A 72089-nucleotide genomic window follows, 5' to 3' on the forward strand; every position below is an offset into this window, starting at 1 on the left:
TGTTTGAATTTATTATCAATAAGAAACCTTGCTTTTAATTTACATCATTGTTGAATCTTTGATCGAAAGAAAGGATTTAACTTTTGCCCTAGGTTACTATATTGATTCAATTGCAATTTGCAGAGATGGAATTGTAATTGGGTTTTCATAATTATCGTTCTTAATTACTATTATCGTTATTGTGATTTGGAGAGATCGAATCTCATACCGGTAAAAGTTATCTAATTTGATTTGCAGACATGGAATCTTATTTGAGGATAAGTGAAGATAATGATTCAAAGGATTGTTCTATTGAGAATTAATTGATAATTGTATAGGATTAGGTTGATGAACCCTAAAGACTCAACATCTTTCTTTAATTGTTAACACAAAGTCCTTTACTTGCTTTTATTTTATTATTTGCTTTTGATATTATTATTAGTATAAAACAAACCAAACCAAATTTCTTAACTCAAAATAAACAACTATAGAAAGGCAGTGATATTAACCAATCCCTGTGGATACGATATATTACCGAAAATATTTACCCACAAATACTTTCAACAAACACCCCATACATAACTGACTAGTATATTATGCATGAAACGTTAAAAATTGATACTGAGTACATACAAAAGCTATAGATATAGAAAGATCCATATTGAGTACAACATGAAATTCTACTAGGAATAGAAAAACATGTGTCTTCAATGGATCTGCACAGCGGAAAATGAGATCTGACGAGGTCTCCGAGCCATCACCACTTCCAAGTCTTCAGTCCAAACCTGCTACTGACCAAACGCTACTAAATTGCACCTGAAAAAAATATAAGTTGATTGGGGGTGAGATTACTAAATCTCAGTGAGTCCTCCTATCCTATGGGTCCACTCGGATCTACAGGGTACATGCATCAAAACCGAATCCACCATTGATTCGGGGTTTATCCTCACATCCGGTACAAGTACGGAGAAAACAAGGAATCGTCCACCATAGGACTCATCATATCACAAGTATACAAACACGTATGCCAAAACCCATACCCGTGTACGGGGAATCCAGAAGCGTGTTAATGCCTCGACTAGGTTATAAAACACACCCTCGATGAATCACGCCCATGCCTATTGTCAAGAGACTTGTACAAGCACACCTCAAGATGATTAGACGGGTTCGCACAAGCCTAACTGGCCGCGAGATGACCTTAGCCTAATTGGCGTCATTGTCCCATTAACCATCCTCACGCACATGTGTTAATGCCGAGTACAATACGCCTTCTTGACACATGGGTCCATCGGGCGAAAGCCTAGTGATGCAGCCTACATGACACCACTAGAGATTGTTTACCTGTTATGCGTAGGCCTACTTAGCCGCATAACGCCACCATACCGAGCACGCAAGTGTGTTAACGCCAAGTGGGAAAATGCCTCAAGACCCTCACAAGCACACTGCAACGATAGCTCAGGTGTGAGCCCAAGATCACATGATCGGGGCTGTCCCATTGATCACAAAGCCCGGGACATAACGCAACCTAGCCCCCGGCCCGCTTCGATTCAAGCATACACACGCATCAATCGCCAATCACACAAGCACACAAATCCCAATTGTTTAACGGAAACAACGGGCATCAACAATATATTCATGTCTCATCACAATATGGCATTCACATTTAAACATAATGTAGCAATTAAGTGCAATGAGATTAATTCATTCTAATCATGCATAATTCACATATTAAAATTACCACATCCATGATCATATATGACATTAGCATTTTTAAATACCAATTAAACAAGTCTCACATGACTAAGGAGACATCCGGTTCCCTTTACGGAATGAAACTGTTCTCGGGGGAAAATAGCAACATTCAGTTTCCATCGACAAGACACACTAAATGGGGTTCAAATATAATTAAATCAAGCATTCTGGTTTGGGGACCAATTTTATTAGAAAGTACACGTCGCTAGCTTTCCAACGATATAAAGTTTGCGCGAAACGGACTTACGACGCAAAAGTTACGGATTTCTAAAGTTTGTTGATTTTTGCACTTTTGCCCAGGGTAACCGGTTACCCAGAGTCCAGTAACCGGTTACTGGCATGAAAAATGCCCAGTAACGCAATTTTCTACAGAGTAATCGGTTACCCAAATGCCAGTAACCGATTACCCTGAAGCAGAATCAATTTTCTGCATTTTAAGGGTTCTAAACTAGTCCCAAACCTAAACCAATCCCAATCCAATTACCTATAACATTCCAAATACGAGTCTCATCATATTTTAGCAATCTATAGCATGTAATTGATCAGAAGAACACATATTCGGTTATTATCACATAAACAAGTTTTAGTAATCACATATTATGTTTTTATCTCACAATCCCTAAATCCCCAATCACAAACCCTTACATGCAACACCCCCAAGTCACTATCTAAGGACTCACCTTGGATCAAATGGAGGTTGAGATGATGATCATGCAGCCATTAAGCTTCCTTCTTGATCAAAACTTCCTCTCTAACAAGAACAAACCCGTAATCCCTCTCTTCACACTTTCAGCATGACTGACACAACTTCAAGCTCGATTTTCTCCTTCAATACAACACCTATGAATGCGAATTAGTATACCAAATCGAAGAGAATTTCGTTAGCTTTCCAACAAGACCATAACCGTTACGATCAGTGTTACGAGCAGAGAGTTATACCTGATTTAGTGAGTGCTGCCCATGGTGTACGAAAATGGAGAAGATGATGATGAATAAAAGCTTCTCTTTCTTTCTTTCTCTCAAATCTACTCATAAAATGTGATTTGTAATACACTCCATCAAACATGGCCTTAGGTTCACATGCAATTGAAGACTAATGACCAAAATGCCCTTCAACTAAATGAGATTTACCACTATGCCATTTGGTTAGGTTATAACTAATCCACTCACTTCTCTTAACTCATAGTTTCTCCTTAGCACTTCACAATTTTATGTATAATCATGCTTAGACCAATATGGGGTATTACAGAATCATTCTTTTTCTGGTTGTTGCATGGTTAAGAGCTTTTGGAGCGAAATTGCTCTTTGGGTAGGTAAAGTGGATACTTTGGAAGATGAGTGTTTATCGAATTTTATGGATTGACATTTGTTCTTTCTTAAACAAAAGGTTAAAGAGAGTAAGGTATACGTTATTTGGCTCGCCACTGCTTGGACTTTATGGTTGTTAAGGAATGGGGTTTGTTTCCGGGAGGAGGGATGAAACGACAACAACACGGTGTGGAACATAAAGCTCTTGGTTTGGAAGTGATCTTTTTGCGGTAAAATTACGCATTTCAATTATACCTTTTACGAGTTTAGCAAGGATCCGTTGTTATTTCTCTCGTAATTTTAATTGGATTGTAATTTTTCTTTTTGTCGGGTATTCCCGTCTCTTCGTGTAATCAGGTTAGACAACCCTTAGTTCTCTCCCTTATATAATATCTTGCTTACACACAAAAAAAAACATTAAATAAATATTTCAAAATCTGAAATTAATACGAGTCATTAATGTAAATTCAACTACTATTATTAAATGTTCTCAATTTTCATTATAAGTAAAAATCTCATTTGATATATATATATATATATATATATATATATATATATATATATATATATATATATATATATCATGTTAACATGTGTCCTTAGGATTAAAGATACTATAATTAAAAAAAAATTAAATATAATTAAATGTAAAAAAGTAATGTTTAAAATTTTGACACATTAAATGCACGTGTTTCAAAAAAATATTTTTATAAATAATTTATCAACGTATGCCCTTAATGCACATGTTAACTTTTTCACATATATATATATATATATATATATATATATATATATATATATATATATATATCATATGAGAATGTCATATTTATATGAGAATCTGAGTATGAATCTTAACAATTGGATTTTAAAATAAATGGTGGAGATTATGCGTGAATCTTTTTTACTCTCTCCTACATCATTTATTTCAAAATGTAGGAGAGAGAAAAAAAAGATTCACCCATAATCTCCCCCATTTAGTTTAAAATCCCATGGTTTATATTCATTCTCACATTCTCATATGATACACCCTCATATATATATATATATATATATATATATATATATATATATATATATATATATATATATATATATATATATATATATATATATATATATATATATATATATATATATATATATATATATATATATATATATATATATATATATATATATATATATATATATATATATATATATATATATATATATATATATATATTATTCACACGTCATATAACTAAAAAGAATAAAAAATATTTAAAAAATATACGTTTGGTTGTATTGTGAAATATAATACAAACTAGAACAAATGAAATTTAGGAAAAGGATTTAAAAGTATTTTACAATCGCCATTAATTAATGACAATTATGTGTTTTTCAATTTCACTGTTTTCAAAACTAAAATTCAAAATTGGAAAAGAAAATATCTGAGTTGTTTTTCTTTTTATGTTTTAAAACTAATAAATAGGAAACAATTTTAGAAAAATACTTTTATAAAATTGTATTATCAAACCATTTATAATTAGGATTTTTAAAAATAAAAAAAAAACTTTTTAAAAACTAAAGCAACTAAGGGTTGAATGAATTTTAGTTTTTAGTTTTTGAAAAATATTTTTAAATCTATTTTAAAAAATAGTTTTGAAGAAAAAAATGATCAGTAACAATACTATTAATAACTCTTTTAAAGTTACACAATATTTCAAATTTTTTATTAATGAAAAGTGTACCGCTTTTTTTTTTTTTTTTTCTCATACCAATTTTCAAAATGAAAAACTAAAATATCTAAAATCTATTTTAGTTTTTTAATTTTTAAAATTTTAAATAGATAATAATTTTTAAAAATAATTTTGTAAAATTAAACTATCAAATAACTTTTATTAATTTTAAGTTTTAAAATTTAAAACAGATTTACAAATCAAACTTAGTGTCAAGATCAACTATTTCACTAGCCTCAAGCTGCAATAGAGATTCAAGATCAGCAACAAGGTTCTTGCTCACATCAAATGGGAGCCACCTGCGGGAGACAAGATCATGATTAATGTTGATGGGGTTTCAAAGAGCAATGGGTATGCTGGATGTGGGGGCCTTTGCCGTGACAGTTGAGGGAGTTCAATGAGAGGTTTTTCCAAAAACATTAGGCGGTGTAACAACCTCAATGCTGAGCTTTGGGGGGGGGGGGGGGTAGAAGGTCTGAAGTTTGCTCGGGATAAAGGTCACAGGAAGATTGAGCTCCAAATTGATAATAGGACGGCTGTGAAAACTGTTAATGCTGAAAAGTCCTGCTTTGGAGAAGGTAGCGGCATTATTCAACAAATGAGAGAATTGTTGAATAATGATTGGGATGTGAGAATCAAGCATATCCACATAGAGGCAAACTGCTGCAAGACACTTTGGCGAATCTTAGTCTTGGACATGGGCTAGGATTCAAAATTTACCATCAGTTCCCAATTGATCTAGATGGATTACTTGAGATAGATGTTATTGGGATTCTTGTTCCCCGGGTGATTTCCCTTTAACGTGTTTTCTGTTATGGGCTTCGGCCCTCCCCACTCCCCAAAACAAAAAACCAACTTAGTGTCTGATTTTACAAAACTCCTAATCCATTCACGCATACCAATAATTCCTTGAAATTATGCAAATGACAATTATAATTTGCTAGTAGACACTACAACTAAAACCAAAACCTTGTCCCTAATCGTAGCACAATCTATGTACAACTCATCTCTTGCAAGTAACGTATATGCTATTTATGAACTCAATGAGTTTTTATATTTTGGGATTTTGACTATAGCCAAAAACCTTGATAAACATTAAATGATGTTGAAAATCTAGATTTTTAGAGACTTATGTAAAGTGTGATAATAATCATGTGTTAATTGTAATAGAAAATGAAGAGAACGTGGATTTCACAATTTTTTTCCAAATTAACTTAAATTTCATAATGATTAACCACAATGAATTGACAAGAGACAACCACTGATTTAACTCCAAACTAAGTAAAAATTGAGGCCATTGAGTTTCCAACTTCCTACTATAGAGATTCCTAATAAGAACCAAACCCTTTCCTAATTTCAAGGACTATGTGTTTACTTTAACATGAACATGAACAAACTTTCTTCTAATCTACCCACTACTTACCATTCATTACAAAATGGTTATGATCATAATGGCTTACCTTCAAATTCTTCAACCAATCATCAATAGCCTTCAAAAACGAGTTCAATAGGCGCGATTCTGATACTACGGGAAAAGAAAAAGGTGACCATTTCACCTTATAAATTGTTAGGCCAAAAATTGGAAGAGGCATTTTCAACTTTTTGTCATGCATCCCCGGTTGAGTTTTTCCTACTACAAAGTAAGATATATAAAATAATGTAAGCAAAATGAGAATTTAAATTTATTTTGGCAATTAGAATGGAAATGAAAGAGATGAATATGTACTTTTAAATTCAGTTGACAAATTATGGTAGGTAAGAAATGAAAGCTTCTATGTTTTTTAGCGTCGTCCCATTAGGGATAGATAACTGCCAAGAAAAGACGAAGATCTTATAAAGAGCCTTACTATTTTAAATGAGGGGAAGAATTTGACTCTGAATCATAGTCGGGTGCGGGGCCATAGAAGAAGAAATTTTTTCCCTTTAAACTAGATAAGTAGAAGCCATTGAAAAAGAACCTTCATTATCATGCTTCCAAATTAATCTGTTAGAACAGATGCGAATACATATTAGAGTATAGAGAAGCACACAAAAGCTTCGTTCACGTAGTTCGGCCAAATTACCTACGTATGCGACTATAAAATAACTATAATTCCCTTTATTATGTCTTGTGAATTGTATATAGATTACAATGTTACAATCCATATATATATATATATATATATATATATATATATATATATATATATATAAATAATACGAGGTTTTAGTTTATCTTAAATTGTAATCCTTAGTTTCCCCTAACAAACAATTATCTCTACTCATAATTATCTCAACAATTTGAGCTATTATCTCAACAACCTATAGTTATCTCAACAACCCATAATTATCTTAAAAATATGAGTTATACTCTTAACAACCCATAATTATCTCAATAGTATGAGTTAATACTCTCAACAATCCATAGTTAACTCAACAACCCATGATTATCTCAATAATATGAGCCATATTCAAAAATTTCCACCTTGGCGAATATCAAACCCCTATGAAGACTTCCTACGTAAAGAATCGTCTTGGTAACTAGGGAGGTACACCTCATGCTTAACACTGAGAACTTGTCACTAGTGGATGGCTTGGTCAACATATCAGCTGCATTCTCGGAAGTGTAAACCTTCTGCAGTAATATCTTCCTGGATGTCAAAAATCCATGATCTTGTGGATCCCCGCATCAATATACTTGGTCCTAGCATGATACACCTGATTGTACGCCAAATAGATAGCACTATGATTATCTCAATGCAACTGAACCCCACCTTGCTCAACACCCAACTCTTTCACTAACCTTGTAAGCCACAATGCTTCCTTGGCAGCTTCAGCTACTTCAATGTATTCTGCTTCAGTTGTAGACATAGCTACTATGGATTGAACTGATGATTTCTAGCATATAGGCCCCCCCACAAGAGTAAAGACATACCTTGTTGTAGACCTCATATCATCCATATCACCTGCATAGTCAGAGTACGCATATCCCACAACTGATGGAATACCCTGCTCCATGTTGAATATGATACCGCGATATGTTGTACCCTTGAAGTACCTTAGGATCCACTTCTCTGCTTCCACATGTTTCTTCCCTGACTTGGACATTGACTTGCACACTTGACTAATTTCTTGTGTCAAATCTGATATAGTGCAAACTATAACTTACATCAAACAACCAATTACACTAGCATAGGGAATCTTAGATATATCTTTAATCTCTTAGTTTGTCTTCGAACATTGTTCCAAAGAGAGCTTAAGATGATTTTCCAATTATGTGATTTGATTTTCTCATGTGGAATTTGCTCAAAACGCCTTCATCATTGCTTTTCTGAGACAACCATAATTTATTAGCTCCTTTGTCCATGTGAATTTCCATCCCAAGAATATTCTTCGCAGCATCCAGATCCTTCATATCAAACTCCTTGCTCAACTTGGTCATCAACTCTTGTATATCATGCAATGGCAACAATCAACATATCATCAACATATATTAACAGAAAAATAAAAGAAAATCATCAAGGCTTCTCACATAAACACAAAAAATCAATGATACATAATATTCTTTCACAAAATATTATCAATGATTATATCCCATACTATAATCATATGCCAACAACATATTCATCTCATATATAATAAGTCATATGATCCAAACATTGGGCACTAAGGCCACTAAACATATCATCTCAGAATACAATACCAAAATAAGAGAGTATAACAATATCTCTCAACATAAACATGAGTTCAAAAATAAAACTCCGCGTTACATGACCAGAGCATGACTCACTACCTAATATAAGTAAATAACACAATCTAACTCCTCCGGCTAATCCTTGCGAGAAGCATCACTATCTTGAGTACCTGAGCGATGTCGTATAAAACATCATTCCAACAGAAGGGTGAGAATTCATATCATAATAGGAATATATAATAATAAGCAATATATAACATACACACATTAAAACCATTCATCACACTTCATATAATCATGTAATTAACATATCTCAATCCAATTCACATGTTTACATATACCACATTACTCAATAAGTCAAGGTACAAAGATAATTCAATCACAAAATCCCACAATGTAACAAATTACATTATTTAGCACATATTGCACATCAATACAAAAAATCACATACTCATGTATTCCACCTTTCCCAATACATGTCATATGTTCACATATACAACATTACTCTAATTCCAGATACCAAAGATATTCCATCATAGTTACCACATATATAACAATTAAATCAATTATCATACATTGCACACCAAATCAAAACATCACGATTATCACAATCCACTCAATTTCGCATATAGCACAATCAAAACAATCATCATACAATCGTCACATGAGACACCAATGCAACTCAATTACTACTCATGCATGTGGTACCAATGTGAACATCTAGCTCACCTCTCCCTCGATTCAATTTTTAGAATCAGAGCCACGCTTCCGATCTAGACAAGACCAAAGCTCAAATATGAACGTATAGTCCACCGCTTCCGTTTCCACACTAAGATCAAAGCCACAATATGAACACATAGTCCAGTGCTTTCGTTTCCACACTAGGGTCAAAGCCACAAATTGGAGTACAATCTCCCCATGAATGCATGTGCAACAAGACTCACAATATATGCAATTTATATTATCTCATAACCTAAATCATCCAAGTATTTCACAATAATTCGCACACATCAAATTATCCACCATAATATTGCACAACACACATACATTACCAATAAAGCATTCACATAGCATTTATCAATCACAAATAACATAGAGCATACAAGCCAACCAATGTTATTCTCAACAATTAACACATAATCACATAATTATCATACCAAAAATTACTCCTAATAATTCAAATAACCCAATTAACACATAATCACATAATTATCATACCAAAAAATAATTAAATAATTAAATAAATAATAAAATAGCTAATAAATAAAAATGGGATTTTACATATCTCACTAGAGGTGTAATACGACGGGGCTCCCTATCATGCAAAAGTGTATAGTCTTGTACTCCACCGGAATCTTGCACTCCAGCTGAATGAGTCTGGTTCATCTTGCTGTTGGGCTATAATCTGCCTTAGACTATATGGTGGCTCCTTAATGTCCACCTAAATCTTGTCTTGAAAGGAATTTTCTACCTTAGTATCTGGCACAACTGTCACATCTGACTATTTCAACATTGACTGCTCATCAAATATAACATCTCTGATGACAACCACCTTCCTCTTAACCTGATCCCATAACTTGTACCCCTTCACGCCTTTCTTGTAGCCAATAAAGATGCACTGTTTTAACTTTGAGTCAAGTTTAGACTGATTCTCACTAGAAATATGCACATATGTTGGACATTAAACAATCATCAAATTACTCAGATCAATGGGGTTACCTATCCACACCTCCTTTGTAAATTTTCCATCCAATAAAGCACGTGGTCATCTGTTAACAAGATAGCATACCATATTGAGTGATGCTCCTCAGAAACATTTTGGATGACCAGCATTCAACCAAAGGCACCTTGCCTGCCCTGTCAGAGTCCTATTCATCCTCTTTGCAACACCATTTTGTTGTGGTCTTTTTCTCACAGAAAAGTGCCTCTAGATATCATTCTTCTCACAAAAATGCATGAACTTCCTGTGAGTGTATTCAGTTCCATTATCAAACCGCATATACTTTATCTTTCTCACTATCTGGTTCTCTACCTCTACCTTCCACGGTTTGAACTTGGAAAAGTCCTCAGATTTATATTTCATAAAATAAACCCAGACCCTACGAGAAAAATCATCAATGAATGTTATAAAGTACCCCGAACCTCCCACAAAAGTATCTTTTGTAGGCCCCTAGACATCAGAATGGACATAGTCTAAGATTACCTTGGTCTTGTGTTGCCCAGTCTTGAAATGAACTCTACATTGTTTCCCAAGAACACAATACTTGCATAATCCAAATGTGCAACTGTGAACACCCTTCAGCAAAATCCTTTTATGCAGTTCCATCATCTCACGTTCACTGAGATGACCCAAGCGCATGGACCACAGTTTGGTTGCATCATTATTAGTTTCAACAGACACCACATCACCCATAATTATGCCCCCAACAACTTATAAATGTTGCATGAAGTCCTCCTTGCTGTCATTGCTGTCATTGCACCCTTGCTAACCCTCATGATATCTATAACTCCATCTGACCGGAATGAAGAACCATTTGCTTGAAGAGTACCTAGAGAAATCAAGTTTTTCCTAAATTTTGGAATATAACGCACCTCACTCAACGTGCGGACGCCACCATCGTTCAAAGAAATTTTAATTTGCCCTTTTCTAGTGATGGTACAAGTTTTATCATCACCTAAATAGATAAAACCAAAATCACCTGATTTAAAATAGTTGAACCACTCCCGACGCGGCGTCATATGGTAGGAGCACCCAGAATCAAGAATCCATGCATCAGTGCATTTTACTGATGAAACATAAAGAAAATCATCTTCACTACATGACCCATCAGAATGAACTACATTTACTGAACTACTGTTGCCTGAACTATTTGGATAGTCCCTCTTCCAATGGCTAATTTACCTGCAACCACAACATTTTGTTGTTTTTCTATCCTTGGATTGAGCCTCTTTTTCTTTCCATAATCCACTGGCTTAACCTTGCCTCTGCCTCAGTTAAAACCTCCCTTCACAAACAAAATTTCACCTGAATTTCCTCCACATTCCTATACACTTAGGCGATGTTATGCGTGTTGCAAAAGAGTAGAAGAAATATAATCCAACGTGATTATTTCCTTCTCATATGTGAAAGTGGTCACCAAGTGATCATAAGAGCTTGGTAAAGAGAACATCAAAATAATGGCTTTATCCTCATCATCAACCTTCACACCAAGCCATATCAAATCAGTGAGGATGTTGTTGAAAGCGATGACATGAGCCTGCAAATCGCCTCCTTCCCGCATCTTCAAGCTGTAGAGACGTTGCTTCACGAGCAATTTTTTCATGAGCGTCTTGGATATGTACTTATTTTCCAATTTATTTCAGACATCATTCGGAGTTGTTAGGTCCAAGATATGATTCATCACATCATCAGAAACATAAAGTCTTATCAAACCTGCGGCCTTCTCCTTCATCTCATTCTAATCAACGGTTGCGATATCCGTCGATTTCTTATCACGAAGCGGCTTCTGTAAACCTTGTTGAGCCAACACATTTTAACTCTCATTTTCCATAAACTAAAATTTTCTGTTCCGTCAAACTCAATCACTTAAAATTTCGCGCCTCCCGGATTAATTGTCATCTGATACCAATTGTTAGAATAAAAATGCAAATAAAATCAGAGTATAGAGAAATACACAAAAGCTTTGTTCATGCAGTTCGGCCAAATTATCTACGTCTGTGACTATAGAGTAACTTCAGCCCCTTTTATCATGTCTTGTGAATTGTATATATATTACAATGTTATAAGCCATATATATAATACGAGGTTTTGGTTTTATAAAATCAAAACCCTAGTTTCCCTCAACAAACAATTATCTCTACCCATAATTATCTCAACAATGTGAGCTATTCTCTCAATAACCTATAATTATCTCAACAACCCATAATTAACTCAATAATATGACAAATATTCAACACAATCAGTGGCTGAAGATGGTAGCACTTCTTTTAGATAAACTCATAGGTTTCGTAAACCCAAATGGCAAGGTTTATGCTTTGGCATCACAAATATCACACCCCCTATTCCATGTTTGGCTGACTGGGCTGGGAGAATCTTGCTGACTGGGCGCCATAATCCATGTTTGGCTGACTGGGCGTATGACGTGGCTGCTGTCAAAATTGCAAATTAATAAGTTGCAAAAGCTGGGAGTTCCATATATTATAAGTTGCTAACATTTTGAAAAGTTAATTAAAATAAAAACGTTGAGTATAAAAACTAATTTTATTTAATAATTATATAAATGTAATATTTATAATTTATATAAACATTTTTTAATAATTTTCATAAACATTTTTATTCAGTTTTTTTAATTTATATAAACATTTTTTTAATAATTTTATTTAAATGTTTTTTTAATAATTTTTTTACTTAACGTTTTTTTTTATAATTATATAAATGTAATGATTATAATTTATATAAACATTTTTTTAATAATTTTCATAAACATTTTTATTCAGTTTTTTTAATTTATATAAAAGTTTTTTTAATAATTTTATTTAAATTTTTTTTTGATAATTTTTTTACTTAATGTTTTTTTTATAATTATATAAATGTATTATTTAATAATTTATATAAACATTTTTTTAATAATTTTCATAAACATTTTTATTCAGTTTTTTAAATTTATATAAACGTTTTTTTAATAATTTTATTTAAATGTTTTTTTAATAATTTTTTTAATTAACGTTTTTTTTATAATTATATAAATGTATTATTTAATAACTTATATAAACATTTTTTTAATAATTTTCATAAACATTTTTATTCAGTGTTTTTAATTTATATAAACGTTTTTTTAATAATTTTATTTAATATGTTTTTTTTAATAATTTTCTTAATTAATTTTTTTTTAATAATTTTATTTATTTTTTTAATTAACTTTTTAAATATTTGTTAGGAATTTGCTCAGTTTTTTTAATCATTGCATTATCTATATATAATTATTGCTCAATCTTTTAAATCATTGCATTATCTAAATAAAATTATTAATAAAAACGTTTATATAAATTAAAAAACTGTAATAATATAAAAAACGTTAAAATATTTAAAATACATTTATATAATTATACAATTATAAAATATTTAAAAATACATTTAAAATCCATTTATATAATTATAAAAAAAAACGTTAATTAAAATACATTTAAATATTTTCTAAAAAAACATTAATTAAAATACATTTAAATATTTTATAAAAAAATGTTAATTAAAATACATTTAAATATTTTATAAAAAAAACGTTAATTAAAATACATTTAAATATTTTATAAAAAAAACGTTAATTAAAATACATTTAAATAATTTATAATTATATAATTATTAAATAATACATTTATACAGCTATTAAAATATTATTACAGTTTTAATTTATATATTATTGAAAAAGAATTGAATATTAATATATAGAACTCCTATGCAATTATAAACAACTAAACATGCATGATTTGGTGGTAAGCTTGCAGCAATGGATCCTTAGTAACTTGGGTTCGAATCCTAGGTTTTGCAACTTATTAATATTTCAGAATATCAAGATGAGTGTCCTCTGTGAGCCGAAACTCAAAAGGAGGTTTAACGCCGTTGAAATAGCAAAATATTGAGACATTCTGAGATATTTGTTTTAATAATATATGGTGCGTATTTTTAAAAGTTTTGAATCACTATGGATCACAAAAAATTGTCAGCAATCACAACCTTACAAAAGTGTCGGCAAAATATCAAACGTTGAAAATTAACACTATTTGGTTTTTCAAGGTTATAGGAAAAATCTAGAAGTCACTAGAGTTTTTGAAAAAGACCGGTAAAATTTGCCACATACAAGTTTATTTGAAAAATCCAATAAAAATGCATATCGAATTTTTTTGATAGACTACCAAATCTTTCCTTCAGGAGAGATAATTTTTTATCACTTTGCTAATGAAAAAAATGAGAGGAGTATTTTTGGTATTAAAAAAAAATTAAGTTGGTGCCAAATAAAACTATATGGTTGGAAAAACAAATTCTCAAAGCATTTCATTAATCCATTAACAATCAACTAAAATTTATTTTAAAATATCCAATCAAATCAAATCTACTTATTGAGGATAAATTCTATTCAATCCATCCATTAAGATCTTTTAAATGAGTGAATATTAGTCCGTCCATAACATTAATCTTTCTCCAAAATATTTTTTGTGTGAGAGAGATATTTTAATTAATTTTATAAATTAAATAAAATCATATATTAAATTATTGACTTCAGTAACTGCATAAATAATTTTTTTTATTATAAACCAATATAATAGATTTAAAATACATATTAAAAGTTATATATTGAATCTTTATAATATGTTAGATGGATTAAATCCATCCATATATAAATGGGTGGATTGAGTCCAATCCTTTAACTAACTTTCTATATAATAGATGGATTTGATGAAAATTACATAAATTAAATGTATGTTTGTTTAATGAATCTAATTATCACCTCTAATTTTTCACATGCTTTTAAAGCACAAAATAGAAAAGAAAAACATCTAAAAGGTTTTTTCATTTTTAGCTTTTAAAAACAAACTGCTAAAACAACTTTTGAAAACCGTGGGACACAAATATCTTGTCAAACAAAGTTTTTTAGTTTTATAATTTTTAAAAACTAAAATACAATTTTATAAAACAAATCAAACATGTTAGTTTCTTACTTCACAAAACTCCTTTTTCATTCATGCACACCACTTTGAAACTTATGGTATTTGTTTCAAGTCTATAAATTATATTTTTGGAAATAGTTATTCCCATGTTTATTATATGTTTGGAAAAAAATTATTTCCAAAAATAAATGTTTTTTTAAATGAGAAGAAGGAGAAATATTCATTCTAATGAAATTTCACATAATTTATTTTAAAAAAGTACATAAGTACTCAATTTTCGGGGAACTTCAAATTATATGAGAAACACATTTTTAAAAATAATATGTGAGAATTAAATCTCCATATTTTTATTTCCAGATAATTTATTTCAAAAAATTATTTATGAATTTTTGAAACAAACACCCCCCCTTTAATAATACGACAAAAATATACTTCTCATCCACAATTGCAATCTTTATTTTGACACACACTAACCTACACATCACCAATTCCTTGAAATCATGCAAAACCAAGTAAATGATGATCTTAATTTGCAAGTAAGTAGACAATACAACTACAACCAAAAACCTTGTCCATAACCGTAACACACTCAATGTTCAACTCATCTCTTGCTAGTAACATATATGTTATTTATGAGCTCAATGAACTTTTGGGTTGGGATTTTGACTATAACCAAAAATCTTGATAAGCATTAAATGATGTGGAAAATCTACATTTTTAGAGTCTTATGTAGCAAAGAGCCAAAGAATCGAGTTTAACCGTTGAAATCAAAAGAGAACAACATTCAAGTGCCAACCAAAATAAAACCTTGTTTGAATTTGGTCAAAATATTTTCCTAAATTTTATCCTTAGTGATGGAAAATAAAAAAAATCAGATAGTGATAATCATGTGTTAATTTTAATAGAAAATGAAGAGAACATGCACTTCACAGATTTTTTCCAAATTAACTAAAATTTCATAATTATGAACCACAATAAATTGACTAGAGACCGTCATTGATTTAACTCCAAACAAAGTAAAAATTGAAGCCATTGAGTTTTCAACTTCCTATTATAGAGATTCCTAATAAGAACAAAGCCATTTCCTAATGTCTAGTTCTATGTGTCTACTTCAACATGAACAAGAATAAACTTTCATCTAAAAAAACATTCTTCTAATATACCCACTGCTTACCATTCCTAACAAAATGCATATGGTCACAATGGATCACTTCCAAATTCTTCAACCAATCATCAGCAGCCTTCAAAAGCGAGTTCAATAGACGCGATTCAGACGCTGAGGGAAAAGGCAAAATTGACCCTCTCACCTTATAAGTTGTTAGGCCAAAAATCGGAAGAGGCATTCTCAACTTTCTGTCATGCATCTCTGGTTCTGTAACAAAGGAAGAAACATATAAAATAAGGTAAGCAAAATGAGAGTTTATTTGGCCGTCAGAATGTAAATGAAAGAGATGAGTATATACTTTTAAATTTAGTAGACAGATTATGGTAGGTAAGAAATGAAGCTTCTATGTTTTTTATCGTTGGCCCATTAGGGATACGGTAAGTCGGATACCTGAACACAAGTTCTATATGTCAGATACAACAACAAAAATTTTATCTATTAAGTGAGGTCGGCTACATGGATCAACTTTTTTCATAATGTTAGACACTAAATAAGGAACAAGTAAAGAATAAAATGACAACGAAATATGTGGATTTAGACAATAGACACTACCAAGCAACGGAAAACCAACTGCAGGGTGATAGCTCATAGCTCCTCAAATTCTTTATACAAGGATTTTCTTTAGCAAGAGTCAAAACCTGAGAAGAAAATGAAATTACTAACGTTCAAACAAGAAAAGGTGAGTGATACAATGTTAAAAGATACATCAAAAAAAGAAAGGAACTTACCTTCTTAGTAAGAGGAAGACGTACATATGGCGAAGAATACTCAAAATATTCATACACAATCTTATTAGTTGTCTCCTTTGAAGACATAGAATCACCACTTTTTTCACTAGACTTCTTGCTAAAAAAATTCAACAAAAAAATAACATGTTTTTAAGCACTACAATGGTGGCAAAAAAGTGTCTTAAATTCATATAAATTTGAAACATGTTAGAATCAAAAGAATCTATATGTGTAAATGGAACAAGGGAAATTCAACTCACTTCAGTTCTCCATCTTCAACATAGAGTTGAATTGCAGAGAGATATGGAACGAAGTATTGTAAGACATGGTCATCTTCGTTTAGTCTAAGAGGAACCTCAACTCCATATGCACTCCATTCCTTGAAAGACTCCCACAGGTCTTCAAGAACGAAGTAGGGCTTCTCCCCAGACTCGTAAGTTTTGCTTCCTTTGCTCTCAACCTATTCAATCCAAAGAAGAAGAAAAAAGATCAGATCTAAAGAAGCATTTGTTACGTTCATGACTAAGGACCGTTTGTTACGTTTCTTTGTGAAAATTATCTTTTTGAAAAAAATGTCTAGAATTTTTTATCCATTTTTTAATAAAAAAATTAAATAGGAGTTTCACAAAATGAAAACTACGACTCATTTAAAATAAGACGTTGTTTTGTTCTCTTGAAAATGTTGATAACTTTTTTTTCCTTTTAAAAAGTTTTTTTTCATTAAAGTAAATAAATAAAAAACAATTTCAGCCTTATAAAAAGTTGACCTTTAAATTATTAAATAATATATTCCCTTTTTTAATACATAATAAATGTGTTTTAATATTGCCAGTGTAATAAAAAATCAACATTATATGATTTAAATTAAAATAAACACGAAAACTGAGACCAACAAGTCCGAATGAATTCGAATCAATCAATTATTTCAAAAGGTAAACAAGACGCAAAAATGACTAAAAAAAAATTAACACCTTCGATGAAAATTTAACATCGACGGAAGGGGTGAATGAGGATAAAAGATTATTTAGATTATTCACGCTATCAGGATTCCGCAAGATCCGCTCTAACAAGTTTAACATGATCGAAATAATAAATGAATTGTATAATCAGTAACAGTGTTTGAGAATGAAAGAGTGAAGAAATAAAGAAATGATGGAAGAAGGGAGACTAAATGTTGCAAATTTGAATTTTAAGGAAGAAGGGAGAGTGAATGTTGCAAATCTGGTTTTTAAGGAAGAAGAAGCATAAGCACAAATAAAGATTTATGTGGTGTTATGTAATGAGGAGTAAAGTGTGTGAATTTATAGAAGCAAAAATGAGGGATCTAAATATTTTTTTCATAAATTTAATGTTTTTATAGGTTTTTATTTTATTTCTTGGTTTATGTTTTTGAAAAATTTTAATACTTGTAACTTTCAAGAGGCTTTGTATTTTTATTAGTATATTTTAAAAAAGTCAAAGAAAATATTATTTACTAAAATATTGATATTTTGACATAGAAATTAAAGACTCTGTGGAAACGTGTAAGACTTGTTTGTTATGAGTTTTTAATAAGGTTTAAACAACTCTTGTGAGAAATAATGTAGAAGTGAACTAAGAGCGTCAATGGAACAATTCCCCTCCTCTGATTCAATTTCAATAGTTTTTTAAAATCACTAGGTTATATGTGGCACTAACTACAATCGAGGATAAATCTCTTGGACCACAACAGTTGGATATCAACTTCTTAGTCGATACAACCAAGAGGTAATTTTGGGATTCATCTAAAGACCATAGACATGCATATGTATAAGAAGACTTATCCTGAATGGAGTAGGCATATTGGTGCCTCTACCTAGAGGTTATAAGTCTTCTACACCTTTGCTATCGTTTTAAGGAAAGATGGCAAGTCAATTATGAAGCATATTGAGAAATTTATTACATAATGCGGTAAGAGCATAATGAATTCAATAAAATACAATTGTTTCCTTCATCCTTGACACTAAGAATGTTTTCATGGTATTCTTTCCTTTCACCAAACTCGATACAAACATCATTATACAAATATGACTCCAAGTTACAGGGGCCTTTCTACTAATTACCTCACCCCCCGTCCAGAGAAAGGTTCTACAAAGAGACAGAATATAAAAAATCACCTTTTTTGGAAGAGGAAACACTTGCATCCAATAATTAGCTACCAAGAACAGAATATTTCTAATCAATTGACATCTACCTGCATACAATAATAACTTGGTACTCCAGTGATGAATCCTTTGCATAACTTTATCAATTAAGGGGGAACACATGGCCACGGTCAACTTATTATGAATCAAATAATAACGGGGAGATTGGGTCCCCTTGCTTCAAGCCTCTTCTAGAAATTAACAGTTATGACGGGCTACCATTAATTGAGAACTTGTATGAAACAGTTTGAACATAAGCCAAAATCCATTGAACATACTGACAAGGAAAGCCTAATTTTTTCATAATAGGTTCCATTTTTGGCCATTAAACATAATCATAAGCTTTTTGCACATTCATTTGGATCATGCATCAAGCAAAGCACCCCCTTCGAGCATAGCCACAAATCAATTCTTGAGCCAGTATTATGTTATCGTGAATTACTCTACCAGGGATAAACACACATTGGCTATCGTCTACTACCAAGTGAATAAGTTTTCCTAACCTTAAGGTCAAGATCTTAGCTATGATCTTATACACTGTACTGCAGCAAAAAATAGGCCGCGCATCTTTGACAGTCGTCGCTGCATGTTCATGGGGTACCCTGAAGGAGTCAAATTTAATAGGTTGTCACTACTACGTAAAAGCCATATCACAATGGTTTGAAAAAGGTTACCAAAATGCCCGACTAACCGTTATGAGGTAAGGGGGTGGTTATATTTATGATGTTTTCCATCGCGGTCGAGCGATCATGATTATAAGTCAAGTAGTGCACTTCCTATCACAATGATTATCTAATACAATCGTTGTGATATATATTTAGGTCTTGGATTTGAAACCCAGCAACAACAATTTATCATGAAAATAATTAACGTTTCACCATAACTACAAAAGATAACCGTTGTGGTATGTATACCTGAGTTTATTATAAAATATGTAGATTATTTGTTTTCCATACACCTCGCTAAACAAATACAACCATTCAAATTGATGTAGAAGAAAATGATCTGGAAATTAAATTATTCTTGAAAAACAACTTAAACGAAATATTGTTTTTCGAATTGCATGCATCTCATAACTCATATCTCACTCTTTAACATATAGAATATGGTTCATTGGCCTAAGTCCTTTGTAGCATCGATTCTTTCTCTTCTAGTTTATGAGTCGGAATTAGTCAATAAATTGATGCAATTCAAAATAAACTAAAATAGAAGGAGTATATGCTATGAAGGACTTAGGTTATTGAGTCACATTCTATATGTTAAAGAACGAGAGATGAATTATGAGTTGCATGCAATTTGAAAAATATTGATTGATCTAAGATGGTTTTAAAATATAACTTAACTTTCATATTATAATTTTCTAAATTAATATAAATGAATGAATTTTTAGTGAAGGGTTAGTGAAACAAGCAATCTACATATGATTTAATAAACTCAACTAGATCTTCTATCAATATGCATAAGAAATTAATGATGCAAGATTCACAAAAACAAATTATTGCTAAGCCACAAGAAACTTTTTTTTTGGTGACATGACAATATTTTGTTCTTATTATGAGAAACATTTATCAGCAACAACAATATACAACAACATTAATCAATATTTATCAACAAAATAACAACAACAACAACAATAACAACCACACACCTTTTATCAACAAAACAACGACAACATACAACATAAAATGTTTTACGAACGTACCTTTTATTGAAAAGATTTATGGAATTAATGTTGAAGTTAATCTACTTAGTGTTACTATGAAGAAAAAATACAAGCGGATGAAGTTTACACAATAACTTCATATTTCTTGTATTGTTTCTCCATAGCAACACAAATCATATGTGAACCATACCCATAGTACGAGCTTTCTTAAGTTAATTTTCTTCATTCACTTTCCCTATAAGTCAAAAAATACCATGACAAATGTAAAGAGATTTCGTAACATAAACTGCAACCAGATTTGGAAACATAAACTCTTGAACCAGACTTTGAAACATAAACACCATGACATTAACAACGTCAACACACATGGAACATCAACCAAATGAAAAAAAAACAAGAATATCATGCCAAATGAATTTTTTTTAAGAAGAACTAGTGTCATACATGGAAATGATATGAAATATGGAAGAACGTGATTACCTTTTAGCTTGAAGAAGCTTTTGAGGACGAGTTTGCTGCATGTGAAAGATAGAGATATTAGGGTTTTGTTTTGAGAAAAATGGAAGAAGGCTTATGAAGAAGAAAAGATAAAGCGTATGGACTTGATTACCTTTAAGTTTGAAGAAGCTTATGAGGACGAGTTCGCTTCATGTGGAGAGAGAGAGAGAGAGAGAGAGAGAGAGAGAGAGAGAGAGAGAGAGAGAGAGAGAGAGAGAGAGAGAGAGAGGTGTTAGGGTTTTGTTTTGAGAGTGATAGTTATTTTGTGTTGAATCTTGATAATGTCACTTATGTGTATGTGTGTGTGTGTAAAAGTTATCACCATGACAACCAAAATTGTGATAATAAGTAAGAACTATTCACAATGGTTTCTATTATTAAACGTTATGATAATTATTTTTATTTTAATATATTTACAAGAGTATAATGACAACCCCTTTTTATAATGAAAAAAAGAAAAATTATTGGTGCTAGGAATCGAAGCAAATAAACTTTAATATACCACAACAGTTGTGTTATAGGACCGTGATTAAATTTATTTTAATAAAATATTAAAAAATTCAGGCGCGCGAAAATGAGTTACTAATATGATTATTTAAACGGTCATAGTAATATTGTGTTACCAAAGGTATATTTTGTAGTAGTGTGTGGTGCCTAGAGCCAGGTCACGGGAGGTGTATCACAAGTCGAGATGTAGTTTTCAATAAAGCGAGAATGACATTCAAGAAAATTTACGATGCTGGTTGAAACGAAGAAATCTCTGAAGAAGAACTAGAACATGAAGAGATTCCTGTTGAGGTGGAGCATAGTGATGTTGAATTACATAACCCAAATGAAGTCGAAGAAGAAGCCCAAATTGCTGATAAAGATGAAGAGACTGATAATGACAACCTGTTGGCTAGAGAAAGATCGATAAGAATCATTAAGCCACCTCAGAGACTTGGTTATGCAGATCTCATAGCTTTTCGTTAATCTCAACAAGTGAGGTCCTTGATGAAGAACCTAGAGACTACAAGGAAGCTGTGAGGAGTCAAAATAAGACTGAATGGCTGAAGGTCGTGAATGATGAGATGAAATCTCTCCATGATAATAACACTTGGGAGCTGATTGAGAAACCTACAGGGGCAAGTTAGTCGGTTATAAGCGAATTTTCAAGGTTAAGGAAGGAATTAAAGGAGTAATGTCAAAGAGATACAAGGCAAGATTGGTTGCTAGGGGATTCACTCAGAAAGAAGAAGTTGACTTTAATGATGTGTTCTCACTAGTTTTGAAGCACATATCTATTCAAATGTTGCTTGCCATGGTGGTAAAGTTCAACCTAGAGCTGGAGTAGATGAATGTGAAGACTGATTTCTTGTATGATGATATAGATGAAACAATCTCGATGATGTAATCTAAAGGGTATGCAGAAAAGGGAAAGGAAGATTATGTGTGAAATTTGAATAAATCTTTATATGGACTGAAACAATCTCCTTTATAGTGGAATAGGAGATTCAGTAAGTTGATGGAACACATAGGTTTCACTAGGAGTCAATTCGACTAATGTGTTTACTTTAGATTTTGACCTGGAAATTCACTTGTTATTTTGTTGCTTTATGTGGATGAAATCCTCATAGCAAGCTACTGTGTCGAGGATATAGTGAAGTTAAAGAATGAACTTGTTAAGGAGTTTGACATGAAGAATCTAGGAGCTACCTCCAGAATTCTTAGGATTGACATCTAGAGAGATAGAAAGCAGTCAAGATTATGCTTATCTCAAAAGACATACCTGAAGAACATTCTCGACAAATTCGGTATGTCGAACTCAAAGCCTGTTGTAACACCGACAAATCACCAATTCAAGACGAGTACGACTCAAAGTCCTAGTATTGAAGTTGAAAGAGCCTTTATGAATAGCTTTCCATATGCTAGTATAGTAGGTTCTTTGATGTATGCCATGGTCCGTACGATGCCAGACATAACATATACAATAAGCCTTTTAAGTAGGTATATGGCCAATCCTAGAAAGACGCACTTGCAAGCATTGAAGTGGATTCTAAGGTACATAAATGGATCTTTGAGTAGATTCCTAATTTATGGTGGAGCCCGTGGTGATGATAGCAAAGTAAAAATCGAAGGATTTTTAGACTCTGATTATGCAGGTTGTACGTATTCTAGAAAATATATTTCTAGATATATTTTCACTATATTTGGGATAACAATTAGTTGAAAATCAACACTTTAGAAGGTTGTTGCCTTATCAACCACTGAAGCGAAATATATTTCCCTCACTAAAGTTGTGAAAGAAGCATTATGACTTGAAGGTTTTACTATGGAGATTAAACTTCAAGGTCGAGCAATCACCGTTAAACGTGATAGCCAAAGTGCAATACACCTGTCAAAGAATTCAACTTATCATGAACAAACAAAGCACATCGATGTGAGGTTGCATTTTGTCATAGAAATAATCGAGTGGGAAGAAGTCCAAGTGCTGAAGGTTTTAACAGATTACAATACTGCTGATATGATCACCAAGACATTGACAAGATGCAAATTTTTCCACCGTATGCAGTTGATAAAGTTGCATGAAGAAAACTAGTTTGTTTCCTTGATGTTATAGAGTTTGTTCCAAGGTGGATATTTGTGAGATTTTGGGTCTAACTCTAGTCTCAACAAGGGTAGCTTATTGGTTCTACAGAGTTTAAGCATGTTGTCGAAGTCTGTTCACATGCTGATATCGAAGTCCTGCATGATGTAGTTGAAGTACACTCTAACATGTAGTAGTCGAAATGCTAGGATTGTTAGCATATTGAATTGGGCCAGTTTGTTTAGCCCAATTGTTGAATTTATCTTGTAGCTTAAGCTAGCTTAGTAGTCTATAAGTAGACTAGTTCTCTCAGGTTGTTGAGAATGGCTGGTAGTTGTTATTAACTTGTAAGCTTGGAAACCTTGTTGAGTAAGTGCATAGTAAAAACAGTTATAACCAATCCTAGTTTTCTTCTTCTTCTTCTTCTTCTCTCTTTCATAAAACCTAATAGGATTTCTTGTGTTTGTTTAAGAAACTCAATCTTTCTCATAATGTTGGTTTGTTCGTGAAGGCACTCTGTTAAAACAAGTCATGATGTTGCCTTCAAACTCTTAAATTATAAAAATAAATCTTTAACTTTTACTTTTAGAATCCAATGATTATGGTTACAGTCATTTCACTTAATTGAGTGAATGAGTAGAAATGATTGATCGCTCTTATGAATCTTCGTCGACGAAAGAAGAGATAATAGCCATTAATACTTTTATTAGAATTAATTAGAGGGAAAGGAATTATAATTATGTCTACATTGTTGGAAAACATAGAATTGGAAAACATAGAATTTTAAATATGTAAGGACATTTTCTTGCATGTGCGAGCATATGAGTTATATAAATTAAAATTTTAGTGTTTTTTACACATATGGAAATCTCGTGTGTCATCCCACAATTTAAACATTGGCGTTGCACGTGTGAGAATGACTATCTCTTGTGTGATTCCATATTGAACATTTTTGCATGTATGATGTGAGAAGCTCGCATATGTTGGTATTTATATATCCTTATACTCCGACTAGTTAATATTGCGTCACATATGCGAGTTTTTCACATTGTACATGTGACATGAATTTATTTTACCGTTTCACTTTTTTTTACCTTATTTGGGTTTTTTTCCCTCTAAACTCACACCTTCTCAAACAAGAATTCATTCTAATCAGTTTCTTTTACCCTTTGACCAATCATCGTGTCTTTAAGGCTAATTCCCATTTTAAAAAAAGGAAAACGAATGATCTTATCACATCCTACAACTTTTATTGTTTACTTTATGTCGTCCATGAAGAACATTATATTGTTGTTGTGGCAAAGAAGAATACTAACCTCGAGATGAATTTCCTCAATAAGTATCCAAAAATCCATAATTGAATAAGGAGGAGTAATACTCCTTTTAAATCCTACATGGAAAGTGATAACTTAAGAATTGTGTAAAAATTCTACATTAGTGCTTATGTGCTGGAGAGTTAAGCTCAAGTGTAGTAGTCATATGTGAAATGATAGACAATGTTGAACTTAAAACAGTTTGAAGACAATGCTCTTTGATTTTATTTTGATGATAATACAATGTAAGAAAATAATTTTATTGTCTAATGTTTGTTACATATGTAGAAATATTTTAAGAAGATTAATTGTAATTTGGAAAGAGTAATGAAGTTCTCCAAATGATCATTTGGTGTAATAGATGAATTTGGAAGATTTCATCTAAACAAAGTGATCATTAAGCATATTGGTACTTCATTTGTTAAAGCATCTTATTGGCACGTGTCTTGGTGACTCGCTCTGGTACATGCTAGTACATGTTGTCAACTTTGTTGTTTGGTCATGGTACTCAAGTCATCTGGTTCCTTTGGTCAACTGTAACCTTTAAGTCAACAGTTTTATCCTCTGATAGAATATGAAGTTGATATCTTTTAAGAGTTTATTCCTCTAGCAACCTTCAGTAAAGATTGTTCTTAGAAAGAATAACTTAGATCATTTCTCTATCATCTTTTAAATTTAAGACATCTAAGAACAGTGCACGAGGTACAATATTATATGTTTTACGTGACAAAATATACATGTTTGTTTGCGGCAAAACCTGCTATATGCTCTAAAGACACGGAATAGTCAGGTGCAATAGTAAAAAATCACAACAGCTCCTTTATTAAAAGATCAAGATCATCTAATGGTCATAAAAAGAAAATTATATAAAGACTCAACTTATCACTATTTTATTCACCAACTCAACGTACAACAATGTGTGTATTCAAATAAATATTTGAGAATAAACTTGAGTAGAAAAAGAACTTTAAAAAAAAGGAATATTTAGAAAAGAAACTGACATTATCGATCTCCGTAAGAAAAATTAGTAGTTTTGACATGACACTAAATGCTAAGATATAAGTGTTGGGTAATCATGTGGAGCATCCACATTGGGTCAAGAGAAACTCACAAATGAAAGAGACACCACATATTCACCTAAAACTTTAAAATGATAGGTGTATGAGTCCTCTCACTTATAAAGTGCCTAACCTCCATTTTTTTAAACAATGTGAGACTAATAACTGACACTTGTACTTGTAAACAACAATAAGATTACTTCTTTCATCATAATATGGAATCTTCTCCAACATTTAAGTTGTTATTTTCAAGCGGGTGTCATATGGGTAATATAGATTATATTGGAGAAGGATATAGACATGGACATGCTCATCTGAGATAGCATTGTCATATTTTGGCTTAGGATGATTAATTATTTATGGGCCAAACACGCGTCATTCATGTAGTGCAGTAAGTGGAAGTGGAAGTAAGATCTTCAATCAATTGTGCGTGTGTGGCTAGTGATAAAAGCTTGGGTTTTGAGGGTGTGTTCCCCTCAAGGTCTCAAGTTCAAATCCTGCTAGGTCTAAATTGCCTATTAAAAAAAAAACTTCAATCAAATGGTGAATTCAAAGAATATCATGAACACCACAACAATTGATCATCAGGCCTTTGAGAGATAAGCAACAGTTTGAATAGATAACTCATATTCTCCTTAACCACCATCAATGACTTTCCTCCCCCTAGAGGTTGTAGACAAGAGGATAATGCATCACCACAATGACCTTAGGGTTCTCATTATCAAGACATTTTTTTTATGTAATAAACAAGTCAATTATTATGATATTTAAGCCACGATGTAAATCTAAGTCATAAATCATAATATCATAAAAAACTTTTCCTCTTAAAAGATTCAAGGAAGGTTAACTAAAATAAATATCATAATAATGAACCACCATAAATTGACAAGATACCAAGATACAGTCATTAATTTAACTCCAAACAAAGTAAAAATTGAGACCATTGAGTTTTCAACTTCCTACTATAGAGATTCCTAATAAGAACAAGTCTTTTCTAACTTCAACATGAACTAACTTTCACTCATCTCAAGAAACCTTCTTCTAATCCACCCACTGCTTACCATTCTTAACAAAATGGTTATGATCATAATGGCTGACCTCCAAATTCTTCAACCAATCATCAGCAGCCTTCAAAAACGAGTTCAATAGGCGCGATTCAGACGCTGCAGGAAAAGGCAAAATCGACCCTTTCACCTTATAAGTAGTTAGGCCAAAGCTTGGAAGAGAGATTTTCAACCTTCCGTCACGCATCTCCGGATGAGTTTTGACTGTGACAAAGGAAGAGATATAAAATAATGTAAGCAAAATGAGAATTTAAGTTTTGTTTTGGCAATCAGAATGGAAATGAAAGAGATGAATATATACTTTTGAAATCAGTTGACAGCTTATGGTAAGTAAGAAAGGACGCATCGAGGCTTTTCATCGTTGGTCCTAGAGGGATACGGTAAATCGGATACCTGAACACAAGTTCTATTCGTTAGACATTACAATAACAATGCCTTATTATACTAAATAAGATCGGCTACAAGGATCGACTTCTGTCATAATGTTAAACAGTAAATAAATAAATAAAATTAAAGAATAAAATGACGGCGAAAGATATGGATTTAGATACTACCAAGCCACGGAAAACCAGCTACATGGTGATAATTCAGAGCTCTTCAAATTATTTATACAAGGATCGTCTTCAGCAAGAATTGAAACCTGAGAGGAAAATGAAACTGTTAGGGTTCAAACCGGAGAAAGAGATGTAATGTAAGAGATATATTTGAAAAAGAAAAGGACTTGCCTGATCACTAAGGGGAAGGCGTACATACGGCAAATCATGCTCAAAGTATTCATAGACAAGCTTATGAGGTGCCTTGTTTGGTGGCACAGAAGTACCACTTTCCTCACTGGCCTTCTTGCTACAGTTTCATAACAGCATAATGGTGTTCTAAGCTCAACCAAATAATTAAAGAGCTATGCTATCTTAACAATATTTTTCATAAACTGAAATATATATATATATATATATATATATATATATATATATATATATATATATATATATATATATATATATATATATATATATATATATATATATATATATATATATATATTAGCAATAAAAGATGGAGAAAAAAGAATCAAACTTACTCCAATTCTTGATCTTCAACATAGAGTTGAATTGCAGAGATATAAGGAGCAAAGTATTGTATGACATGTTCATGGTCGCTGAGTGTGAGAGGAACATTCACTCCATATGCACTCCATTCCTTGAAACACTCCCACAAGTCTTCAAGAACAAAGTAGGGTTTCTCCGCATTTTCAGGAGTTTTGCTTCCTTTGCCCACAGTCTGAAATTTAGAGTCAAAACAAATATCAATTTATTAATAAAAAATAAAATTATAAGGAAAAAAACATTCAGAAGTAATTAAAATAAATAATCAAACAAATGTTCATCATGAATAAGACCCTTTGTTAAGATTTATTTCTGAGTGAGAAAAAAACTTTTTTTTTTTTGAAATAGATAAGTTTTAAGAATTTTTTAGCCATTTATTATTACATTTTTAAGGTCATTAAAATGAATATTTGAAAAAAGTATTAAAAAATAATTTGTTTGTTTACTTGAAAATGATAATAATTTTTTTAATTGTAATTTTTTTTATTATGATAATAATATAAAATAATTTTAATTTTTTGATAAATTTGACCACTAAATTATAAAATAATATAATCACATTTTTTATGATACATAACAAATGTGGTTCTTAAATAGCTGATGCATTCAAAACTCAACATAACACTGAAAAATTGTGATGAACTCGAGTCAATTATTTTAAAAATGTCATCAAAAAGCATCACAAAGTTGAGAAAAAAATTTATGAAAAAACATAGGATTGAATTTTAACACCTTAGATAAAAAATTAATATCTACCAATGGAGTCAATGAGGATAAGAGATTATTCAAATTTTTCACGCTAGCAGGAATTGGCGAGATCGACTCATACGAATATGAGTCGACTTGCATTTTTTGAGTGAACGAGGATACGAGATTATTCGAATTTTTCACGCTAGCAGAAACTGGCGAAACGGACTCATATGATTCGACTTGTGAAACATCCTGATTAACTGGTTCTGGATTTTGTTGCTGCTTATTTTTGTTGTTCCGAGGAATAAAAAACTTGAACCGGTTGGAACTGGAACCACTCTTCATTGGCAAGGAACATTTACTAGTAGAATTTGACATATCCTACTAGCAAATAAAATTGAGATCAATAGTAGCTTTTGATATAATCAAACAAAAATGAAGAAAGAAAGAAAAAATGGAGATAAAATGTTTGGCAGTTTGGATCTTATAAACAAGAACCAAAACAACAAATAAAGACTTATGTGTTGTGTTTTGCACTGAATAGTGAGATGTATATATAGAAAAAAAAATGAGGGACCTATTTATTTTATAATATTTGTTGTTTTAAAAAAATTTCTTTTGGTATTGGTTTATTTAAAGAGTTTTAATGCTTATAACTCATATTTGGACTTATGTTTTTATAAAATACTATTTTAATAATGTTAAGTCAAAAAAAATAGTATTTGATAAAAATATTGATATTTTGATATAAAAATTATACATTGTATATAGACATTGTAGATCTGTGAACTATTTTTAAAAATTATTTTAAAAATATTTTATCATCTTGTTATAATTTATTTAAAGATAATTTTTTAAACTTAAAACCAATTAAAATAGAATTTTTATAAAAGAAAATAAAAATATATTAATAAAGTGACACTAATAATTATTGTACACCAAATAATTTTGAACTATGAATTTCAAAATCACAATGGCGAAGCTTTTACCAAATAGTTACCACTACAAGTGGTTTAAGTAAATTTTTATTAAAATTTATATTAAATATTTTATCTCTTTGGTGCCATTATTTTCGGAATGTTAAAAAGTAACTAGGATGAAACAATATTATTACTTCTAATAATAAATATTTTTAATAGATATATTTTTTAAAAAAATGTAATTTTTATCATGTTAAAATCTTAAAAATAAATATCAAAATTATTTTTTAATTTATAAAAAATAGATTTAAAATTTATAATAATTTAATCTTTAACAAATACACTTAGTATAAAATACATTCAATGTAAATATTGATTTGGTTGAAAAAGAAAAAAAAATTAATAAAAAATATTTTTATTTTATACAAAGTTGACTGAGTTTTCTGAAAAAAAAAAAATTTAAATAACCAGGTTTAATAAAAAAATTAAAAAAAACCATGTTTTCGGGGTATTTACCAAAATGTCTAGGTTTGGAACCCCAGATAGGTGGATGCGCCAACTGAAATAGCGCATAAGTGTTATTTAGAGGTGCATGCGCCAATTCAAATGGCTAACCCTAAATTTTCAATTGATTGCGCCAAATGGAATGGCGCATTAGGGTATTTTTTCCCTAATAGCCAAACCATTTGGCGCCTAAAGCCAATCCTTTTTTTTTTCTTTTTTTTAGTTTTTATAATTAAATTTATAAACACCTATTTTGACATCCGTTATTCGAAATCGAAACAACGGGGCTATATATAAAAACCGGAAATAAAAAATTTCATTAATTTTAGGGAAACGATACATCGACAACAATTGATTAAAGAAAACATTATAAAATACATAACAAAATGCCTAATGGCGTGCATCGCCAAGATAACCATCTGTTCCGCACAAAGGTCTTGTTATCGGACGTCTAGCGCGTTCGTTGACGCCGCCGCGAAGCCTAGCACCACCCCTACCCTTCGTGCTTCTTGTTGTGTCTGTGTAGCTGGGCCTGGAAGTGGGTTGTTCTGCTGGTCGCTGTCCATGAATTCGTCAACGCCACCATAATTTCTCGGAAACCGACTGTCGTAAAGTCGGTTACCCAAGCCCTCAAAATTGTTAAATGGTGGTGGGGGAGTAGGTTGGGACACGACTTCCGGTACGCAGCACCCAGCAGTACTAGAACTACCTTGATAAAATCCAAATTGGGTCGACGGTGTTGCATAGCCAAAAGGGGTGCCACGGTGAGATGATTCAGCATGTGGACCATCGTCGGGACTTAGATGGAGGCTTGACGAACCGATCTCAATGTTTTGTCCGAACAACCTTGTGGACCCTGTGTAACCTGCAAAGCCAAGTGGTTGTGAATGGGTCTGGTATTGGCTAGTAGAATGGTGTTGGTCTTCAGCTTCTTGGAAAGGTTGAGACTGTGATTGGAACAAATTTTGTTGCTGGTAGTTGCGGTTAGAACGGGACGGAGTATGGAACAGATTTTGTGGCTGGTGGGTGTACTGATTTTGTTCTTGTTCTCGTTGTTGTTGTTGTTGTTGCTGCTGTAATTGTTGTCGTTGTTGTCGTTGTTGTTGTAGTTGTTGTTGTTGTTGTTCCTCTTCAGGTTGTTGTTGTGGTAGGATGTAGTTGTGAGCACGGGGGTCTATTAGGTAGAACGGATCTGCAATAAATAAATTAGGGGTGGTAACCGTACGGTACCAACTCATGTATTGTGCGGACGGTTTCATCTCTCGATCACTCACGGGGAAGTCGAGGAAATATTGGCGACGGTCCTTCTACATCTGGCGCCATTCGGGTGCGTAATCCTTCCAGTTTTGATGATTCCACTGATGGTTGACTCGTCTGAGGTGCCACACTCCCAAGTCAACTGGAGGATCGGGTATACCTTGATGCATTCCGAACTGTAGTTTGACCCGGTCACTATGATGCATTTCGATGATGTTGTACCGGATCAGGCAAGTTCTTGCAGTCCAAATAGCTGCATCTGCACCTCTAGGCTCATGGTCGCAATCGAGATATGGTATCCAAATAAACTGCATGCATAAGAGTTATACATTATTTCGATCAAATATTTATAAAAAATACACTTATAAAAGAGCAAAAGATTAGAGATAATACATCCTCGGGTCGTAAGTGATCAATCAGCTGGCGGTACATTGTGATATTTGACCGCGGATTTTTCGTGAAGTCGATTTTTTCACGCAAAATCTAAAACGCAAATTAAATGTGTTAGTTAGAGTAAATCATAATCCACTTATTCTGCATGAAAAATATGAATTAAAAAGTTACCTCATTGCATACGGAAAGGTCCAGCTGGTTCTGTTAATCGGGGCCATTATAGACATCCTCCACCACCCCCACATTTGCACCAACAGAGCGCATCCATAGAATGTGCAAGAATCGTATTTTGCGTTCTTGCACATGGATTGGTACAACATAGCCAGGGCAGCAGACCCCCATCTATATAGACTCACTCTAGTAAAATCCATTAACAAACGTAAATACATAAAATTAACGGTGTTACCAGTACTATCTGGAAACAAAACGTTTCCAAACAGCAAGCTCAGGTAACACCTGGTTTTCTGAAGTATAGTTTCTTGGGAAGAATCATCATCCAACTGAAATGTTGAATAATAGTCCTTTAACCTCTTAAGGTTAACACCCTGTCCCCTAGCACTAGCTTGTCCCTCTATCAAGTCTATACCCAATGCCTGGTGGCAAAGGGAATTTGCTTGCATTACACAACCATTAATTGCCTTACCGTCAACTGGAAGGCCTAACAACATGTGAACATCCTCCAGGGTTATGGTGCACTCCCCTGTTGGAAGATGGAAAGTGTGGGTCTCTGGCCTCCAGCGTTCTAACAAGGCCAGAACAAATTTGTGATCTATGGAAGCCTCAGCGATGCTGCTAATGGGTCTGAAACCAACAACTTCTAAGTATGGTTTTATGTGTTCGTCCGGAGAGACGATCGAGTGACTACGAGTCCGGAATTGGGAAGCATCATGAAAAATAATTATGTACGCATTAGTGTGCAGTTATAACATAATAGATACATGCAGTTATTAACGTAATAGTAAAATACTTACATAGGATGCAATGTTTTCCACGATTCCTCGGTGCGTATCACCCATTGTTAAGAGAGACATGGTTGAACACTGGAAATCTGGAGTTTGAAAGCAAAATGATTTTTGTGAGTGTAAATGAGTGATGGTGATGAGAAATCTGCAGAGGCCAAGGTAGTATATATAGTGATAAGGCTGAAACGGTAACAAGCTGCATGTTGGACATGTCAACACATTCAATGTTGCTAGGTGTTGCTTGTGCAGAAGTGGTTGGCATGCATGCAACATAACATTTGGTGTCAGGACATTGTGACATGCATGCATAGCAGAAATAGGTGACAGATAGGGTTGCATGCATGCAATATTAGGACGAATCGTTTCAGGAATATTTTCAGGAATCATTTCAGGACTCGTTTCAGACGCATGCGAACTTGCAGGAATCGTTCCAGACGCATGCAACACATAGAAATTATTAAGTCGTTAACAGGTGGGAACCATGTGGGGACCGGGTGGGGACCACATGTATAACACATATGCGCCAAATGGAATGACACATTCATTCAAATGCAACACTAATGCGCCAAACCATTTGGCGCCTTCTAGGAAAGGGATATAACATATGCGCCATTCCATTTGGCGCGTTAGTGCAAACCCTAATTTTTTTTGAAAATTAGGGTTTCTGTTTTGTCATGTAGTGGAAACCCTAGTTGTGTTATAGACCGTAAGTCAGGTGTGCGTCCCTCTATAAATTAGGGTTTCTTGTGTGCATAAGACTACACACATGAATTAAATATGAGATCTCGCATAAGGCCAGATAGCACGCACCGGAGCTCAGAGCCTCCACCACCTGTGAGGCGGTTCGACTATCAACCGGAGTATCGTCGAAGGAACGAGCATGTCATTTTCTCTCCTGTCAAACCTCCCATGCCGGTTATGTTTTGGAATATCCATTCTATGGACCATCTTAAGAGGACCATCCCGAGGTTTTTGGATGGGGAGTACAATCCCGGCGAAGAAATCAGATCTATCAAGAGGCTTATTAGAACAAGGGGTGGTGTTTTTCTTGAAAGGAAGCGTTGGTGGGAGACTATGGAAGACGACATCCAATGCACTCGTATGATGGAGGACAGAGAAGACATTGTTTTGACCGTTGTAATATCCTAGATGCCGCAGTTTCTTTATCATTTCTGTAACTTCTGTACCGTTCAATCAAATGCTCAACGCATATTTTAATGAACTGATATTTTATCGTTACGACGTCGCCAATAAATATTTACTTTATAAATAATTAACAACAATATTTCCCGCCAAAAAATAAAATATTGCACCATATTTACCCGCTAAAAAATACTTGGTACAAGTGGTACGTTATTCTATAAATAGAGGTGTGTGTGTGGAGTTGAAGTATTAACTCTTTTTTTCTTCTTACTTCCGATAGTTATAAATGGATTCAGTTTGGGCTGTAGTCTTTTTTGAGGAAGGTAATCACATGCGGGTTTGTCTGAACCCGCATTGGGATTTCAAGAGAATTGTTAGAGCTATCAACACCGGGTTTCATCAACTGGATGGTCCAACCAGGAAAGTTAAACAAATAGATTATCGTTGTCCATACATTACGTTAACGGATAATAACCCAAAAGGCACCTACATGTATTATTGGGATCATGTGAAAGACGATGTGGATGTGGATATAATGTTTTGGACACACAGTGGAGAAGTTAATCGAGGCGTTGAAAATCCACTTGTTCTTGCAATGATACTTGAGTAGTTTAGATTGTGTATAGTGTATGGTGTGGTCAGACACATCATACTTTAAAATCCTCTTGTTTTGTGTTACTTTATTGTTGCAATGTAATTTCGTGTTCTACCAGTTGTTGTAGTGTTTTCCAAGTACATGTTGCAAACGCTATTATGGTGTAATCAGTCCCTGGATCATTTAATTAAAATTGATGTGGTTGTTGTGTTAGTTGTGGTTGGTGCAAACATTAAGTAAGCTAACAGACATTTACCATTGTGTGTTTGTCTTTTACATTCAATTTGGAATCTTGAGACAGACATAGATCAGCGTACGTCTGTCTAGTCTCGTCATGTTGGAATCTTGGGACAGACCTAGGTCAGCGTGCGTCTGTCTAGTCTCGTCATGTTGGAATCTTGGGACAGACCTAAATCAACGTGCGTCTGTTTAGTCTCGTCATGTTCGAATCTTGGGACAGACCTAGATCAGCGTGCGTCTGTCTAGTCTCGTCATGTTGGAATCTTGGGACAGACCTAGATCAGCGTGCGTCTGTCTAGTCTCATCATCCTGAGACAATGCAAAGCTGTAACCATGTTGGCAAACATTGCGCAATAGAGCATTATCCTATATAAGACAACCAATATTTCTAAACATTACAACACACACAAACAATATTGCCTATTATCACCTGGTATTACAACACCCAAACACTAACCCGAAACAATGGCTGCATCTCCCTAATACTTGGTAAATGCTCATCTAAATGGTGAGACTTACTCACATGAAACAGCCGGTTTTATGATGAGAGACACTCAGGTTGTGCCATTTTTGTTAAGCAAAAGAGCCACCTTTACATACCTCATTCAGCGACTTCAGGCTAAGATTGCAATGGGTCCTATTGCAAACATTTTCTACCAATGTCCTTCTTTCAATAACAACAACACCGTCAAGTTTTATGAGATGGAGATTGCAAATGACAAAGACCTCCAGGATATGTTTGCTAACCACGGATATTCTGGCTTGGATTCCATCGAGCTGTACGTTACTCTACAGGTTGAGACACAAGAACCTCATATTGTTCAGTCGCAAGTTATTGACCCACCAGTCAACGAGCAAGAAGAGGTTGATGTCATAGACGAGGAAGAAGAAGATCTGGAAACTGAATTTGACGACATGGTCAACAAGGAATCCGAAGACGAGCAACACATGTCGGTGCCTCCAGCTCATGTGTACGCACCTCCAGCACATATGAGTAACTTGAACCTGCAAGGTGACAAACCATCATCCGACATCTTCTTCACACCGTACATCCAAAATGACGATGAGTTAAAGGAAGGAGACAAGTTTCCTTCTAAGGAGAAATGTCTTAGAACAATAAAAAATGGCACATGGCGCACAACGTTGATTTTGAAGTAGATCGTTCAAACCTGGAACGGTATGTAATCACTTGTAAAAATCCAGAGTGTGGCTTCAGACTGTTGGCTTCTTATAGGAAGAGAAGTAATGCATGGGTCATAGGGTCGATTACGCAACAACACACATGTGTCAACCCTAACACTTCCCAGGATCATACGAAACTCAGTGGCGATCTTATCTGTCAGGAGATCTTGCCTCTCATAAGCTCTGATCCGTCTTTGAAGTTCAAAAATATTATCTCGCATATCGTTACAGCCTACAACTACTCTCCATCTTACAGAAATGCGTGGGTTGCAAAACCAAAGGCAATTGAAAAAGTCTACGGCAATTGGGAGGAGTCATACAAAAATCTTCCCCGCTACCTTACTGCGCTACAAACTTACGCACCTGGCACTGTTTCTATTCTAGAGACACTGCCCGCGCATGCCCCAGATGGAAACCCTGTCCAAGGAAACGGAATATTCCATCACCTTTTTTGGGTGTTCAAACCTTGCGTACGAGGGTTTGCATATTGTAAACCCATACTTTAAATTGATGGAACATGGTTATACGGAAAATACAAGGGAACCATGCTTATGGTGGTTGCACAGGACGGGAACAACAATATATTTCCGGTGGCGTTCGCAATTGTTGAAGGTGAAACTGTCGCGGCTTGGAGTTTCTTTCTAAGAAATCTCCGAGAACATGTTGCTCCTCAGCCTGACCTCTGTTTAATCTCTGATAGGCACGCTTCCATTGAGAGTGCTTATAACAATCCAGCAAACGGATGGAATGACCCACCATCAACTCACGTCTATTGTATTCGCCACATCGCCCAGAACTTCATGCGGGAGATCAAGGATAGGCAGCTCAGGAAGGCCCTGGTCAATGCTGGTTATGCATTAACCCAACCTACATTCCAGCAATATCGGAGTGAGATTGTACTGACAAATCCAGATGCGGGAACTTGGATAAATAACCTTTCCAGGGAGAAATGGACAAGGGCTTATGATTAAGGCGTGCGATGGGGCCACATGACGACAATTCTGGTAGAATCCATGAATGGAGTTTTCAAAGGCATTCGTAACCTTCCTATCACTGCACTAGTGGAGGCAACCTACTTTAGGATGGCTTCACTATTCTCAACGAGAGGCAAGAAGTGGGGTGATGTTAGACAATCGGGTCAATTGTTAAGTGATAGTTGCATGAAATTTATGCAAGAGCAATCGACAAAAGCAAACACTCATCAAGTAACTGCTTTCGACCGATTCAACCGGACCTTCAGTGTTCGCGAAACAATTGACCACAACGAGGGTTTGCCAAGACAACAATATAGGGTTCTGCTAGACGACCATTGGTGCGACTGTGGAAGGTTTCAAGCTTTCTGTATGCCTTGCTCACATGTCATAGCAGCATGTGCATTTGCGCACCGCGACGCAATATCACTACTGTCTCCAATTTACAAGGCTCAGACATTGCTCCGAGTTTACAGTGTTGCGTTTCCAGTGGTAGCCAAGGAGGATTACTAGCCTGAGTATGATGGGGAGGTAGTTTGGCATAATGATGCAATGCGGCGAAAGAAAAAGGGTCGCCCCAATAGTACGCAGATTAGAACCGAACTGGACGTCCATGACAAAATGGAAAGAAAATCCAGCATTTGTCATCAAGTGGGGCACAATAGAAAAAGATGTCTTAGTCGTGGCTCAACCTCGTCCCAAGTTTAATCTACTATGTAATTTTTTTCAACAATGTATCAATTTGTGCAAAGATACGCCAAATGATTTGGCGCATTCTCCTTTCTGGGATCTCAAACCTAGACATTTTGGTAAATACCCTGAAAACATGGTTTTTTTTGTAATTTTTTTATTAAACCTGGTTATTTAATTTTTTTTCAAGTTTTCCACTTAATTTAAAAAAAAAAAAAAGGATCCTTTCATAATTTTTTTACACGTGTCAAAAAAAAACTTCTATTTTACATGAAATCTATAAAATAATGCATTTCATTTAATTTTTTTATTTATTACAAAAACAATTACTTTATACTTTTTTTATACATTCAAGACAAATTGATAAAATAAATTATTTTAGATACCAATGTTTCTACTTTTTGCAATACTCTTAATTATTTATGATCTTATTTTATTTTATCATTATAAAATAAATAAGTAAATGTATTACTTACAAATTAATAATTAATATCAAAATTTAAAAATTTTATGATATTATATTTTGTTTTTCTTCTTAATTTTTTCCAAAAAAAATAATTTGTGGACAATTATTTTAGACATGAATCAAACTTTTTTTTATACAAATAACTTTGTATTTAAATAAAGGTACTAGGGGTAACCTAACCCGATTATAAAAAAAAATGATACAGCCAATCGGTCAAGTAATATTATTTAAGAAATTCCAGAGGATATTTGTATCAATTCATAGTAGTTACATTTCATTATTTCTTTAGAGTTTATTGTTAACCACCACCATGTAAACACCTTAATATTAATATTAGAGAATTTCTTTCTTCACCTCTCTATGGGGCTGACCCCAGCGAAAACCCCTAAATACCCCTACTTCGGAAATACATTTCCGAATTATTTTTTTTTCAAATTTTTTCAGAATTCGGAAATGCATTTCCGAAATTCCATTATTTGGGATTTAGAAAGTACACTTCAAAGATTTATACTATTTATTAGTTAATAAAGACAAATATATTGATTATAATTATAGAGAACAACCATTTCAAATTTTGGACCGATCAAATAAAACATCTTATAAATGGAATAAGTATATTCCTTTTAGAATAAAAAAAGATATGTTAATAATTTTGGAAATTTGTTATATTGAATTAATAATGATACACAAAATTATAATGAATTTATTATATTAGAATGACCCAAAAACTGCCATATTCAGTTCATTTTATTTTTATCAATTAAGAATTTTTTTTCATTTTGATACTTTGTTTCTTTTTTTTTTTTGAATCTATCAACTATTATTTTTAGTATATTAAAAAAATTATAAATTTTAATTCCTCTAAATTATTTGCTACTATTTTAATTTAATTTTTTTTGCAAAGTCTCACGTGGTGCACTTGTGTATTTCAAATAATTTTTTTATGACATTTCATCAATACAAATTTAAATTATTATTAGTTTAATAATTTTCCTATTTAATTTTTAAATTTTATTAATTTATTTATAAATTTGAGTTAAGTTTTAATTGTTAAAATTAAAATTTTAATTGTATTTTTTTATAAATTTTATTACTTTTAGATATTTTATAATTAACATAATAAATTTTAATTAAAGTTAAAATTATATTTTGTAATTAACTATTAAACTATTTATATTTATAATTTAGCTATTTTATAATTAACGTAATAACTTTTAGATAATCTCAATAATTTAGTTAAATAGTTACAATTTTATAAATAATTTATTAAATAATTTAACTATTTACTTTTTAAATAGTTAATAATAGTTACAAAATAAATTAATAAAGATTAAAGTTATAAATAATTAAATTAGTAAAATAATAATATTTTAAAGTTTTATCAATGGTATATAAAATACTCACGATACTTGCATATTCAGTATATTAAAAATATATAATTTTTTTGATTAATTTATATGTTCTAATGATTATTTAATGACATATCATTGATAAACTATATATTAAAAAAATAAATAAAGATTAAAAAATAAACAATTAAATTAAGAGAATAATAATATTTTAAAGTTTTATCAAAATGAAAAGAATTAATATTTGAAAAGAAAAGATTGAATAATTATCTTTACTAATTTAAAGTTTTATGTATAGAATTAAAGTACCAAAATGGAAAAAATTAACATAAATATAATTGAATACTGCAGTTTATTTTTTAAAGAACACTTAATCTAATCTTGGAAATTAATCAATTAATTTTATCAGGCAATTATATAATCAATTAATTTTAATCTAATCTTGGTAATTATATAATTTTAATTAATACAAATTAATTATATTATTAATACAATTGATTCACCTTGATTTTTGTTTCCGAAATATTCCAGGGGTGAATTCGGAATTCACCTTTTTTTTTTGGAAAAATGGGTGTTTTCGGAAATGCATTTCCGAAAACACTTTTTTCATAAAAATAAAGTGTTTTCGGAAGTGCACTTCCGAAATCAATCTTTTTAAAAAAAAGTAATTTCGAAAATGAATTTTTGAAATATAGGAACATTTTGGAATTTTCGTCAGAGGTGACAAAGAAGGTTGAGAGGTTTATAAAGAAATTTTCTAACATTAAACACAGTGTCATCCAAATCCTTCACTGTATTATTAAACATTATTTAATTTCTAAACCACCCAATGCACCAACAGATTGAGGATTTCAGACCTGGTCAACCATATGACATTAAACACAGTGTCATCCAAATCCTTGACCTTGAGGATTTAAGACCTTGTCATGGCATTTGTGTAAAATTAAACAAAATTTATGGACAACGAGATTTAGGACACCAATGCTCAATTTTAGCCCATCTATAAAAGGAAATTATCACTTCCTTCTTGAATTTATCCTTAAAAAATATATCAAAAGAGCATTTTAAAAAAAATCCCCTCCCTTCTCTTTTGAATGAAGTCACACTACCTCAAGAAACATCTATAAAAAAAAATCCACTACCAATGCCATATAGTGTTTTGTCTTTATATCCAAAAATCATTATCGTACTAACCACGAATTGATAATAAACTAGATTCTCATTCTCCTTTAATCTTCATCATACTTATATCATCTTAATCTTTAGTTGAAAAACATAACTAGATAAATCAAGCTGATAATAAAATTGAAAAGGGTCACTATTCAAAACAGTGTTTCTTAGTGCTTTCCTGGATTTCTTATTTTCTATTGATGGTGTTTCAAAGCTGTTGAGAGATCTAACATTTTTTCTTCTTGTATTTAGGATGACTCACTCTTCATCTCTTTGTTGGTTTTGTTAAGTTGTTTGCTTTAAGTTGTTGATGTATTCCAGTACTTTCTCTGTGTTGGTGGCTTGTTCTTGGTACATCTTGTGCCCTAGCTTCATTGCTATCGATACTTTGGACATTTTATATGCATATTATTTGCATCTAAAAACAGAGTTTGAATCTTAATTGTACACTCCCCTCTCAACATGTTCAATTAAATATTAGTATTTCAATAAAAAAATCAATATTCGATTAATTATAAAATATTTTTCGGAAATTAAGAACTTGTTTTAACAAATTTTATAAATACTTTTGTAAGACACTCCACATTTCTTACGTTTATATGAAAGAGAAAATGGATGATGCACTGACAGTGTAAAATATTTTTACACTGTCAATCAATCACCACACATGTATCTACTTAAACCATTTTTTTATTTAAAAAAAAAATTAATGACATGAAATATTTATGATTTTTTATTGGATGACAGTGTAAAACTATTTTACACTGTCAGTGCACTACCTTTTAACTCTATATGAAATTTGGTTAGCATGAAACTTTTTATGAAATTTAAATAAGATTAGTCCAATGCCTTTAAAATTTTATTATTTTATAAATTATAACTTATTGATATAATTCATTTATATTAATACATAAAAATAAATAAAAATTGTCATCATAAATTTAATCGTATATCAATATTTTTACTCATTTAACTCAACTAAAATTTGATCTATCACGTCCACCCATCTTTAATATATTGTAACTCTCAATATTTTTCTTATGAATTTTAAATGAATTTTAACTTTATAAATATTATGATTTTGGCTCTACGCTTCTTTTTTGAAGATGAAAATTAGTTTAATTTGTTTTTTTTCTTTTTTTGCTTTTGTAAAATTTATTATTATATTAATTTATCATTTTATAATTTTTATTCAAATATTAATTACTATTTAATTAATAATATCATAAAATATTTGCCACAGATAAATAAATAGATTAAATAAAATAAAAAAATAAAAAATATTAAGAGCATTATAAGAAAGTTATAATTAATTTAATAAAAATAATAAATTTTATTAGTTTTAAATATTTTGAAAATCAATTAAAAAAACTAATGTATTATTTATCATACATTGTAAAAAATTATAACACCCATTAAAAAATAGATAAAATATATGATATTTCAAAAGAAAAATTGGAAATTTTTTTAGAAAAAAATTAAGGTTAAATATGTTTTTGGTCCTTATAAATATCTTGAATTTTATTTTTAGTCCCTATTAAAAAAATGACATATTTTAATCCTTACAAAATATTTATGCTTGCAATTTTAGTCCATGCTATTTTCTAAAATTTTGAAAATTGTTTTATTATTCTTAACTTTTATATTTTTGAATAATTTTTTTCATAAATATTTAGAATATTGTAAAATATTTACTTATCAAATTTTAAAATTTTTTAAAATGAGAAGAATTAAATATAATTTTTTTTAATTTTAAAAAATAATGATAAAAGTAATGAAAATTTTGACTTGGAAATCAAATTTTAAGTTTTTTTTAAAAAAAGATTTCATAACGTTTTAAACATGTCTGAAACAAACCATTCAAAAATATACATTAATTTAATATCAAAGACTAAAACTGCATACATAATAATTTTTTCTCTTAGTTTTTATCCAACTTGTGTATCTGTGCACAAATTTAGTGTTTGTGCATGCTAAATATTACCTATATCAAAGCCCTTTGAATGCACTATAATGACAAGGAAGTTACTAATCCTTATTTTGGGGGGAAAAGTGGACTTTTGATTCCTTTCCTCTTAAGCTATACACCACCAAAAGACATTTGACTATTGACTACATGAAGTTACTACTCCATACTAGTTGAAGAGTTATCTCCAACTACACGATACTAACTATCTTTAATAATCTTCAGCCACTCATTTTTTTGCATTAATAATATTGAGTTATGAAGGTGTCAAAAAAGTGTTTGGGTTTTAATTTTTAAAATATTTTGATTTTGATCGAAATTAAAACAAGTTTAAACACAAACACACGAGATAAATAGATAGAGAAGACTGACATATAGTTTATTCTGTTTCACTTTATAATTTAAAGTTACATCTTGTCTCCTCAAAAGAAACTTTTACTATAAGTTTATTAAGGTGTTTTTAATTCAATTGATTTATACCATAAAATTTTCAACATTGACTACGACCTACCTAGGCATAATAAATAATATGGGGGACAGAAATAGATTTTATCTTCTCCGTATCCAAATTTAAATTTCAATTAAATATTTATTTCTAATCTTAAACTCAAACCAAAATAAATAATTAAACACAAAATTCGTACTAAAGTAGTCCAGATATCTCTGCTTCATCTTATCTCCGCATCTGAATCTATTTTTTAAAATTAAATATTTAATTTCCGCAAACTCAATATATCTCAAACTCTAACAAACACTAAAACTAATAAATTAAAATAATTTTAAAAAATTTCAAACATACATTTCAAATATTTCAAATAATAAAATACACACCAACTATTAATGAATTAATCAAATAATTAATATCTAAGTTATAGAAATCAAATATTCTAAATTATCAGCAGGGATAGTTCGGAGTGGGTATTAGTGTCCTCGTTGTCACAATTCGCTCCCTTAGGTGACTATAAACCTATTTGTAATGTGCCTGTGAGATATCTCTAGATGTATTTGACTGCATTGAGATTTGATTCTTTTGAGTTTGCTTGAAAGTGAGCACAAATACACATAACAAACATGATATCAAGTTGTTATGCAGTGATATAAAGGAGAGAATCGATCATACCTTGGTATCTTCTTTCTTTAAATGGCTTCCTTGCTTCATCCTTGTCTAAATTGTATGATGTTGCCATTGAAGTATCAATTGCTTTTGATTTATCCATGTTGAACCTCTATATAAGCTCTTTACAATACTTTTCTTGGTTTACGAATGTCCTTTCTTTTGACTAATGAATTTGAAGTCCTAGGAAGTTTCAAAGCTTCCCCATCATGGACAGTTCAAATTCATTCTGCATCATCTTAGAAAACTCCCTATACAAGAATTCATTAGTAGCAACTAAGATGATGTCATCAGCATAAATTTGAACAAGTGAGTTGTCATGCTCGGTTTTCTTGATAAAAAGAGTTTTATCAACTTGTCCTCTTTGAAACTTGTTTCAAGCAAGAATTTACTTTGATGATCATACCATGACATAGAAGCTTGTTTTAGACCATACAAGGCTTTCTTAAGTTTGAAAACATGATCAAGGGAAGTTGAGTTGATAATGCTAGGAGGTTGATCAACAAACATGTCATCTTGGATGTATCTGTTCAAGAAGGCATTTTTTACATCCATTTGAAAGATTTTATAACTCATGATGCGAAAGAAATCTAACTACATCCTTATGGATTCTAATCGAGCTACATGGGTAAGTTCTCATCAAAATCCATGTACTCATATTTTGAAATCGGGAAAAACTCAAACCCAAACTCGAACTCAATCAAAGCAAATTTTCCTTGTAAAACTCGGGGCAAGTTTTGAATAATACATATGGGTACTGGTATTGATGTCATATCTACTACAACTTAATCTCTTCGTGTTCTCTACATATTAACCCTTTAAAGAAAGAGAAATACGTAGTTGGGTACAACCCCAATAGATAATCATTCAGGCACACACATAAAATCCTTTTTGAAAATGTAAGGAACCGGATCCGGAGCAAGTAGTAGAAGAAGATCAGGGGAGTGGCAAAAAGCGTCTAATAGGAGAAAATCTAAGAAATAATGGGTGCGGGATAATGTTGGTGACATAAGTGGGAGACATCATAGATCAGTTACTACTTCATTCTTTTTCACTTCTTTCCTGGATGAATATCGTGCTAGAGACATGTATGAGGTGTTCAATAATTTTTGTGACATTAATGAGTTAGTCGTCCATTCATGGAGGGACATTGGAGGAAGAAGATATGGCTTCATTAGGGTTTTTGACATGAAAGACGACAAAATTCTAGCTACTAAGCTAGACAACATTTTTTGAATAGGCGGAAGATTTTTGTCAATAGTCCTAGGTTTCAAAGAAGAATGGCTAAAGGTTTCCACGGGAACCTCGATCAGGGGAGAAGCACTGCAGATATCAATAAGCATCCATTTTAAAATAGGCCTTTAAGAGGTGAGGGAAATCTTAAAAACAATGCATGGATTTCGAGATGTTAGATCTTATGCTAATGTAAATAGGAATCATGTTGAGCTACCTAAATTCTGACCTTTCACGACTTCTGGAAGTAAGTTACAGAGGTCGTATAATAATTTGTTTGTGCACTTGGAAATTAGGTTGAAGGACAATGACGTTTGGAACAGGTTCAAAATAACTTAGATAGGTGTGGTGGAATATGCAAGGATGTTTTATAAAAAAATATATAGGATATAGAATTTGTTGTGAAATTGATGAGAATGATGATGGGGTAATGTTTATGTCCAATTTGTGTAGAATATAGAATTTTTTTGGTGTTAAAATTATGGAAAATGTGGGTTTTGGGGTCAAGAAATCGCAACCCTAGAAACCCAAAACCGTAGAAAAAATTCAGTTTTTAACAGTATGCATCGATCTAAGGAAAGTTTGCGTCGACTCATAGATTCCCAAAAACCCAACATGAGTCGACTCATGGTCGACCTGAGTGAACCCAAGGGGGAGAGGCTCAGCTATGCGTCGACCTAAGAAAAGCTTGTGTCGGCTCACAACATCAAATTTTTGACATATTTTTGTAAAGACCATAACTTGAGTTTCTAGACTCCGATTGATGCACCACTCGAAGTGTTGGAAAGCTAACGCAATGAACTACACCATGATTTAATAAAATGATTCATAGGATATAGTCTCCTATTATTTTTATTGGTATTAAGTGATGAACTATGTAGTGTTAACATATGAAGTATGCTTTTTGCTATGAATTGACGTAACTATGTTGTGGTATAACTTGATGTATGCTTTCCTTATGACGATACGATGCTATTGAGATGATGATATGTACTTTTCTTATGATGAGATAATGATGTATTGTGATGAATTAATAATAGATAGGCTTTTATTAAGAAGTTGAATTAATTGTGCCATGTTGTTACTTGACTTGTGTGTTATGATGTTGATGTTATTATGACGATATATGTAAGTATTAAACATCGTTCGAACCGTTTGAAAGCTAAGGAAATTATCTATCTTATGATAACCAATTCCATATCAGTAGCTAAATATTTTAGGAAGAGTAACGCAATATTTGTAATGATGATGTGTATGTTTTGATTCGAAGTACTGTGTTGTTTACGAAGATGATGTGGGAGCAGTATGGCTACCTCATCTATGATGTTTTCTGATGATGTCGATGTTGTGTTGAATACCGATGTTTGGTAGTTGCATGATAATGTTGTAGTATGTGTGTCTCATACATTGCATGATAATTGAAGATGATTCTTGTTGTGAAGGGTCGACATTTCGAAGTTATTCGTTGCCTTCGTTTGGCATTGCGAAGTTAGCCATTGCCCACAGATGGCGATTGCGAAGATTTTGGTACCACATGCATGATGTTGTGTCAATAGCATTGCATTGTACTTGATTTGGTTGATGATGTGATGATGAAATTGTATAATATAATCGAAGCGTGACTATGATGAATAATGATGAGGTTGTGGATGTTTTATAATAAATCTCGAAGTATGACTATAGACTGTTGAACTTAAAATCTAACTTGATGTATCTGTCATATGCTTATAATTATGCCCTTTATTATATTTCCGTTGATATCTCACCCTTCTGTTTGAATGTTACCTCTACGTGTGTAACATGCAGGTGATCAACACTAGGCGAGGTTAGACGTCGTGTCGAGTTGGTGTCATGCTCTGATACGTAACACCGTGGAGGGATGAACGCCTAATTGTTTTCTAAGTTTTAAATCGTTGTTTATGTTGAGTATCTTGAGAGCAATATGACTCTCTTTTATTTGAATAATTGTTGGAGTTTTGATGATTAAAGATGTTGATGACTTGTTATGTTTTACTTTCCACTGCAATAATAAGAAGTTGAACATTTTCAAAGTTTTGTAACAGTGAGGTTGTCGGTTCATTCTGAAAGTGTGTTATATATCTATGTTTTACAATTTGAGCATGTGAGTTTTTACGTTGGTGACGAAGTAACATCCTATTCTTGATGATTTGTATTGAAGTTTTTATTTACTCTGATTTATCTTATTAATTAAAATGACGATTGGGGAATAGGGTGTTACACCCAATGCCTAACATAGTTATATGGTCTTATTCAAGGTTAGATGAATCATAATTAGTATGGAATATGGTAAGCTTCACCTCACATATTCATTCACCTCAACTGCCGCCTAGCATAATTCTAGGACTTAGGAAGACTAAAATAAATAAGGGGATACCATATGCAATTCTACCAACTTGGTACACATGATTTCCCTAAACTTGACCTCACGCTTAGGTTTTCCTTGTCAATACTTGATTTTTGACTTAGCACACATGATTTTCCTAAACTAGACCTCACGCCTAGGTTTGCCCTATTAGTACTTGATTTTTGACACTCCACAAGTAAGTATAGCATTACAATATGATTGATAAACTGTTAAAATATATCACTCACCAAATCTAGTTTTACAAGACACTTGATCCTACTAGCATAGGGTGAGGCTTAGCCCTCTTCTTAGCCATGCACAATGTAGAAGCCCTAACATTTCACATATGTTATTGATCCTTAACAAGATCATCCTCATCAAATAATATACAATTTAATATAGTCAAAATCTAACTCTCTGACCATTCAAGTAGGTCCTCAATCAATTATCCTTGACTAACAACAACCATTGTGTAATGAATCACATTGATTCATTCTCAGTCACTTCTCGGGATTCTCTTATAGGATCTTCTCATAGGTGCCTCTTGGATTTCCCACCTAAGACAAATTCTCGCCAAGTGATTTAGTTTCTTCAAAACGGAATAGTTCGACCATCTGAAAGATTCACTTCCTTCCGATAGGAATTCTTGGAATGTTACTATTCCTTTACCCCTACCGTGGAGACATAGATTATCGACCACCTTGAAATTGCGGATATATCCATGTCCGCTGATCATCAATGATCCCCTACTTAACCGGGCTTCTACTACTTGAGCTTGAGTCACTTCGGCCTTACGAATTCTCGTAGCGGCTCTTCTGTGATCCTGCCTATCAAGTATATAGTCAGTGAGTTGACCAGGCTCAACAACTTGATACCATGATATTAGAAATATGGAAAGTAACACATACATATGAGGAAGAAGAGAATTACTAGTGATGTCTCATGGCTGGGTCGAGGGTCGACCTGCTCTAATACAAATTGTAAATGTAATACCCCACCAATATGCATATAGAATCATATCAGTAAGATATTCAAATTTTGGTACTAAGTACATACAAAACTACATCAGAGTTACATATACTCTTAGAATTTCTACTAAACTACAAGGAAGATTACACAACGAAATAAGAATCATCTACGGTCTTTACGTCATGGTCACTAGGGCTTCTAATATAGACCTTTTAGTGATTCTCCAACTTCTACAGCGTACCTGAAAAACAACAACATGATTAAGGTGAGATTACTAATTCTTAGTGAATTCCCCTATATTTGGGTCCACTCGGCTCTACAAGGTGAACTACATTCTATTAAAGGCACCTCGCCAATCACCGCGCCTAAAGTACTAAACTTACTAACTGTTGAGTACTAAGCACACAACATTAATCAGTAACGTTTTTCACATTGCATGGACGTACCATACCAAATACATGGCTAGGTGACAAATTCGAGTGGAGGCATAACCTATTACATCACTTGGACTTGGTTCTAATACTACGACACCCCATGCCCAAGGCTTTAGTCTGCCTCGTAGTATCATCGCGTTCCTCACCCACGGACTTCATTGATTATTGTATCTGAGTGAGCATTTTATTTAGTATGTTCAACTTGGTCTTAAATTCATGACAAACATATTTGGCCGGATGTGGGTGTCAAACATCACCCGCTTTTAATTAGGTGGTAGTGTAAGAGTATACCAATACCTGCAACATATAACAAACTCATGGCATAAGTAATTTAGGAAAATATGGCACCTCATTACAAGCTCCTGTCCTTTTAGGGAAATAGTGCCACCCTACCTTTGTCATCTAGTAAAACCAAGTCTTGATAATTCATTCATTGTCAAGATAAATGTCCTCGTCCTATTAAATAAAAAGGAAATATAAAACATTAACCTATAATAATATCTTAGGTTCATTGATTTCTAGGTTCTAGGAACAAGTCGTCCACCCATCCTTTAAGCTTTTACACACCATAGGTAATTAACTTCTGATGCACCATGTACGAGCCTTCCCAACTAGGGAGTAATTTCTCGATTCGAGTAGGTGTCACCACTTGTCTAAGCATGATATGGCCTTCCTTTGGGTACCCTGGGATACTTTGAAGTTTTTTATCATAGAGGTTATCTACTTGACTAAGACCTTATTAATGATGGAAATTTCTCTAGCCTTGTCGAGCATACCATATATGTACTTAAGCCTTGCTTCAGTCTCTTTACATATAAATTCAATTAATTTGGCACATGGGTTAGTAACTTTATTAGTTTGTAGAAAAAATAAGGGTCATCGATGTGCGTGCTTTAACTTTTTTATTATGCGACCACTGAGCCTCTACAAATATTGTGTTAAAACACAATTTACTCCATGGCCGAGAAATATCAAATTAATTAAAGTAAAAATGAAATAACATACCTTGTGTAGGATTTCATTCGGGGCATGATAAAGGAGATAATGATTCTAACACTTGTCGTACTTCTTGATGAACTCCGTAGTATCCTTCCTTAGGGTCGGTCAGTAGTGAACAACTCCTAATAGATAATGGGCGAGGGCTATTTCTCTATCCGTTTCTTCTTGGGTATCATTATCAACTAAGTTTACCACTTAAGCATCCGGTTAAGGCGCGATGCAAGTGGCCCTGTTGCTTTCTTGATTCTTAAGCTATCTCAACAACGTTTGCAAGCAACTTCTTGATCCATATGCATTATGCTGATACAACCGTTTTCTTACGGTACTTCATGCTCAAATATTGTATTGACAAAACATCTTCCAAATTATTGAAAATGGTTCGTCTAATAATAATTTTGTAAGATGGATAGGCGTCAACAACTAGATATCTGAACTTGATCATTCGAGCGTTCTCTCCAAATTCAAATATTGTCATGAGGGTGATGTAAATCTTAAGTAGTACATGTTTGCTTGAGAAACCTAATAGGGAACCTTTGCATGATTGCAGTTTTTTTGGCTCTAGGCTCATTGAATATCCTTGATAGTCACCTCATATCTACTAAGACTCGTTTCACCTTTCACTCGTCTGAGCTTCCAATATCTACTAAGACTAGTTTCACCTCTCACTCATCTAATTTCATGATTATCGCCATAGGATAATATTTGTGGGGAAAGATCCATGTAGTGCCCTTATGAGAGAATATGATCTCAGGTAATAGGGTCGATATTAGTTTAGGAGGCGAGTCTTCAACGATCATGACTTGGCAGACATATCTCATTTGGGAAGAACTGGACTCCCTGCCACCAATGAAACCTCCAACAATGTAATTGAGTTTATGCTAAATTGGCGTGTCTTCCTCTATTGTCTCTGGCTCTTTGTCTTTTTTGAACTTAAGGCTTATGTGTTGATATCTCCCTTGAGTTCTAGATTTTCCTCATGTTTGCTGAGAACTTCTCTTAACATACTTTTTCAAATAGCCCTCCTAGATAAGCCATTCATTATCTCTTGAGATGGTAACACTTGTCAGTTTGATGACCATTCACTTAGTGGCATTTACACCACTTGTTGGGCCCGGGCCCCATGGTTTCTGATAGGGATGTTGGCAGTGGCAGGATATCATGAGTGTGGAGAACTTCATGCTAGATATATTCTCGACGAATGTTAATGGTCAAGAAGTTATATGTGGGTCTCCCACTATGTTTGAAACTTCATATCCTTCACGAATAAGGTATATCGACTTCTAACTTGTTGTTGTGATGAATCAGATCTGGTGAAGGAACGTTCTTTAACCTCCCATGCTTTCTTATATTCATTTTTTTATCCCCCTTTATTATAAAATTCATCCCACACCATGATTTTAGTCATTGAAGAAGTGATCTTCTAAGTGTGGAACTTGTTGAAGTGTCTGATCCCTAAACCATTATGGAATGCTCTCACTAACATATCCTGGTTTTGATGCATCACCTTAATAGTCACCTCAATGAACCAAGCAAGATACTCCCTTAATGACTCGACATGTCCATGGAAGATATTGAATAGGCTAGTCGTAGAAACCTTGCAGTGCTTACTCGTCGAAAGCCAATGTACGAGTTTCCTTGAGAGATCCTAATAGGTCATTGAAATACAGGGGAGGCTCTTGAACCACCTAAGGGATGTCTCTTTGAACATGTTGGATAGAGATTGAACTTCAAGGAGTAATAGGCGTCTATGATTTTCATCTGAGTATCGATGACATCCATGTTTTTCTTGGGGCCGTTTTTCCCTTCAAACTTCACCAGTGATGGTGGTTTGAAGTTTTATGGTACTGGAGCGCCCAAAATCTCATTAGAGAGAGGTTGATGGTCCAAGACCTCGTATTTGACCTGGACGTCTTCATGATTTCTGTCCTGAAGAGTTATGACATTTTTCTACAATGCTTGGTTGGAACGGTGCAATCTTCCATAACAGCAAAAATCTCTGTTAAGGCCTCATTTTCGTTGATGTCGATGTTGACGGTAGGATGGCTTATAAGCTCTAAATATGTGAATAATGAATGATCCCCTTACCCCTAACCCCTAAGGCTATGTTTGGGAGTTTGGAGGGGAAGGGAGGGGAGGGCTTTGAAAAATAGGAAGAATTGGATGAAAAGGATAAAAATATTTTGGGTAGGAGGGTTTTGGAGGGTTTGAGTTTATTCATAAAACCAAAAATCCCATAAAATGGAGGAACTCAAAAATTGTATTGAAGGAGGGTTTTGAAGGGTTTTGAAGGGCTTACATAAATTTTCCAAATATCTTTTAGGTTGTTATAGTATTCTGAAAATTAAAAATTTACTAATGATAATGACTTTTTTATCATTCTAAACAAAATTATTTTTCCAAAAAATGTCAAATATTTTCCTATATTTTTTTTAAAATTTCATTTTTGGAAGTCTTCCCCTCCCCTCTCCTCCAAACTCCCAAACATAACCTAAAGATTGAGATATTTGTAAGTCTAGCTTATGGGTCAGGTTGATGGTACTTGACTATAACGTAGGAATATGAAAATTTATTTTTCCCACTAATAGGAGCCAGATAACTAACTTTCCACGTTAATAGAAAGAATTAATTTGTTCATTTGAAGAATGACAAAATACAAACCCTTTCAAAAATAATATTAACGATATTCAATCATATTATTTTTGTGAATTAGATTAAGATTTGAGAATATAAACCTAATGAGAAAATCTAAAAAAGGGATAACTTTTTCCAAGATATATTAAAGGGAACTGTATTATGATGATGACTGTTTTAGCCATCACTGTTTTAGATCTTAAGAAAATCTGAAAAAAGGATCCATTTTTTTTATAGCTCTAATCTTCTTTTAAAAAACGTCACAGACTTTTATTTAAAAAATAAACTAAACTAAAATAAATCTAAATCCCCTGAATATCGGGACCCACACGTACTTTGCGGCGAGCAGCAAATAACTTATCCAAATCCAAATTAATCATCTTCCAATCGCAGAATTAAACGCAAATTAAATCAAATCAAATCATAAATAAACCATTCTTTTTCTTTCTCACGTTCCTTCTTCAATTCAATTACCATTTCTTAATTGTATGATTCACAGAGAATCGATGTAACATAACCTTCTTCAATCTCCACGAACCCTAATCTAATATAATCTAACCTAATTGCATTGAATTGAATTGCATTGCGTCTTTTTTCTCTGAAATTCTTGAAGAATTTCAACCACACACGAATTCGTCTCGTCTCGAACGAGACTCCATGCCACCGTGGTTCTCCCTCATTGCCCTCTCAAAAGAGGACTCTTTCGTTTTCGCTATAAAATTCGTTGATTCTTTTCAGCCTAACGATTCTTTCGTGCAATTCTTCAATAATGTCTACTGATTCTCATTCTCCTAATCTGTATCATAGAGGTGTTCTTTGCAATGCCGGTGCCGGTGCTGCCGCTGGTATGTCAATTTCTGTAAAACATTGTTCTCCTCTGTTTTATTTTCAATTTTACAGAGATTATGTAATGAAAGTTTTTATTTTTATTTTAAAAATATATTTTCATGCAGGTGTTATTGCTGCCACGTTTGTATGTCCTTTAGATGTAATCAAAACTAGGTTTCAGGTTGGGACTCCTCAGCTTGCTACTAATGGAAGAGTTAGAGGTATTGCTGTCTTGTAAAAAATACATTCTTTTTTAATATTTTAGCATGAATTAACAACTACAGCTGAATAATGTATTGATGTAACTGACATTGGGTGTTTTGTGTTTCAAGGTAGTCTTATAGTTGGTAGTTTGGAGCAAATATATCATAAGGAGGGGTTGCGAGGGATGTACCGGGGGCTAGCCCCAACTGTTATGGCCTTACTTCCAAACTGGGCTGTGAGTTTACTTCTTGTTTTAAGTGCTTCTTGTCATTGCCTTACCTGATGAACTATTCTTTTTCCTCTTTTGAGATTTTTTGTTTTTTTTTTTTTGCATTATGTATAATTGTTGTTTTTAGCATCAAATTGATAATGAAAAACAAATAGAAGAGGGGGGAAAACCCCATTAAATTACGAACGTGACTTGCTTTGGTGGAACCTAAAGCGGGAAATAGAGTTGGTTTTTAAGAGTTCATTGGTGGTTGATTCTGTGCTGTGAAAGTGCCTTCAAATTATATTCTGGGAGATAAGTGGGCTTGGGTTTATCTAAGAATCAACTAGGATCATGGAGAATGCTTTTAATTGAGAGATACGGACAGACTAGAAAACAATAGAAATAAGAGTTTTAGATAGGATACAGAAATTTACTTAGATATTATTGTACCCTCGGTATAATTGCATCACTAATCAAGAAAATATTAGGAGCAATCTTGCTGCAACTGCAATGATTATACAACCGCGCGTTCTTTATTATTTGATAGTTGTGTTCATCACTTAAACATGGCATAAGTTGATCACTCTTCCACCCACTAATAAAATGTGTGACCCATTTAAGTAAATAAGTGATAACTCACAAAATATAGCACATATATAGACAGGGATAAGCACCTAGCTATAAGAAACAAATCGTAAAATGCACCTGGACCAAGATATAGAACAGTAACCAAAGTAACACTGATTGACCACATAGTACACCTGATAAATCAAATTAGTTATGATTCTATTGAGCATTTTTTTATTTTTACAGGAATGATTTTGTAGAGATATGGGCAACCATCAAGTGATCAAACCAGTTAAATATTTTGATCTTTAATCATATACCATACCCTTTGGGGTTTCTTGCTGCCTAATCAATTAAACTTGCTAATAGTGATGTGTTTCGTTGGCCTCTGCATATGTGTCACCGGCTTTGTGTCTGTATACACTATTTAGTTATAGCTGAATAATGCTATATTCTACTAACTAATCTGTCAATTTATTTATTTGCAGGTCTATTTTACAGTGTACGAGCAGCTCAAGAAGCTACTTACTGATGGTTAGTTTATTGATGATTACTTTTGTTTTTAAGCTTGTCAACTGGCTGTTTGTGTGTGCACGCTTTCACGGCACTGTTTATTCGTTCATTTGGAAGTACAAATTATAACAGCTATAATATGTAATTATGTATCAGATGAAAACCACCGCCTTTCAGTTGGAGCTAATGTGGTAGCTGCTTCGGGTGCTGGAGCTGCAACTACAATGGTTACAAATCCATTTTGGGTTGTCAAGACAAGACTCCAAGTGCGTATTTATTCAGCTCAGACTGAATCTTATATCAGCAGCGATTTTCTTATGCTATCGACTTAAAATATGTATAATTGCCATGATTCATGAGTGACTCCTATGATTAAAATATGTGCATTTCGTTGTTTATTAATGAAATGTTGGACAAATAGAGGGAGTTATTAAAAGTATATGCTAGAGGGAAAAATTGCAACTAATAAGTGAGTAGGTGTTGAGTATGAATAGTTTGGTCTAGGTGAGAGAGCTCACATAATAATTTTATGAGTAAAACCATACTCTGTTGTAAAAAGGGAACATTTCCCTTGAAAGAGGATGTTTTTGGCCCCTTCTGAATTGAACAAACGCATTTTTTTATTTTCTACTTTGATCCATCTTTTTATTTCATTTTCTTGGACATATTAATTGGTATGACCTTTTTCTTGAAGGAGAGCCGGCTTTTGTTGTAGTGGAGGCTTGAATGCAAATGTTGGTCTTAGGTTTAGACCTGACTTAACTTCATAAATTAAAACTGCCTAACCTCAATGCCTCAATGATATGTGGTTAATACAGGTTGCCTAATAAGAGATCTATGATAGGTTATGATACTATTTTAGGTTTAGGGCTCAACAAGACCTCACAAAACCGACTCAGTTTAGGATTGCCTAAACATTGTAAGGTGAGGATTTCCTAGACTTTATTAGGGCCATATCTATAACCATATTGAGAATTGAGCTTCCCTACTAAATCCCGTCACATCTTGGCTACTGGGTTAAATGCATGGATAAGACTCGTGGCTCAATAACAGATCCAGGATAGACTCTGTTATCATTCTAGTTTTTGAACCTAAATATTGGCGATGTTGAGGGAATTCATAATGACTACAGACTACCTGATTTGCAAAAGTAAAGGATAATGTGGTGAGCGCATACAATGGATACAAATAAATTGATTGTAAAGTGCATACATAAACGAGGATATAGCTAGGATGATGATGATAATGAGGACGTGGAGGAAGAATATATATAGGAGGTAATTCAACTTCCTCTATCCAAAAAAAGAATTAAAGTTCCAAAGCTTCGTGAGAGGTGTTGCAAGATGAGTAACAAAGCTTTCTTGGAACTCGTTGGATGGATTGCTCGAAAGGATAAATTCTTTAATGTGCAGGTCATTAACCAAATGAAGCAAGTTCAATTATCATTAATCAACAATGAAATTCTGAGGTGCATGAATTCAGAATTTAACCTAGTGAAGAAAGTGCAATTAGTGTTAATCGGCATTGAAAGCGCCGACAATTCACTGGTTTCTTTTACCAATGTTTTAATTGGAAGGTTAGATAACATAATGGAGGCAACATTTTTTAATGGTTAACTACATTGAAGCAAACATATTCTTGAGGTGTATGCAATTAACCTAGTGAAGAAAGTGCAATTAGTGTTAATCAACATTGAAGCACGACAATTCGTTGGTTTCTTTTACCAATGTTTTAATTGGAAGGTTAGGTGACATAATGGAGGCAATGTTTTTTATGCTTAACTACATTGAAGCAAATATATTCTCTGGAGGAGTATGTACAAACATTTGAGGTCCTTGTGGTACAAGTAGGGTCAGTTCCAGAGGAGCATCCTATGGGTATTTTCTTTGGGAGAGGGACATTGTTTTTGCTCTGAAGACTCTTTTTTCCCCAGCAATCGATGCCTCAAAAAGAACTTGAGAGTCATGATTATGGGGGAAGATGAGCAAGGGGCGTAAGGTAACGGATAGTACATTGAGGGAATTTCCAAAGAGGAGGATGCCAAGTTAGAATAGAATATTTCGATAAAGCTGCAAGAGCTCGAGTTTTCTACATGCTCAATTGATCACATCATTAGTAACTTCAATGCCAGGGGTTTAGTGCATAGGGTAAATCCCCTGTGTTTTAGCAGGGTGCATTGAGAAACTGGTTGAATCTTATGGTTAGCTCCAGGTGCATATTTCTTCATGTTGGGGATATATTTGAGAAGAATATGTGAGAATGGCGACATGCATTCAAGGAAGATTTCTTTGTTTTTGATCTTGGTGGAGTAAATATCATCTTAAGTTGATTGATTAAATACTCTAAGTTCCATATTGGGAATTAGGAAACCTCTAGTTAGTATGATATTCATTCACTAGGTAGATCGTAGAAGTGTTAGGATGGAATTAGAAGGTGATCCCCAACTGACTAACTCACAAATCTTTGTTAAGGCTTTTGCATTAGATGGTGGACATGGAATACCTTGCTTCATTTTTTGGCAAATAAGGACGTAGAAGGTTTGAAAGTACTGCGCTGAAAGATGACTTTGAGGAAAAGAAGAGTGAATTTAAATAGGTGCCCAGAGCATGGCATGTGAATTACAAAAAGAGGGAGTCTTGAACGTAGCAGAATGAGTTTCAATAGGCGCCCAACAAGAATTACTCATACCAGGCTCCGTGGGCGCCGTTTTCAAACCATACAAGGATCGTTTGAGCTTGCACACACCCTTAGATGAAGAGAACAAATCTTGAGGAGGAACATAACAGCTAATAAGTGAATAGGTATCAGTATAAATTAGTCATTAGCAGGAGTAGATAGGAGAGGGAGACACTAATTGTGTCTGTAAAACTGTACTCAGGTGCAAAAGGGAACATTTCCCTTGGAAGGGAGTCTTTTTGCCCTTTGTAGAGTGAATAAACACATTTCCCCCTTCTCTACTTCGACCCATCTTTTTCTTTCTTAGTGAACCTAACAAGTAACAAGTCCATCTAATGTAACTTCTATCAAAATAGTCTTGGGTGTTCTTGTGTACCATTACTAGAAGTCTAGAACCATATTACTATCAAATGAGACGGTAATGAATGTGTCATACTCATAATTTCAGTGTTTGAAAATGTGGGAATTGAAAGGGTAGCTGTTGTAAGCATAATAATATTGTTCTTATAAGTAATACGACGATATATATGCATCAAACCTTGCTGACTTATTTTATCCTGCCTATCATCAGTGCATGCATATTTTCCTGACATGAAGTCTGTTTCCCTTGTTACTGCAGACGCAGGGAATGAGATCTGGCGTTCTGCCGTATAGAAGTACCTTATCTGCTTTGAAGAAAATAGCTCACGAGGAGGGCATTCGTGGGATGTACAGGTTCGTATCATTTATACAACATTGTGGCCATTGTATAGTGCTTTATTATTAATGATTTATTAATAACTATGGACATCTGAGATATTCTTCATCTTTAACAGCGGCCTTGTACCTGCTCTGGCTGGTATCAGTCATGTTGCCATCCAATTTCCAACATATGAGAAAATAAAATATTATTTAGCAAATCGAGGTAATTTAATGCCTGTTCTAGTTCTTTGCAGCGACTCGAGAGTTTCAGCACTTGATTGATTTGATCATTATTTTGTATCAGATAACACAACAGTGGATAAACTCGGCGCACGGGATGTTGCAATTGCCTCATCAGTTTCCAAATTTTTTGCATCTACGATGACATATCCTCACGAGGTATCTTGCTCAATGGTTGATCTAGTTTTGTTGAATATATTCATGCATAATCATACATAACTAGTTTCCGTGCCGTATGAATGGAATGTCGTTGCCATTTATAAATCCATTTCAATGGTTAAACAAAAAATAAAACTGCATTCACTATTTAGCACAATTTAACGTTGGGCAATGGGCCCTTTCAGTGCCAGTACAAACTTCAAGGTCCTCTCATTTAGTCCCTAAATTTTAATGACTTAAATTGACCCTTGTTCAATTTTTGCAACATCACTAATTTGACATGTATGTCACTAACATGAAATATGTCAAAAAACCCAATTCATCCACAAGTGTTTATCCAGACAATTGTTTAATTTATTTAATAAATTATAATGTTTATGAATTTCAAATCTTCATGAATTAAAATCTTGAGGGAACCACAAGGCTTTTGATCAAATTACATGATGCCGGCTCAGCTGTTGCTTGAAATATTTCTCTCAACATTTTGCCTTTTGTCACATTTCCTTCCTTTCATTGCCATCATAGAAATCCATTTACCAACTATTGGTTTGAGAACAACTCATGAAATCCTTGTTATGACTTTTAATGCTTTGATGAGGCAAGCTTCAGAAAGTATAAAATAATTTTGTTTTTGGTTTGCAGGTTGTTCGATCTAGATTGCAAGAACAAGGACCTCACTCAGAGAAGCGGTACTCTGGTGTGAACGACTGCATTAGAAAGGTATTTAAACAAGAGGGACTCCCTGGTTTTTACCGTGGATGTGCCACCAACCTCCTAAGGACAACCCCAGCTGCTGTAATCACATTCACCAGTTTTGAAATGATACACCGTTTTCTAAGTTCACTTTCCCCTTCTGACCCGGAGCCGCATAATTTGTAAAGATGAGCCTTGTTCAAAAAAGTTAGCTTAGTTGACAAATATTCTTTTGATGATTAAATTAAGATATCATTCTTTGTGATTTTTTATTGTTTATCTACGTTAGAAGGTAGATTTTTGCCCTCCTCAAATTGCACTTGTGCAAATTAATTGACTTCGTAGGCCAACAGAGGTCTTATTATAAATTTTGGGAAGTGATAATGATGATAAGTTAAGATAAAACATACTGGTGCATATTTTATTATGGAGCTGCTGAATAATGAAAACCTGCAGAACATTCTCTACCACACTGCTTCACATCTCATGCACATATCGAATGTTGGAGTTTTGATTCATCAGTCAATTACAATCATTACTATATTAATGGTAGAATTCAGAGCATGTGTTGTTTCTCTGATGCCATGCATAATAGTATTTCGGATTCCCTGCAATAACAGTGATAACAAACAACGGTCCTATTTTAGTTTTTAGGAGGTCCATTGTTGGTTAGTCGCAGTGTAACTGTGACAACAAACAACGGTCCTATTTTTCTACAATTTAACAGTTATAAATATTTTATGAGCTCTATTTAGCCATAATTTAACCACTTCAAATTTTAGGCCATGTGCAATAGCCCTCCACCTTTTACATCTTCAAAGACGGCTCTGCATGCGATTAAATTGTTCAGACACATGCATTTTGTTCATATGAAATCGTATACAGTTTTGATTTGATTTCAATTGAGCTCTCTGCTAGGAGACGGTAAAATTGATCCTTGCGAATTAATAAATAAGGTCTGTTTCTGCGTTAGTGGACGGTGAAATTGATCTTTTGAGAATTAATAAATAATGCTTTGTTAATAATCCCTGGATTCTATGACTACTAGGATATCAAACTTTGACCTTCAGATCTTTACAAGGGCACCCTATGCTACAAATGAGTTCCATTGATGCTGTACTGCTGGGTGGTGGGATATAATGTGTGCCTTTATGGAAATATTGAATGTGATTCCTTATCATGATTCATGATGCACAAGAAAAGTGTAGAAGCTAGTGGCAATTACAATAACTTGAGGACTAGTAGGTCCTGGTTAAACTTAAGTTGAACGCAACTTCCCTTAAAGAAAAACATAGTGTTGCTATGATTTTGATAAAATATCTCACATTAGAAACGATGGGAATGAAAGCATCAATCATTGCTTTTTCCTTTTGAATGTTAAAAATATAAAAAAGTACAATAAAGAAAATGGAAAGAGGACCATTGCTAACTCAAAATGGAGTATCGAAGCTTTTTGGATAGTTGCTTTTCTCTTTATCCAACAAGGAACAAAATGCAACTTAACATGGGATTAGTAAAGTTCAAAATTCTTGTAGGATAGTACATAGTGTGTGTGTGTCCATTTACTGTAACATATGCACTTTGAATAATGCCTAACTTAAACTTCTGATAGATTTAGCTAAATTACCAAACATTAAAAACATGTTTTATTTCAGTTAGTTCTGTTTCTCCTTTTGAACAATTGGAACCCTTATGTTTTAAAATTTTAAAGTACATGAAATTGGTTTGTGTTTTTTTAATTACATGAAATCATGTTTTAATCTCCTGCTTTCCATTAGAATGACAGATAAGTCATGGAATTAAGGTCATGATGGCCCATAACTTGACAACTCATTAGTGAATACAAAGTGGGTGGCATCCAAAGTTTGTGGACAAGACACAGGATTGGATTCGCTTGTCATGTTCTATCACATTCAAAAGAAACAAAAGAAAAATTACCTTGGGTTTGCTTTCTTATTTCTTGATGAACTTATAGATAAACGCAGTTAACTATATTAATTTATATTATGAGTTTGTTCAGATAGAAGAATAATGAGAAAATGTATTATTTTATAAGAAACGGGGACTTGGGTTTTGGCAAGGCCGTCTCAAGTTTTTGGAGGCCCTGTGTAGAATCGTCACCGTTTAACCATAAAAATCTAATAGAGGCCTTATGTACTCATGATTTAACCTACCAAATATTTTATGAGGCCCTATTTAGTTATAGTTTAACATTGGAAATTTTGAGGCCCTGTGCGGTAGCCCGCTTTGCACGCCCTCAAAGACGGCCCTGGGTTTTGGTAGTGGCAGTATTGATGTGTGATAAAAGAAACAATAGGAGTTGCTCTTCCCATCACCCTAAATAATTTTAAAATGTCCTTTTAAAAATGTTCTTGAAATAATAGAGAAGTTAATTTTGGGACGTCTTCATGCACACCAAAACTTCATAATTGTGTCATCTTCATTGTGTGAAAAAATAGTATGGAAATTCTCTTTTATAAGTAAATTTTATTTTTTAATTTATTTAATAAATAATGATCTAATGTATAAGTAATTTAAATAAATCATTGATTTTATGAATTTTAAAATTAAAATTTGTTTATAGAAGAGAATAAAGGGAGAATAATACAAAATTTAAGTTTTGTATTAATCCCTTGGATAATAAATTTTTCTCATAGACAATATTTTTATTATAAATTTTTTTATCTTTTTTGTCCCATATGTTAACCTCGGGGTTTATTTTGGTCCATTAATTTCAAAAAGTTTCATATTAGTTCTTAACTCTTCAAAAGGTGTCATTTTAGTCATTTTTGTCATATTAGCGACTGATTTAGCGACCAATTTTTTAGTTTTTTCGTCGCTAATATGACAAAAAAAATTAAAATGACACATTTTGAAGAGTTAAGGGACCAGTATGGAACTTTTTGAAGTTAAGGGACTAAAATGAACCCCGGTGTTAATTTACGGGAACAAAAGGAGTATTTTGCCTAAATTTTATCTATTTTAATAAACCTTATATAATTCAATTAAACCATACATTGATAATAAAATACAATCAAATATCATATAAAATCAAAATGCAGACCATAAATTATTCACAAAATACAAACCTCGTCAATAAAAAATAAAGGAATCATATGATATTTTAGGATAGTACGGTACTCCACCGGTGACATATGTTGGAAACAACCAAAAACTATTTTCTGTTTTGTGGTCATATCAAACTTTAAACCATATCCGTAACAATTTTACTTAAAATTGCACTTGCCAAAATATGTTGTGTTTTAGGAGTGACGGTGTCCTTGCTAGTAAAATTGTTAAGGTCAAAATATGGAATCACAACCTTAAGACCATTCAAGACGCTGTTGAAATTCGAGTCCATACCATATACCCTACTGTCTCTCAATATAGGATCATGTAACACCTAAGATTGAGCCCTAGAAGCCACAAAAGCGTATGAGGCCACCCAACTCTAATAGCTTAAGAAGCCGCCCTATCTTGCAGGTCCATGAAGAGAGGACCTTCACTAACCACAATGTCTTCAACCACCGTTCATAAATCTTTATCAAACCAAACAGTTGTTTCTTTCATATGATTAGGTTGCACGTTTTTAGGGTAAATTTTTTTTTTTGACAATACAGCAGGATCGAAGTAGAAGAAGCCCACTTTGATGATCCCTTAATTATGGTAGAAAATGCATTAGCTCAATAGTCCTGGAAGCTCTCTTCATGGACACGTCTTTGATAAAGTCGTCATCTCGACTAATAGCCCATCCAAGTAACTTCATCTCCAACAACGGTAACAAATTCTCACGAAGTTTAATACCATCAAATGAAGGCCAATAAATCTCAGTCTTACCAATATTCAATTCGAGACCTAATCTTAAACATGTCTCTCAAATGATGTCAAGGGCTTTAGCCACCTCCTACAAATTCCCTATAACAAGTTTAAAAGATATAGTGTCTGTGGACCCGCCCCACTCCACTTTCGTTTTTTTACAGAACGAGACAAAATTTGAGACTCATTCCCACAATCATGTCTTTGTCATCCAATTTTTCAAAACATACTTAAACAAGACGAACATGCGCTTCGCCACTCACAATAAAAAACATTTTCGTCCATCTTATAAACACTTAATTAGATTCTTTCAATTCACACACTATTTCTTCCAACAATTTTAGTAAATTTTTGTAGAAAATTGTCTCACTTGAAATTGAAAAATATTTAACTTTTTTTATGGAAAATACTTCTTTAGCAAGATATTTTTTAAGTACCTTCATTTTCATCTTCATCATAGTTTTATCGACCCAAAATGCTTAAACCTATTAAAGCAACTGAGAGTGCTATGCTTTCATGATTCCTTTTGAAATGCTAGCTACCCCACCCACCTCTTTAGAAAGAGTGGTTTTTGTGGGGAAGAAAGAGACACAAAGAACAACTTTTTTTTTCCTTTCTCCGAGGACCATTTCATTCGAGAACTTGTAATTAATTAACTAAGAAATATTTTTTTCCGACTCTAAATAAAGAATTAAAAGCCACCTACTACCACGTTAACTTGGTCATGTAACAAACTCTTTTTTTCCTTCTTAAGAGTAAAGGTTAGACAATTCTCTTTTGTTTATAAAACAATTAAAATCTTTATTTAAATATTGTTCATGCTTATAGCTGGTGTAATAATAATCTTGAAGAAGAAGGCTAATGGAAATATAATTAAGTAAATGATGAATGGATTAAAGAAGACAGCAAAAATGGGGTCTCAATCTTAAGTTATCCTCCAAAAAGTCACTGCCATGATGAATGGAGTAGGTGACAATTTTCTTATATTTTAGAGGTCATGTTATGGATCATGTTCAAAAGGTACACACCTATACATTTCATAAAGACTAAAGAAAAAAAAGGAAAAGAAAAGAAAAGAAGATAGTAATAATGCTCACACTTTTGTTCTCTTTCGTTTTTCACTAATGTCAAACAATGTTGGGCCGCGGACATTATTATATTTATCTTTTATAAGTAAAATTTAGTAAATTGGTGGAAGGGAAAAAAATGAATAACAACTAATCTCCACCATTTATTTTAAAATCTAATGATTCAAATGTCATATATATATATATATATATATATATATATATATATATATATATATATATATATATATATATATATATATATATATATATATATTAGTTAATAGTTACTAGGACTTGATTTAAACACTTTTATATTAAAAAAGGATTTGAACACTATATATACAATGAATATTAAAAGATTTCAAATTTCATAAGGTGAAAGTGTAATTTTATATAAATACTTTTAATATTTTATGAAGAGAATTATAAAAATTTAAGTCTCTCGAGATTCTCTCTCGTTGCCGCTTTTGTTATCCCTACCCCCGGATCCGAGTTGACTAACGGTCGTTGCACGATGGATCAATTCTGGGATCAATCCAAAATACTCCCCACCCTTCCCTCCACCACTGAATCTTCAATATAGAAAGTGAAGATTAAGGACTTGATGTTGATGTTAAGGGGTTGGTCAATAGAGAATGTTTTCTTTGTCCTGATCTAGATGGTTAGTTTTGATGAATAAAGATAATGTGTGGATGGTACACTCAATTTTTTAGTTTGAGAAGGCATTCAACTTGAATAATCATAGAGGCCCGACTTATGTCAGCATCTGAATTTGGGTAATCCTTAGAAGGTTTATGTTGAGTTTGAGATGCAGTGATTCTTAACTTTAAGTGACTTAAAAAGGATTTTTCTAGAGCCCGGGATGATGTGTTTTTTTAAGTTTGAATAGTCCAAGAAGGATTTTCCTTGAGCCCGAGATGAGGTGTAATTTAAATTTTGGATAGTCCTAGGAGGATTGTCCTAGAGCCCGAGATGAGGTATCTTTTAAGTTTAAAAAATTTGAAAATTATTTTAGTTGAAGGTTGAATTGGGAGCCTTTTAATTTTGAACGGCCTATTTGTGCATCAATGTTGTTGAGTGTAGTTCGATTTTCCTTTATGTATCCAATATGTTTTCACCTTTTCTTTTAGTTGGATTTGAGGAATACCATTTTGGTTGTAGTTTTGTTTGACTGGGGAATTTCTTGGTTTGAGTAAGGGTGATTTACGTGATGTGAACGATCATTGTCCTTGATGGGTTTCTATGAACTTAAATGTATTTTGAAAATGGCAACTTGGAATCAAAGGGAATCAAACATTTATATGAGAAACCAATTTTATATGCCCATAAGTATGCAATTGGTAGTTTCGAAAAAGACTTGTGGAGTGTTGGATCAAAAGGCGCCTTTTCATTTTTGTAAGTGCATTTATTGGCATATAAGTGATTTTTTTTTTTTTGGAAAGTTCTTTTTTTTTACATTTCTCATACTTTTCCTTATTCTTCCTTTGAGTGTTAGTACTCATTATACTAGTTTTCTGCCTTGTTATTATTTTGCTCGTTGTTTTGAGATTAGGGTTTTGTTCATGTTCAAGGGAGCTTTGCATCACCTACATTGATCTTTTCACCATATTTGAGTGACTACCTAGTATGTTCCTTAGCATTTTCATATTTTTCTGTGTCTTTTTTATACTACAATAAGTCGTAGTTTCAACCACCATCGTGGTGGCCCTAGTGTTGGAGACTGATGGTTAACCCCTAATTACTATTTTTAGGGGATTTGGTTTAAGCTATGTTTTAGTTCTATTGTGCTGGTTATGTGAGAAGAATGTTAATGCTTTAGCCTCGGGTTATTTTAGCACAGTGAATTTGAGCTATGTTTATGGATTTTATACCCTTTGACTTGAATGTTGGTGGAAGGATGAATTTGATATTATGTCAAATTCATTTTTATCCTCTGAGAAGGCATGATGCCATCGGGGTGATTATTGATAGACTAACGAAGTCGACACATGTTATTCCGATTAATATCAATTTTCCTTTGCAGAAGCTGGAAAAGATTTACCTCCGTGTGATTGTGAACTTGCATGGAGTTCCATTGTGTATTGTGTCTGATAGAGATCTGAGGTTTACATCCAGATTTTGGGAGAGTCTACAAAAGGCCTTGGGTTCCAAGCTGAGATTGAGTTATGCTTATCATCCACAGACAGATGGTCAGACGGAGAGGACTATTCAGTCATTAGAGGATTTATTGAGAGCTTTTGTTCTCGAGCAAGGAGGTGCTTGGGATAGTCATTTGCCACTGATAGAATTTACTTATAATAACAGCTACAATTCTAGTATTGGAATTGCGCCTTCTAAAGCATTGTATGGACGGAGGTGTAGGACACCTTTGTATTGGTATGAATCTGGTGAAAGTGTTATGCTTAGACCTGAAATTATCCAACACACTATTAAGAAGGTGAAGCTGATTCAAGAAAATAAGAAAGCTTCGCAAAGTAGGCATAAGAGTTACCATGACAAGAGGAGGAAAGATCTTGAGTTTCAATTGGGAGACCATGTATTCTTGAGCGTCACTCCAGTGACCGGTGTTGGATGTGCCTTGAAGTCGAGGAGGCTTACTCCTCGATTTATTGGTCTGTATCAGATATCGTAGAGGATAGAAGTTTTTGCTTATAAAGTGGTGTTTCCACCAAACTTGTCGAATTTTCATGATGTGTTCCTTGTTTCACAACTTCGGAAGTATGTGTCAGATCCGTCGCACGTGATTCCGATGGACGATGTTCAAATAAGGGATAACCTTATAGTTAAGTCTTTACCTATAAGGAGTGGTGATCATGAGGTGAAATAGTTGAGAGGTAAGGAGATTTCTCTCATGAAGGTGATGTGGGGAGGCCCTGCCGGAGAAAATATGACTTGGGTGTTGGAGAGCAGGATGCAAGAGTTGTATCCTGAGTTGTTCGCATCAGATAAATTTTCGAGGACGAAAATGTTCTAAGTGGGGTAGAGTTCTAATTCCTTGACTTAGTTAATTAATTATTTATAATATATTTTTGTTAAGTGGTATGATGTTTGGTGTTTTGGTGCATTTGAGGACCCTTCGGTGTAGGGTGATAACCTGTAGAAATTAGAATTTGAAAGGTTGGGGTGTGTAAGTAATTGTGTAGAGATATAAGGGTGAGAGAGTATATTGGTATTATAGTTATTGAATTAGAATTGAAATAGATTAAATGATATTGATAGTAATAGCCTAATAGGATTAAATAAGTATTTAGTTTTTATTTTATTATTTTATTAATAAGAAAATATAATAAGGGAATTAGCGGTTAGTGAGGTCATAATCTGACAGTACGTGAAAAAAGAAGGGAAAAAATGGAAGAGCAAGGCTAGGGCTTGAGGAAGAATCTCCATTGTTAGAGGTCCGAAGCTTTTGCTAGGAATTCTAAGGTAAGGGTGGGGTGATGTTGGTGGCCAGAATTGGCGGAATATGATTGCCGATGGTGAAAGGAAATGTATTTGTTGTTGTTGCATGTTTACCATGTGTCATACATCATTGGTGTTTGGGTGGTGGTTCGTATTGGTGAGCCTCAAACCCATTGTATAGAGTGAGTGCGTTTTGGTGTGCTATGTGCCTATGGTAACGATTGGAGCGGTGAACCTGAGTATTCCCAAAAATGGTACCATGTGCATTGAGTCTTTGCCAAAGACTCTTTGGTGTTGAGTCTCTATGCATTACATAATTGTCTTTATTGTTGTTGCTTCATAATTGTGATTACGACATGAATGTAATTTTACATAATCGATGTGAATGCTTGTTAACGATGGTATGGAAGTTGAATACGTGGAGTGGGTGAATATGCATGAAATAATTAGTATTTACTTATTGTTATGCATCACTATAGATTATTGTGATATCTCACCCCTTCAGTTTGAATGTTGTCTCTACGTGGGTAATAGGTAGGTAATCCGAAGTGAAGGTGTGGGTGATAGTTGAACAGAGTGCTCTTCTTTATTTGCTTTCATCGGTGTCGGTGTCTGCTCTGATATGTAATACTGAATTTGAGCGCTTGCGTGTAATATTTGTTTTGTTGGAGATTGATAATGTCTCTTTGTTGCAACTTTTATAATTACTACATTGTTATATTTTATTTTCAATTAATTATTTGGATACTTATTGATTTTTTTGCTGCAATAAGTCGAAGTCTTTACAGTTATTATTAATAATTATAATATGTGGTGTGTGTTACATATTACTATACTATGAGCAGGCTGTGTTTGTATGAATGTGACATCATAATTGAGTGAAGTGTTTAAATTACTCTGATGTTTATTAAATAATTATTTGAGGAGAATTAGGGTGTTACGCTTACTAGGGCTTGAGTCGACAAGATATGATTACCAAGATCGACTAATTGGAGAACGATTTCATAAATACCTCCATGTATGTGTTTGTGAATAGTGTGACTCGATTCATGTTTTTGAATTCTAAGGTTTTGTTGAATACCAAGAGGATGAGTTTGTTGAAGACGATTTTAGATGGAAAGTGGATCTTCTCATTAGGTTTCCAGGAGGAAAACGAGGAGCACTAAGAGGTGTTTTGGCATTTTCTTTTGTTGCGCTTTAACTTAGGATTTTTCCCATTGTACTTTGTTGTCCCTTTATGGGAATTTTTGTTGTCTCTTGATGGATTTTTTGTATTTATCACCCTTGGTTTATGCTAACTTATGTCTCCTTTTTTTTGTTAATTTAGCCGTAGTTATTCATTATATGTTTCTTAAACTTAAAATTTTATACTAAATTTGTTTTAAGTTCACAATTTTCATCCCATGCTAGAAATTTGACTGCTCAATAATCTTCGATGCTGGAATTAATTGTACAATTTAACAATCCCAAACAAGATGATATTAGGATCGCGTCTCAATTTTTTCCATATTCAATTATATCATGAGGATGTGTGAGTCGTTTTGAGAAAACGATGATCTTCTGCTTTATTAGCTAGTCAATGTGACATTTTCTCGTTGGCTCTCGATTTAAGGAGCTTTACATGGAAAACTAATTATACATTTCATAAGAAAAAATATTTTATTGATATCCAATCACTTACAACTACTTTTTTAAGTTCATTTTTGTAACTAGTTGCAGTATCTCTTAAGCTTCTTCACATATTGTGTTACTTTAACTAGTTGTTCGGTTGTACGAGTAGAGTTTGTAGGATGTATGCCCCCGTTTTATGTTTTAGCCATTATTGACTAAAAGTCTTCCTAGTTGAATGTGACTTTTTCTAGTGTTTCTTCTTGTTGGTTGTTCCTCAATACCAAGTTGTACTTGCTACAAATGTACAATAAGGATAACTTTGTATTTGGAGGATTATGCATAATGTTTTAGGGTTCATGATGGTGTTAGAGCAATCTCACGCAGAATGGTAGAAAATTGTGTATTTGTGAATCATAGGTGAATTGAATGTCCATTCTCAACTTAGTGTTGAGATATTTATAGAGACTGATTATGCCTGAATCCTAGGATCCATGGACGAATGTTCTAATCCCCATAGGAGCGTGGAGCCTTTATTTCCCCTATTCTTCATAAGAACATGGATTTCCCTATTTTACCGAGCTTCAATACCGTTAGTGCTTTAGCACACATCAATTTCCATATTTTGTGAGTGGACAACATGTAGTTTTATCCAAGTCCATAAGACGAGTGATTTGATCAAAGGGAGAGTATACCAGACAAATGGGCACATATTTTGATAAATGGGCGACCATGAGCTCTACTTTGGACGATGGGTGCCATCTATTTGCCCTTGGTGAATATTGTGTGACCTTTTGTGGATCTTGGTAAGTATATCGATACACAAGTCATATGTGAGTTTTTCTAGTGTTTCTTCTTGTTGGTTGTTCCTAAATACCAAGTCATTTTTGTTTTTTTTAATTCTTTCATAATGATGCGTTTATTATTTTTTTCTGAATCTTCAATTTGCCGACGGCTTCTCTAAATGCTGAATTGGTGTGACTTTCGTCTATAAAATCAAACTATTCTTTTAGGGTGTGCTTGGAATGCAAGAAGTAGGGGCGAGAGAAAGACAGGCGAGAGAGTAATGAAAGAAATTGGGTACTTCTCCTGCTTGGTGTTGCATAGAAAGAGAGAAGAGTGATTAAATTGGTGTGGGACCCACACCATTTATCTTCTACTCAATGTTGCGAAGAAAGAGGAAAGAGTGTCTCAATTTTTAACTTTTTCCTATTTTAACCTTTAATTATACATTTTGTAATTTTCTTTTCAGTTTTGTTTTGTTTTAAATAATACCACTTGTTTCATATTAATTAATTAATTAAATTGTTAATTAAATAAAGTAATTTATATATGAATTAATTTTTTAGAGCTGAGTTTAAATATTTGTTTGTTTATGAAATTAATGTAAATACGGTGAAGAATAAATTACATTTCAATAATATTGTAGTATACTTTTAATTCAAGGGATATTTGTGTCTTTTCAAAAATAACACACTCTATTTCTCTTCTATTTCTCTCTTCTTTCTTTTATACCAAACAACACATTAAATCTACTCTATTTCTTATCTCTTTCTCTCTTCTTATACTCTATCTTACTTATTTCTCTCTTCACACTTTCTCTCTACAACCAAACACACCCTGGGACATTTCTTTCTCTCTGAAAGTTTGTGATCGCGTGTGTATTATCTGTAAGTTAATTTTTTTAATCTCGATTGAGACCATCGCTTATACTCCATATGTAGATCGATACAATGACTTTTTATGGTTGAATGTGGTGTCTTTCCATACCCTTAGACTCAATGCTGTTAGTCTCTGCCTATTTTTCTTACGCTTCATCAAAACTTCTCTTAAGCCTTATCGTAATAACACAAGATAACAATTTTTAAAAGAATAAAATATTTAACTATTAAATCAATTTGAATAATATGTTGAGAAAGTTACTTGAATAATACAATATATGGAATAAAAATTGAACTTCAAAATTCAAATACAATGTGAACTATTATATCATATGGTATGTAGATTAAATAGTCTTATTTTACCCTTGATTTGTTAACTCGTAGTAAAAATTTAGTTATGTTACTTTAGGATATAAATCTCAATTTTTTTTGGGACGGTTGTAAAATGACTATTAATTATTACTTTAATTAATAATTTTCTCTTCACCCTAATTTTTTTAACTAGTCTTATTTTTATTTCAATTAAAAATAATTAAAACATTGATTACGAATGCATTAGTAATTATTTTTTGACGAAAAATACATAGAATAATTATCCATTTATAAACATGCTTTTTAGTTATTTCAGCGACGATATTTCGTTTTTATTTGTACTTATCATGTGTCCCTCTATTTGCACGTTTTGTACTAGCTAATTGGTACAAATCCATGTTAATTTGTGGAAGAGGGCTTTTTCAATTTCTCTGTTGGAAAGAGTGGGTTGGGTATAAAGCTGCAGGGAGGGATTGATGAGTATTGCTCACAAAATGAGTGACCATGTGCTTCCATTTTGTGATGTGGCTTGCCATCTTCAGAATTGACAGCATCAATGTGCACATTTTCTACATTATAAAAGTGATGTAAACCTCACAAGAATATTATTTTTATCATATGTTATGGCCATCAAATGGGCTCACTTAACATGTGGAATTTGATCCTAAAGAAAAAGCAATTACACAAAACTTTACCTTTCAATAATAACCTAGGTTTAATAAATAATAACCTTAGTTGCGAAGCTTTCTTAGGTTATTTAATGTTATAAACATGTAGTAGACTTCGATG

The 72089-nt window shown here is 33.1% G+C and overlaps 3 protein-coding genes and 1 long non-coding RNA gene across 4 annotated transcripts; 1 reads left to right on the plus strand and 3 right to left on the minus strand.

Annotated features, from left to right (window-relative positions):
- Positions 1-16136: 16136 nt before the first annotated feature.
- LOC131629199 (uncharacterized) lies at positions 16137-17512 on the minus strand. Its single transcript, XM_058899995.1, has 6 exons — positions 17507-17512; positions 17253-17452; positions 16993-17110; positions 16817-16902; positions 16563-16654; positions 16137-16471 (listed from the first exon to the last, which is right to left on the minus strand). Exons 1-6 carry the CDS (start codon positions 17510-17512, stop codon positions 16254-16256), a joined length of 720 nt encoding a protein of 239 aa, XP_058755978.1. The 3' UTR covers positions 16137-16253.
- A 9621-nt stretch (positions 17513-27133) lies between these two features.
- On the minus strand, positions 27134-27960 carry LOC131629215 (uncharacterized). The gene is made up of 3 exons (XR_009291995.1): positions 27871-27960; positions 27618-27709; positions 27134-27520 (listed from the first exon to the last, which is right to left on the minus strand). It is a non-coding gene; the product is annotated as an uncharacterized LOC131629215 (long non-coding RNA).
- A 430-nt stretch (positions 27961-28390) lies between these two features.
- LOC131629200 (uncharacterized) lies at positions 28391-29487 on the minus strand. The gene is made up of 2 exons (XM_058899996.1): positions 29290-29487; positions 28391-28594 (listed from the first exon to the last, which is right to left on the minus strand). The coding sequence occupies exons 1-2, from the start codon at positions 29485-29487 to the stop codon at positions 28391-28393; spliced, it is 402 nt and encodes a 133-aa protein (XP_058755979.1).
- A 23571-nt stretch (positions 29488-53058) lies between these two features.
- On the plus strand, positions 53059-59802 carry LOC131629186 (nicotinamide adenine dinucleotide transporter 1, chloroplastic-like). The gene is made up of 9 exons (XM_058899982.1): positions 53059-53507; positions 53616-53711; positions 53823-53929; positions 54961-55006; positions 55142-55251; positions 58281-58375; positions 58477-58565; positions 58647-58741; positions 59384-59802. The coding sequence occupies exons 1-9, from the start codon at positions 53432-53434 to the stop codon at positions 59618-59620; spliced, it is 951 nt and encodes a 316-aa protein (XP_058755965.1). The 5' UTR covers positions 53059-53431; the 3' UTR covers positions 59621-59802.
- The last annotated feature ends 12287 nt before the right edge of the window (positions 59803-72089 follow it).

Source organism: Vicia villosa, unplaced genomic scaffold, assembly GCF_029867415.1.
Source record: "Vicia villosa cultivar HV-30 ecotype Madison, WI unplaced genomic scaffold, Vvil1.0 ctg.000534F_1_1, whole genome shotgun sequence".
NCBI lineage: Eukaryota > Viridiplantae > Streptophyta > Magnoliopsida > Fabales > Fabaceae > Vicia > Vicia villosa.

Coding starts and splice junctions, on each gene's coding strand:
- LOC131629199 (XM_058899995.1), bottom strand. Junction 16,655..16,816: donor AGTTGGTTTTCCGTTGCTTG/GTAGTGTCTATT, acceptor ACTTGTGTTCAG/GTATCCGACTTACCGTATCC. Junction 16,472..16,562: donor TCTGTCTACTAAATTTAAAA/GTATATACTCAT, acceptor CCTTTGTTACAG/AACCAGAGATGCATGACAGA.
- LOC131629200 (XM_058899996.1), bottom strand. CDS start 29,487: ATGTCAAATTCTACTAGTAAATGTTCCTTGCCAATGAAGAGTGGTTCC. Junction 28,595..29,289: donor TGAAAAATTCGAATAATCTC/GTATCCTCGTTC, acceptor TCTAAATTTCAG/ACTGTGGGCAAAGGAAGCAA.
- LOC131629186 (XM_058899982.1), top strand. CDS start 53,432: ATGTCTACTGATTCTCATTCTCCTAATCTGTATCATAGAGGTGTTCTT. Junction 53,508..53,615: donor CGGTGCCGGTGCTGCCGCTG/GTATGTCAATTT, acceptor ATTTTCATGCAG/GTGTTATTGCTGCCACGTTT. Junction 55,252..58,280: donor TTGTCAAGACAAGACTCCAA/GTGCGTATTTAT, acceptor TTGTTACTGCAG/ACGCAGGGAATGAGATCTGG.